Source organism: Jaculus jaculus, chromosome X, assembly GCF_020740685.1.
Source record: "Jaculus jaculus isolate mJacJac1 chromosome X, mJacJac1.mat.Y.cur, whole genome shotgun sequence".
NCBI classification, from domain to species: domain Eukaryota; kingdom Metazoa; phylum Chordata; class Mammalia; order Rodentia; family Dipodidae; genus Jaculus; species Jaculus jaculus.
The window spans coordinates 120,392,248-120,464,336 of record NC_059125.1 but is presented as its reverse complement, the minus strand read 5'-3'; the positions used below and the strand labels follow the sequence as shown (position 1 = coordinate 120,464,336).

Here is a 72,089-nt window from a genome sequence, read left to right as displayed (position 1 = left end):
ATAAAACGACTCAGACAAAAACAAAACTGACTCTGAAAAGGAGTCTCGTCTTTCAGTGGTTTAGCTACTGGTAAGTTGCCCATGCTCCACTTAATAACCTGCCCCCAATGCTCATGCAAGCAACTCTAACTAAGTGGGTCAAAAAAACATGTGAAAATAGGAAAAAGATTAGTTAGGAAGAAAAGGGGGCTTTTAGCAGGAGTAGGAGAAGTATAAGAGAAGAAAATGCATGTGTAAATATGTTCAAAATACATTTTTGTATTTTATATATAGTATATATACATATATTATATATATGCATATTAATTTGTCAAAACTAAATTAAATTAGACTAAAAACAAAACCACAGAAAGGGAAATCACAAGCAAGAAGCAACCAGCACCTTGCAACCATGTCCCAATAACAGAAGAAGAGGGAAATAATACAATGAAATTTGTAAGAAAATGGGTGGGCTTAGAAAAGATCATAGGCAGTTTACACACACAATCACAGAAAGAGAAATGTTGCATGTTCTCACTCATCAGCATTTCCTAACCTGGATCAGCTTTGAGTTGCTGTCAAACCTGATAGGCAATTGCAGGCCCAGACAATAGGGATGGAAGGGTTTGGAGGGAGGGGAAAAGGTGGGTGGGGAGAAATAAACCCAAAACTAAACTCAAAATGAACTGGTACCATAGAAACCTTTCTCCTTGAAGGTATGCTAACAGATACCACCCTCAACAGTAGTATAGGGGAAACACCATAAAAGAAGGGCCCTGGACAAAGTGGTATGAAACCTAACCTTGAAAAACTGTGGTTCTGACCTGTGACTCACAGTACCAGAAATAGGTGCTACCCACATTGACCTATAAATTGGAAAGACCTAAGAGGTCCCCAAAACAAAAGTCTTCTGTCAAAGCACTTGATTACCCACTTGAGGTGATAAGACCCTATTGCTGAAGACACCATATGCTACTGGCACAGAACAAGGAGAGACCTGGCTGGAATCTGGAAGACAGCGAGACAGCCCATCTAGTACTGGAAAGCACTACATGAGCCAATGGGGGAATGTGGCCAACAACAGTGTGAGCAAACAGGGGTGTAAGCTACTCAGAAGCAAACACCTTGACAAGATATGCACACCGAGTTGGGCATGGTGGTGCATGCCTTTAATACCAGCACTTGGGAAGCAGAGGTAGGAGGATTGCCATGAGTTCGCGGTCACCCTGAGACTCCATAATGAATTCCAGGTCAGTCTGAAACCCTACCTTGAAGAAACAAAAGAAGAAGAAGAAGAACCACACACCAGTGAAATGATGGCACACAGCCTTATGGATAACCAATGGCTTTCTGATTAGCTATAAAGATCCACTCATTGGAAAGGAACCCATATCTGGAATTAGAAACTAAATCAGAATCCTATGGAGACAAAGATTATGGTCTCCAGTGTCAAGCTCTCACTAGTCTTTGGCTAAAGGAAGGGCTCCATCCATCATACTCTCCCTGAATTAATCATGCTTGTTCTGACTTCACTCTCCATTGGAGACGGACACTGAAGATACTCAACACATACCAAAGCAGAAATCCAGAGTCTCATAAGAACTCATCACTGAAATAGAATTAAAACACACCCACCAAGGCTCAGGAAATTTTGCAGAAGAGGAGTCAGAAAAATTGTAAGAGCCACAGGTTGGGATGTCATGGCCAGAGGCACTGCCTCCCCACAATAACTGAATGCTGAACCCACAACACATAACCCACAACCCCATAGGGAATACCAACAAACCCACAAAGTAGGGACCCCTGCAGAATGAGGGCATGGATCCATACCAAATATGTTATTAATAATAAAAAAATTACAAGGCTGGAGAAATTGCTTAGTGGTTAAGGCACTTGCCTGCAAAGCCAAAAGACCCAGGTTCAATTCCCCAGGACCCACATAAGCCAGATGCACAAAGTGGTGCATGCATCTCCAGAGGCTGAAGGCCCTGGCATGTCCATTCTCTCCCTCTCTCTCTATTTCTCTCTCTCTCCCTGTTTCTGTCCCTTTCTCTGTCAAATACATAAAATTAAATTTAAAATAAATAAATAAATTTACAAAAGAGAAGAAAAAAAGCAGGCTGGAGAGATGGCTTAGCCATTAAGGTGCTTGCCTGCAAAGCCTAAGGACCCAAATTGAATTCCTCAGAACCCATATAAGCCAGATACATATGGTGGCATATGCTTCTGGAGTTCATTTGCAGTGACTAGAGGCCCTGGCATGCCCATTTTCTAATTATCTTGCTCTCTAATAAAATATTTAGAGACGGGCATGGTGGCATGCACATTTAATCCCAGCACTCGGGAGGCAAGGGTAGGAGGATCACCATGAGTTTGAGGCTACTCTGAGACTACATAGTGAATTCCAGGTCAGTCTGAGCTAGAGTGAGACCCTACCTTGAAAAAAAAAAAAACAATAAGTAAATAAATAAATAATACTTTAAAAAAATAAAGGGCTGGAGAGATGGCTTATCAGTAAGGTGATTGCCTGCGAAGCCTAAGGACCCATGTTCAACTCTCCAGATCCCACATAATACACACACACAAGGTAACACAAGTATGGGGGGTCACATGTGCGCACAACGTCACACACATCTGGAGTTTGATTACAGTGGCTGGAGGCCCTGGCATGCCAACTTTCTATCTTGCTCTCTCTCTCTCTCTCACTCTCTCTCTCTTTCTCTCTTGCTCTCTCATAAAAAATTACTAAATAAATAAATATAAAAGAAAAGAGAAAGAAAGCCATTCTTGGGCTGGAGAGATGGTTCAACAGTTGAGGCACTTGTCTGTAAAGCCTAGCAACTTGGGTTTGATTCCCCAAAACCCAGGAAAAGCCAAATGCACAATGTGGTACCTGCATCTGGAGTTCCTTTGCAGTGGCAAGAGGCTCTGACAAGCCTATCCTTCCCCCACATGCAAATGAATAAAAACATATATTAAATAAAATAAAATAACTACCATCAAATATTTAGATCTTATCAATGAATTCACCTATTTGTCTTATTTTATTTATTTATTTGAGATAGAAAGAGAGAGTATTATGGGTATGCCAGGGCCTTCTTCCACTGTCAATGAATTCCAGACACATGTGCCACTTTGTGTGCCTAGCATTATGTGTGTACTGGAGAATAGAACCCAGCCAAACAAGTGCCTTTAACCACTAAGCAATCTCTCCAGCCCCTGTTGATTTTTTTAAGGCCCAGAAAGTTTTGTTTGGCAAAGGGCTGTAATCTTTACATTTCCTTGCTCCTCTGAGGACCTTATCTGGCAGAAATTCTTTTTATATTTTTATTTATTTATTTATTTATGAGAGAGAAAGAGAGAATGGGTGTACTAGGGCCTCTAGCCACTGCAAACAAACTCCAAATGCAAGTACCACCTCATGAATCTGGCTTACATGGGTACTGAGGAAGTGAACTCAGGTCCTTAGGCTTTGTAGGCAAGCACCTTAACTGCTAAGCCATCTCTCTCTTGCCCCAGGAAAGTTTTTATTTCCTTCTTTCTCTTCCTCTCTCTTTTCCTTTCCTTTCCTTTCTTTACCTATTGTTGCTATTTGTTTTATGGTTTGGTTCCTTGGTGTGCTGACTTGAAAATTAAATGACCACCATAGGATTAGGTGTTTGAATATTTAAAAACCCAGTTGGTGATGCTGCTTAGGAAGTTGTGAAATATTTAGGAAATAAAGCCTTACTGGGAGAAGTGTGTTAGTGGGGACAAGCCTTATTTTATATATTCCAGCTCTGCTTTCTATTCACTCCTTGTATGTTCTCCCTGATGATATGATGCCACATTCTTGTTCCTACAAGGCCTTTCCTGCCATGATGGACTCTACCCTCTAGAACTATAAAGTGAAAAAATAAAAATATTTTCTTCCCTAAGATGTTTCAGGTCAAGTATTTTGTCCCAGCAATAAAAAAGTAACTGATATAGAAAATTGGTACCAAGAAGTAGGGCCATTGTAGCAACATATCTAACCATGTGTTTCTTAGCTTTTGAGAACTGGTTTGCAGGAAATAGATGGAAGTTTTTGGAACTCTGAACTAGAAAAGTCACATAATACTGTAAAAAGAACTTAATGGACCATTCTGCTGGGAGTTTGAATGACAAGTGCACCAAGAGAAATGCAAACCTTGAAGACTTAGCTAAGGACTTTTCAGAGAACATGAGTCCACCAGGAACTGGGCTAGAAGCAATTTATATGATATTTTGTCAAATAAACTGGCTGTATTCTCCCTGTGTCATGAAACTTGAGCAAAGTTGAATTTTAAAGTAATGAACATTTTTATGTCTTCTCTCTTTCTCTCCCCCTTTCATTTTTTTTCTTTTCCTTTCCTATTGTTGCCATTGGTTTTATGGTTTGTTTCCTTGGTGTCCTGGCTTGAATGCAAAATGACCCACAATAGGCTACTTCTTTCTTCTGCTTGGCATAAGAAATGTGATAGCAGAAAAATATTGAGTCTGTGGAATGGATTCTCTTAGGTCCTCTGATTCAGATCAATAGTGAAAGAGAGCAAAATTCAGAACAGTCTTGGGCACAGAAATGGCAGCCATTCTGCCTATAATTGTTAATAGGTGAGTCAGTTGCATTCAGGACCTCACAGTGATTATTGTAATATTAAAACTATCAAGAAGCTGTCATGGATGGTCAAAAAGGACAATAACTCCTTGAGGAGTTATTGGTTGCTGGGTAGTAAGAGACATTTTCTTCAGTGTTGTAACTCCTGGTAGGACCCACATATTCTGGTAAATAATCCCTCATCCTTGCTCATGCAGACAACCATAATTAAATTCAGTGGGTCACAGAAATACACAAGAATAAAATATATCAAAGTAGAAGAAGGACTAGTTAGCAAGAAGAAGGGGTTCAGTGGGAGGGGAAGAGGAAAGGGAACAAGAGAAAGTAAGTGAGGAAAGTATGTTCAAAATATATTGTATAAATGTATAGAACTTGTCAATACAAACTAAAATATGTGAAAAGGGATCACATAATATCAGGAGAAGCAGAACTTCATTCGCACCTCTATTTTGAGCTTTTGTGCTTTCAGTAAGAAAAATTTAAATAATATAAAGAAATAGGGCTGGAAAGATAGCTTAGCAGTTAAGCACTTGCCTGTGAAGCCTAAGGACCCAGGTTCAAGGCTCAATTCTCCAGGATCCACATTAGCCAGATGCACAAGGGGGCCCCCACGTCTGGAGTTCGTTTGCAGTGGCTAGAAGCCCTGGCGTGCCCACTCTCCCCCCCTTTCTCTCTCTGTCTGTTGCTCTCAAATAAATAAATAAAAATAAACAACAAAAAATTTTTTAAAGAAATAAGTGGACTAGATTTTTATGATAGATGACTATAATCCTAGCATTTGAGAGGCTATAGCAAGAGAATGGTGAGTTCAAGTCCAAACTGGGCTACAAGGTGAGTTCCAGGCAAGTCCAGACTACATAACAAGACCATATCTCAACAAAATTAGTTGGAGGAAGCTCCCAGCCATTGACTTTTGCCTAGGTATGCGCCGTTTGCAGGAAAAAGGACATAAGGTTCCATTCTTAGGCAGTCACCTCCATAGGAGCAACATATAGGATAACCCAAATTTGTTGACCCTGCTGTTCCTCTACACAATTGCATACACACTTTGCAATCAAGACAGGAGGTAAGTGCCTCATAGGAGGAGCTGTGACTGACTCCCACCTCTTCCTACAAACTATATGGACCTGCACAAAGGACATAAACCACATACTACTCCTCTGTCTACAGAACAACCACCTGAAATGTCAGACTTCACTCACTCTTATGAAACATGTAGTTAAAATATGTCCCTCCAACACTTATATGGAACACAACTGTTTCCAAACCCATTAATCATAGCCAAAGAAGCAACAGAGAGATTACATCACAAGGTCTAGTTGGATATTAGCTCAACATTATAAAGCAAACTGATACCCCAACACACATCATCTGGAGAAAGACAATTACTAAAATGCTATCAGATAAAAGCAGAAGACATAGATATCCCAACAGATGCACAGATCTCAACATACAAACAAAAGAAATATTTTAAAAAGAAATAAGGTAATACAATACCTCTTAAAGTTCAAAACTCTAATAACAGATTCCAAAAATATCAATGTGGATGGAATTCGGAGAAAGAATTCAAAAGAATTATTTCTTGAACCTCAATTAAATCTAAGAGAATAGATATAAATAGTTTAATGACATAAGGAAGACAATGCAGAATATCAACAACAAATTCAGCAGAGAGATAGAGATGCTGAAAAAGAACAAAACAGAAATCTTGTAAATATTAACCTTGATAATTCATATTCAAGTTTTGGTTGACTTAGAATAAACCTATCTAAGAAAGTAAAAAACCTCTATAATGAAAATTTAAAATGCCAAAGAAATAAATTGAAGACACTAGAAGATGGAAAAGCCTCCCATGTTCATAATTAGGAAGACTCAATACTATAAAAATGGCCATCCTCCCAAAAATAATCTATAGATTTAAGGCAATCCCCAATCAAAATTCCAATTATATTCCTCACAGAAATAGAATAATTTTAAATTTCATAACTTTAAAATTCATATGGGAGCTGGGCATGGTGGAGTATACCTTTAATCCCAGCACTCAGGAGGCAGAGGTAGAAGGATTGCTATTAGTTCAAGGCCATCCTGAGACTACATAGTGAATTCCAGATCAACTTGGGCTAGAGTGAGACCCTACCTCAGGAAAAAAAACCAAAAATTCATATGAAAGTACAAAAGGAACTGTACAGCCAAAGCAATCTTGAGCAAAAAGAATACTGCTAGAAGTATCACCACACCTGAGTTCAAGTTATACTACAGAGTCATAGTAACAAAAACAGCCTGGCACTGGCACAAAAACACACTATGAATCAACGAAATGGAAAAGAGGACCCAGATATAAACTCACACATCTACAGCCTTCTGGCCTAATTTTTTGACAAAAATGCCAAAAATATATATTGGAGCAAAGATGCCTCTTCAACAAATGATATTGGAAAATGTGGATATCTACATGTAGAACAATGAAATTTGTGGTGGTTTGATTCAGGTACCCCCATGAACTTAGGTGTTCTGAATGCTAGGTTCCCAGCTGATGGACATGTGGAAATTAATGCCTCCTGGGGGTAGTATATTGTTGGGGGTGGGCTTATGGGTATTATAGCCAGTTTCTCCTTGACTGTGTTTGACATACTTTTCTGCTGATCTTGTCCATCTGATGTTGGCCAGGAGGTGATATCCACCCTCTGTTCATGCTGTCGTTTTCCCCTACCATCAAGAAGCTTACACTTGAGTCCACAACCTAAAATAAACATTTTATCTTTTTTTTCACAAACTGCTCGTGGTCAGATGTTTTCTGTCAGCAATGCAAACTTGATTGCAACACAGTGTATTGTTGGAGGCAGGTTTTTATAGCCAGTTTCCCCTTCCAAGTGTTTGGCACTATCTCCTGTTGTTGTTGTCCACCTGATCTTGGTAAGGAGGTGATGCTCATTCTTTGCTCATGTCATCGTTTTCTCCTGCCATCATGGAGCTTCCCCTCAAGTCTGTAAACCAAAATAAGCCCATCTCCCACAAGCTGCTCTTGGCCATGTGCTTTCTACCAGCAATGCAAACCTGACTGCAACAGTAAAGTTGGTACTGAGGAGTAGTATCATTGCTGCTAGACAACGTACTGTGTGTCTTTTGGTCTTTTGGAGCTCTTTTCTGAGAGGAATGTGGAAGGATTTGAAACTTTGGCCCAAGAGATGCTTTGCAGTGCTGTAAATACAGCTTGATGAACTATTCTGGTCAGAGTTGAGAGACCTGAATGCAGTAAGAACTAAGGAATCTGAGGTGTAACTTAGGAGGATAAGAAAGAGCTTTGCTTAGACTGGGCTAGAAGCAGTTTGTATGAGAGGCTTGTTGTTAAGCGGGTGTCCTGAGAACTTGTGTAGGGTTGCTTTGTGTAGAAATTGACTGGTGTGTGCAGAAGGACATGACACAGAGAAAATGAAATCTTTGGGCCAAAATTGCTGCCTGTTCAGCTGCAATTGTATGAGAAATTGTACCATTGAGATTGGGCCCACTGACCTGCAATGGGGAAACAAAAATAATGCAGTCTTTTGAATGGGTCTGAATGCTGAAGGAGAGTCCTGTTCTTCAAAGTCTGCTTTATTCCCCCCTGGATTAAAAAATTGGCACTCCACCTGGTATTATGGATTATGAGAAATGCAGGAAAAAGAAAGTCATTGAATGCGCAGCATGGTGTTTTGTTTTGGAAATAGCCATGGGCAGTGTGAACCAGGTTTGCTGGATTGTCTGCATGGAGACCCCATAGAGCTGTGAGGATGAACCGTGGGTTGCAGTGGAGACCCAGTGGAGGTGCCAATGCCATGAGATGGCTGCTAAGGAGAGCTGCTGGCCCCACTGAATTTTCCAGGACTGTGAGTGGCCTTGCTGGAGGGGTAGAATGGGAACCCCAGAAACTTGTTGCTGGTTAGAATTATTGGACTTGGAGATTTGTCACTGACTAGAATTGTTGGACTTGGAACTACAAAGTTTGATGTTTCCTCTATTTAAATCTTGTATTGGTTGAATATTTCTTTGCTATGCCCAATGCCATATTTTGCAATGTGAGTGTATATTCTGTGCCACTATGGGTTTTTGGAGGAGGGAGATGTTTTGGTATTATGGCTCAATTAAAATATCGTAGATTATGGGCATATTCGAACATCATTAAGATTGATAAAACCTATGTGGGCTTTTATTTATTTATCACAGAAAGAGGGAGAGAGAGAGAGAGAGAGAGAGAGAGAGAGAGAAAGAGAGAGAGAGAGAGAGAGAGGGAGGGAGAGAGAGAATGAGAATGGCCATTCCAGGGCCTCCAGCCACTGCAGACAAACTCCAGACACATGCATCCCCTTGTGCATCTGGCTAATATGGATCCTGGAGAATCAAACCTGGGTCCTTTGGCCTTGCAGGCAAATGACTTAACCACAAAGCCATCCTTCAAGCCCCATGTAGGGACTTTTAAAGTTGGACTGGTGCCTGATACTACCTATACAAGACCATCATAAGAGGAGGAAAAGATCATGACATCAAGATAAAAGAGGATCTGATTGAGATGGGGAGAGGATATGATGGAGAATGGAATTTCAAAGGGGAAAATGGTAGAGGGAGGGTATTACCATGGGATATTTTTTATAATCATGGAAAATTTTAAAAGAATGAGAACAAATAAAATAAAATAAACAAAGTTTGACTGACTCTATTACATTTTATTTTATTTTATTTTTAATTTTTATTAGCATTTTCCATGATTATAAAAAAAATCCCATGGTAATTCCCTCCCATCCATTACATTTTAAATCATAGATGGTTATCAGCTGTTGGGGGCCAGAGATGGAATGTGGTGGTTTGATTCAGGTGTCTCCCATAAACTTAGGCAGTCTGAATACTAGATTACCAGCTGACGGAGATTTGAGGATTAATGCCTCTTGAAGGCAGTGTTGTTGGGGATGGGCTTTTATAGGCAATTACCCCTTGTCAGTGTTTGGCACACTCTCCTGTTCTTATTGCCTACCCCATGTTGACAAGTAGGTGATGTACACCCTCTGCTCATGTCATCATTTTCCCCTCCCATCTTGGAGCTTCCCCTCAAGTCTGTAAGCCAAAATAAACTCTTTTTTGCCCACAATCTGCTCTTGGTCAGGTGTTTTCTGCCATTAATGTGAACCTGACTGCAACAAAATTCTATATAAAAATCAACTCCAGATTGATCAGAGATTTTTTATTGTTCTATTTAACCATCCTATAAACCCTACTAGGTAGCATTTTCTAGATGGGGAAATGAATTTAAGTATATTTCTCAGAATCACAACAGTGAGGGATAGACCCAGTATCCTATCTGTATCTGATACACAAGTTCTTAACCACCATATTACAAGTGCCTAATAAATTCTCAGAACTATGATAAGTTTTGAATCTCCCAGCAGTCATTTTAACCTGAAAAGAGAAACTTTCTAACCAAAAGTGAGAGCAGCACTACTATATGGGCATATAGAAATATGCAGAAGACAATTGTAGACATAATATATCATTTTTTCATATAATAATAGTAGTCTCCCCCTAGAGCTTATGGCCTTCCCAGATAGCTATAGGCTTTTGACCAGGTTTTCAATATCAGCACTGAATTCCCTCCTGTGGAGCAGGCCTCAGATCCAATCAGAGAGCCATTGATTGCCCATAACAAACATGCCATCATGTAGCACATGTTACCTATACATAGTAGCACATCTTGCCTTGCCTTCTAGTTGTATAGTTTGCAGGGTTCACTGTTGAATAAGACTGTTAATACCTTTTCTCCCCCAGTAGGCTGCATTGAATTTTTTAGCACTTTGACAGTGCTATAGTTACCTTCATGTTGCTGGGACAAAACACCCTATCAAAAGCAACTTATGGGAGGAAAGGGTTTATTTTGGCTTATAGTTTTAAGGGGAAGCTTCATCAGGACAAGGAAAGGATGGCAGGGCAAAGACTGGGCATTACATCTGACCACAATAGCTTACAGAAAACAGCAGGAGCTAGCTAAGCTCCTATAAGGGTAGAATTGGATATATAATACCCTGAAGTCCACCCCAAGTGACACACCTCCCCCAGCAAGGCTCTACCTCCCAAATTGTCATGAGCTGGGCAAACTGTTCAAAACACATGAGGCTGTGGGGCACATTTCACATTCAAAACACCACAGACAGCTAGTCAGCAGGGAAGAGACTTCCAATTCAGTTCTAGCTTGACTTCTGAGTTTCTTGCACCTGGAACACATGGTATCTTTAGCACACAGGCTCTTACCATCTGGTTATGGAGAGCCTTGGTAATAGCCTGTATTATTTTGGGTACAGCAAGGCCCTCCCTGACCAATAACTCTCTAGGAGGTATTCTACTCCTGACTGTAGGAATAGTTCTGTAACCACCTATGGCTACTGAACACAGTATTATCCACACCCACAAGGCACTTTTGCCCAAATTCTCCCTTTTGTTATATGCTAATAAAGTAGTACATTTCCATATGGCTTATTCATAACATCTTTAGGTTTCATAAAACTTTATTGACAACCTCCATGCATATACACAATGTACCTTCATCATAATCCCCTCCCACTATCCTTCTTTTATACAAATGGCCTATAAACGTCTAAAAATATGTTCTACATCCTTAGCCATCAGAGAAATGCAAATTAAAATTATTTTGAGCTTCCATCTCACTCCTGTCAGAATAGCTATCATCAAGAAAAGAAATGACAATAAATTATGGCAAGAATGCAAAAAAAAAAAAATAAGAACCCTTCTACACTGTTGATGGGAATGTAAACTGGTACAGCCATTGTAGAAATCAGTGTGCAGGTTCCTGAGATAGCTAAAAATAGGTTCACCATATTTCCCAGCTATACCACTCCTAGGCACCTATCCTAAGGACTCTTCTCATTACCTTAGAGATACTTGCACATCCATGTTAATTGCTGCTGTATTCAGAAAGGCTAAGAAATGGAACTAGCCTAGATATCCCTCAACTGATGAGTAAATGATTAAGATGTGGTTCATTTATACAATGGAGTTCTATTCAGTGGTAAAGAAAAATGCAGTTATGAAATTTGCAGAGAAATGGGTGGATCTGGAAAAGATTATACCAAGTGAGGTAACCCAGGCCAAGAAAGCCAATGCCACATGTTTGTTCTCATAGTAGATCCTAGCTACAAATGTTTAGATTTGTATGTGAGTTGGAGTAAAAATCAGTAGCAAAGTCTAGTAAGCTAGAAAGGTGCTATAATGGAGGGAGGAGAGAGGAGGACTTAAGCAGAGAGTAGTGTGTGTGTGTGTGTGTGTGTGTGTGTGTGTCTGTATTGTGCCTGTGTTGTGTGTGTAAAATGTGTGTGTGTAGATGAACAGATTATTGAGAGTGCAGTGGCCTAAGTGAAGTCAGAGGAAAGGATTGAGTAGAGGAAGTGTGGGAGGAGGGTTAATCAAAATTTACCTACTTCTTTGGATGTAAGCTGTCAATAAAAAGTTTTTTTTTTTTTTTTAAGAGGAAGGTGAGCCAGGTGTGGTGGCGCACACCTTTAATCCCAGCACTCAGGAGGCAGAGTAGGAGGATCGCCAAGAGTTCAAGGCCACCCTGAGACTACATAGTGAATTCCAGGTCAGCCTGAGCTAGAGTGAGACCCTACCTCAAAAAAACAAAAAAAAAAAAAGAGGAAGGGGACAAGTGAGTGTATATGAGCAAAGAATAGTATATACATGTATGATGATGTGATGAATTCCATTATTTTGTAGAATTAATACACATTAATTTTAAAATGTTTAAAAATTCTGAAATGAGGCCATTTGCATGAAAGGGGATAGAACTAGAGTTTATTACATTACATGAAACAAATTAGTCTTACAACAAGCATTCACATCTTGTGGTGATGAACTATAAGAATGAAGTGTAGGAATGAACTATGGGAATGAAATATGAGGATCAACTACAGGAAAGAACTGGGGGAATATTTCTTATGGACCTTACAAATAACTTTTATAATATTATTGCCATGAGATGCTAAATGCCTTACTTGTAACTTGCTTTAAATTAATTTACAACCGTACAATCCACCCACTTAAAACAATGTGACTAAGTTTCTTGTCTTTGGCCTGAACAGCACAAATGACCAACATTGACAGGCAATATTTAGAGGTGCTGACTGATCGTAAGCTATAATCTGTGCACCATTCTTCAGTGGCTTGGTTGAACTCTTGACTCAGATCAAACATAAAACTGTATAAGAAGTAATGATTATAGAGTTGAAGACAATAAGGTCAGTAACTATGGCCCATAGATCTGTGAAAGACCATAGGTGGGCTTAATGTGATTACTCTTTTGTTGTTGTTCTTGTTGTTTGTTTTTCGAGGTAGGGTCTCACTCTAGCCCAGGCTGACCTGGAATTCACTATGGAGTCTCAGGGTGGCCTCGAACTCACAGTGATCCTCCTACCTCTGCCTCCCTAGTGCTGGGATTAAAGGCGTGCGCCACCACGCCCACCTGTCGTGGTGCTTTCTGATCAGAGTGTATGTGTGTTCTGGATTGGCTGAGTCCAGTATGTCATACCCCTAAATCCCTTCCTTTAGCAAATTTTTAAGGATTATCTAAAGTTGAAAGTCCAAACTTTTTGCTCATACAATGTACTACTTGTTCATGTATGACTAGTTTTTGTCTGGTCAAAGTGCCAATGAGTAACTGCATGCAGAAGAAGCTAGAGCCCCAGTAAGATGAGAATAGCAGTGACAGCAGAGCAGCAGGTTTATGAGGGGCTTAAACAGCTTCTCTTCAGTTTCCTTTTTTCCTCAGACTGCTGCTAGAGGCAGCTGGCCTGGGTAGGAGTTAGCTCTATTTCCCAGGCTCTACTCTGAGAAGCATTTTGCCCACTTATGGATAGGAAATTGCCAGAGGTTAGTCTTCCCTAAATTCAATGCTGTGCCCCCCAAATAGGGCAACATATTTCCCCCTATATCTGTAATCTAAGGAGAAATTTAAAAGGACATTAAACTAAATGGATTATTAGGAATGTGGAAAAGGAAATGGGGTAGGGGAAGAGGGAGAAGAGAGAGAATGGTGACTATGTCAAAGTACATTGTACACATGTCATCATTATCTTCAAATATAGTTGACTTTCCATACAGAAGGAAAGAGGGATCACATTTTCTCTGCAGGAAAGTCAAGAACTTTGGTTGTCAGTTTCAAATGCCAGTTAGCACCTGTTACTAATAAATTCAATGACACCAAAAGGTCACCTGCTTGCAACTTTACTTTCTTGCTCATAACTCAACAGGGGGTTTTCCAGGGCTGTAACACTCTCACGTAAGACATTCTAGAACCTTAATTTCCATTTCAAGTGACGGATTATCACTACTTTTGATTAAACAAGTAGCTTTAACCCACTGCCATGGAATTCTTCTAGGTGACTTTGGGCCCTGAGAATGTTTCTGAGAAGGAGTCTTGAGGAAAATCCCCTTTGTCGGTGCACAAGCCCTTCCTCCTTCATCCAGGAGCTTTTGTCACATCATAAGTACCCTCTGAGAGTTCTGTAAGACCTACAGGAGCCCATTATAACATACTAACAAGTAGCTGAGGAGTAGCTGGAACTCCCCATATTATTACTGTCTTTGCATATTTGATACTTTAGTTCAGTGATTCCATTGCTCACTTATGGTAGAGAAGGTAATAATTTCCCTTCCTGAGAAATGTCTCCTTAATCTCTGAAACCTATATGCAAGTGAACTTATGTGACAAAAGAACTTGTAGATGTGATTAGCAATATTGTGGTGGTAACATTAACCTGAAGTATTTAGACGGGCTCAATCATAATATTCCATTACACAAGGGAATAAGGAAAGTCAGAGACAAGAGAGATGTGATAGGGGCTGAGAGATGGCTCAGCAGTTAAGGCTCTTGCCTGCAAAGCCTAACAGCCCATGTTTCATTCCCTAGTACCCATGTAAAGCCAGATGCAGTGGAGCATGTGTCTGGAGTTTGTTTGCAGCAGTTAGAGGACCTGGATCACCCATTCTGTCTATCAGTCTCTCTCTCTTCTCTCTCTCCCTCTTCTCTCTCTCTCTCTCTCTCTCTCTCTCTCTCTCTCTCTCTCTCTCTCTCTCTCTCTCTCGTTTGCAAATAAATAAAAATATTTTGAAAAAAGAAAGAAAGATGTGATAGGAGGTAGAGAATTTGAGTATGCTCTGCTACTGGCTTGGAAGATGAAAATAAGGAGTGTGGCCCAAGAAGGTGGGTGATTTCTTGGACCTGGAAAGAGCAAAGGAACATCCCATTGAGCCTGCAGAAAGAATGCAGCTCTGATGATCTCTTGATTTTAGGGATTCTGAATACAAGAACCATAAAATGATACATTTGTGTTGTTTTACCCCACTAAGTTTGTGTTAATTTGTAATAGCAGCCATAAGAAACTAGTGGTTTCCCTCATAACATTTATATTTTAATTGATGAATAATAACTACATATATTTATAGCTTAAAATGTGGTATTTTTCTATATCTATACATGGTGGAATGATGTTATCAAGTTAATCAACAGTTCACCTCATAAATTATTTTTTGTAGTGAGAACATTTAAAGTCAACTTCTGTGACAATATATAATACTTTACTGTTGGTTATGTCATATAATAGAACTTGAAAATATACTTGGTCTATTTAATTGAGACTTTGAATTATTTAGTGAATATGTTTAAATCCCACTCACACACGCTTCCTAGACTCTAGGAACCATTATTCTACTCAGCTTCTATCAGTTTGACTTTTTAGATTCTACATATGAGATAATATGGTTATGTCACTTAGCATAACTTCTTTTGAAAAATACCAAGTGTTCAGGTAAAGTTGCAGACTCTTACTTTTGGAATATACATTGGCTCACTAAGAGCTCTCAGAAGCTCTTTGGGAAAAACACCGACTTAGCTTAATGATGACCCTGGAAACATTTTTAGTTGGGAAACATCAATTTTAATTCTACAGAACAGTGTTCTTTCTCAGAACCTTTTGAGGTCTTTCTAATAACCACTATGGGGGATATGAGGCTGTGTAGACAGATATACTCAGCAAAGAAGGGGTTAGTTTAGAAATCTAGAAAGCTAGTCAAAGAACAAGAAGCAGGCAGAATGTTGCTCAACTGGTCTAAGGGAGGTCATTCTCATCTACAAACATATTTAATCCCTACTCCCTGATCTATCCACTAGAGTGGGGCTGTTATAGTGAATGGCAGATACATTAAGATAATTCAGTGGCCAGGCGTGGTGGTGCACGCCTTTAATCCCAGCACTTGGGAGGCAGGGGTAGGAGGATCGCCTTGAGTTTGAGGCCACCCTGAGACTACATAGTGAATTCCAGGTCAGCCTGGGCTAGAGCGAGATCCTACCTCAAAATACAAAACAAACAAACAAAAAGAGATAATTCAGTGGCTGGAGAGATGGTTCAGTGGTTTAGACACTTGTTTGCAAAGCCTAAAGGTTCAGGTTTGATTATACAGTATCCACATAAAGCCAGATGAACAGATTGCTGCATGCATCTGGAGTTCATTTTCAGTGACGGAAGGTCCTGGCATGCAACCCCCCCCCCACACACACACACTTGCAAATAAATTAAGACTTCTTCTTTCTTCCTTCCTTCCTTCCTTCCTTCCTTCCTTCCTTCCTTCCTTCCTTCCTTCCTTCCTTTATTTATTTTTGGTTTTTCAAGGTAGGGTCTCACTCTAGCCCAGGCTGACTGGAATGCACTGTATAGTCTCAGGCTAGCCTTGAACTGACAGCTATCCTCCTACCTCTGACTCCCAAGTGCTAGGATACTCAGCTACAATATTTTTAATATTTTATATATTCATTTACTTATGAGAGAGAGTATGGGCATAACAGGGACTCTAGCTACTGAAAATAAATTCCAGACACTTGTGCCACATTGTGTATCTGACTTTACATGGATACTAGGAAATTGAACCAGGGTCTTTAGGCTCTTCAGGTAAGCACTTTAACCACTGAGCAAGCTCTCCAGCTCTAAAATATTATTTTTTATTTTTATTTTAAATTTTGTTGTTGTTGTTGTTCATTTTTATTTATTTGAGAGCAACAGACAGAGAGAGAAAGAGGCAGACAGAGAGAGAATGGGCGCACCAGGGCCTCCAGCCACTGCAAACGAACTCCAGACGCACGCGCCCCCTTGTGCACCTGGCTTACGTGGATCCTGGGGAATCGAACCAACTACCTGTGGCTTTGCAGGCAAGCACCTTAACAGCAAGGCCATCTCTCCAGCCCTTATTTTTATTTTATTTGAGAGCAACAGAGAGAGAGAGAGAGAGAGAGAGAGAGAGAGAGAGAGAGAGAGAGAGAATGGGCGCGCCAGGGCTTCCAGCCACTGCAAATGAACTCCACACACGTGCACCCCCTTGTGCATCTGGCTCACATGGGTCCTGGGGAATAGAGCCTCGAACCAGGGTCCTTAGGCTTCACAAGCAAGCGCTTAACCACTAAGCCATCTCTCCAGCCCTAAAATATTTTTTTTAAAGATATTTCACGTAGTTATGTAGATCTCATTCCTTACTCCCTATACAACCATCTGTTCTCACTTAGCTTCTATTTCAGGTCTGGACTGGTCAGCTAAGATGTGGACTCCAGTCTGACCTACTGTTTATCTCTACCCCTAAAAATGATAAAATGGCTATATATCTCTACTTCTTGTGATTCCAGTTTGGTTTGATGGGTTCATGTCCTGGAGAATACTAACCTTGAATGACTCTAAGAGCCTTCAGTTTCTCAGCCTAACAAAGATTTTGAGGACTGCCTAAATTGCCAGAAAAACTTTTTGGATGCCACCGCCATGCTGCCACACTTCTCTAAATACAACATCCCTTTTAGGGTTAATTTCTTTGCACACAATACATCTGCTACCAATCTAGATCACTTGAATGTGAACTCAGTTGACTTAGTTCATTTACAGGATGAGGTCAAGGAGAAATGGACATGACCAAAAAAGGGAAACAAGAACAGTGGGACATGGGCAACAGACAGACAAGATCTTCCTTTTGGACCAATACAGAGTAAATGAAACTATAATATCCTTATACTTGACATGGGAGGAGGTCATAGCACAGATGAAAAGTAATAATTTGTAGTCAGACATGGTGGCACACGTCTTTAATCCCAGCACTTGAGAAACAGAGGTAGGATGATCACTTTGAGTTACATGTATGGCTGAATTCAAGAGATCTGTTGTACATCATGGTGACCATAGTTAATGACAGTGCACTGAATTTTTTTAAATTATTGTTTATTTATTTATCTATTTGTTTGAGAGCAGCAGAGGGACAGAGAGAGAGAGAGAAGAGAGAATGGGTGCACCAGGGCTTTCAGCCACTGCAAATGAACTCCAGATACGCGCGCCCCCTTGTGCATCTGGCTAACGTGGGTCCTGGGGAATCGAGCCTCAAATGGGGGTCCTTAAGCTTCATAGACAAGCGCTTAACCGCTAAGCCATCTCTCCAGCCCTGAATATTTTAATAAATAATTTTAAAAGTACTCAAAAAATTATTAACGTGTGATGAAAAGCCTCATCTTCTCCTCTCTCTCTCTTTCTCTCTTGGGTTATAAGATATACCAACGCCATTCTTTTTATTTAACTCCCATTTTAATTAATCTGTAAAATTCCAATTAACAACTCTACCTTCTATGGACCATTTAAAAGAATCTGTAAATTCTATAAACTTATAAAGCCCTTAGAATCCTGCTTGCCACATAGTGTGAGACAATGATTTATTTAAAAGTTTGTTTTCGGTCAGTTACTATCAAGAACACTCAAACTAGTAACAGAAAGATCCAAAAACCACGTACAGGCTTGGTAAGAAAGGAAGATATTAACAAATAACAATGTCTGTCATGTGTACATAAAGTGGAGGCAACACCATATCATGTCATACTGGACAAATACACCCCTCTTCACCAACTAAGGATACAAATTATAACATCATGTTTAATGTTCAAATTGTTATGATTGAGTTTTTAATATACCCATATTAACAAGAAATTCAGTCTTTCTCATACAGTCCCTTAGAAGAAAGAATTCATACAGATTAGGAGCAAGGTAGCTTTTATTTTCCTGATAGGTATTTAGTTACAGACTGGCCCACAGAACCAAAGATGCCACCTTGCCTGCCCTGGCAGGACTACAACCCACATCTGATCTAGTCACATCCAAGATAAATGAAGGCAGCAACTCCTCAGCAACAACAATTTCTTGTTCCTTCCCCAATTTCCTGGACTAGCACCTATGGGCTGACCCTTCCTGAGTCAACCTCTTAGGTCCAACAACCAATTGAGTTCCCCTCTATACATGTAAGCCTGGTGATGAAGCTTTTTCTAACTGGATGCCTGATTAATACAAATAGAGCTGATCCACATTTGTGAGGCCCTTAGTCCCTTCTCTTCTTCCTTATTTGAGGGGGATTTTCTCCATCTCCATTTCCTCTTCCCAGCCAGGAGAAGAGGGAGAATTTCTTTGGCTTGGGCACCTTCCTGCTTTGTTTTTCCTGCTATCTTAACTCTCCCTAAAAGAAACCTCCTAACTTAGCCTTCTATTGAGTCTGCATTCTCAATTCTTTGCTAACATAGATAAGAACCCAGGACTTGAGAGCTGCCAGTGTGGGAGTTCTAATCTCACAGAGCTCTTTCACATATCAGTATCAGACACTTTTCTTGAAACTACTACACAGTCTTGACACCTGGCCAAAGTCACCCACAGGAACTCTGGGAATCATTATTCCAGGAAAATATTTCAAGCTAACGTAAAACTGGAGTCTCCCAAGTCTTTGATATACATATATCTTTGTTTTGGCTGAAACTATACACACATTCCCTGAGTTGCTGTGTTGAAATAAACTCTGGTCTCAGCAGCTTCAAAGACTTTGTAGAAACCTTGCCCATACTTCTCGCACCTCAGTACCCCTCTATTGCAGAATTAACCACTTGGCCCTGTCTTCTCCTTTTATCTCAGGAATTTTGTCACATTTTCCTGGTGCCAGAAACTGATCAGCACCACCTTAGTCTATCCTAATATGTTTCAATACATATGTGTGGGCCACAAATAGAAATTTAGTTGGTAATTCTGTATCTTAATTTAATTTGCAAATAGAATCCTTTATACAAATAGCTTCCCTTTCCTACTGCTGGCAACTACAGGGCATCTTATGTCAGTGAGGACACAGTACTTTATATAGTGAACTAAAGTTTTTGGAAAGCAGTCGTACCTACTTCAAACAAGGCTGATTGATTAGAACATCTGCGATTGTGCAGAGTTGGAATATTTCAGACTCAGACCCAAATTATTTGGGTTTATCTTTAGTCACTTAACCATTTATTGAACACCTCTGTGTTTGACCTAACATCCTGTCGGCACCAGGTGAAACCTTTAGAATGTACTAATAAACCACCAGTTTCCACCAACCCAAAGACTAAGAATGTCATCAGATAACATCTGAAGCCTATAAACAGAGATTCCTCATTTGCTGTAACCTACCTACCTGATGTTTCCACCAATGCACTTGAAGCATCTTGATTTATGACTTTCTTTTGTTGTTGTTACTATAAAAACTACAAGAAACTAAACATGTTGGAACATGGAATTGGGGTAATCTAAACCTATGTTCCCTGGCCATGGTCACTTATATTTAGCTCCAAAATAAACTATTTATCCTCTTTAAGAGGAAAGTTGTTTTCTTTTTCTTTTTTTTATTTATTTATTTTTTTTTTTTGGTTTTTATTTATTTATTTGAGAGTGACAGAGGAAGAGGCAGAGAGAGAGAGAGAGAGAATGGGCGCGCCAGGGCTTCCAGCCTCTGCAAACGAACTCCAGACGCGTGCGCCCCCTTGTGCATCTGGCTAACGTGGGACCTGGGGAACCGAGCCTCGAGCCGGGGTCCTTAGGCTTCACAGGCAAGCGCTTAACCGCTAAGCCAATCTCTCCAGCCCGTTTTCTTTTTCTATTAACAATATTTGTGAAATTAAGGGCCATTCCAGTGACTTATGCAGAATAGAACATGAAAGCTTCAGTGAGAGTCAATGCCTTCACTAAAACTTGATAGCAACAACAACAAATTACACACACACACAAAAGTGGTCTTGAAAGGAAGGGAGGAGGGTACTTAATAGGTTGATATTGTATATATGTAAGTACAATGATTGAGATGGGGAGGTAATATGATGGAGAATGGAATTTCAAAGGGGAAAGTGGGGGGGGGGAGGGAATTACCATGGGGTGTTTTTTTATAATCATGGAAAATGCTAATAATTTTTTTTTAAAGTGGTCTTGATAATCATGACCTCACAATGGCTGATGCTACCTACACATGACCTACATAATAGGAGGGGAAAATAATGACATCAAAATAGAAAAGAGATTAGTTGGAAAGAAGAAGGGATTCAGTGGGGTGGGGATTTGGGAGGAAGAAAAGGAAGGGTTGCGGGAGGGAGGGGATTATGAAACTGGTATGTTGACTATATGTTATAAATAAAATGCAAGCAACATCAAAACAGTTGTTTAACTTCTTGGGAAATGGAGTCTTTCTCCACTGGTACCCACAGAATGGAAATTTGTTATGCCTCGGTTAGACAATAAAAAAATAGCTGGGCGTGGTGGTATACACCTTTAATCCCAGCACTTGGTAAGGAGAGGTAGGAGGATTACCACGAGTTTGAGACCACGCTGAGACTACATGGTGAATTCCAGGTCTGCCTGGGCTAGAATGAAACCTTACCTCAAAAAAACAAACAAACAAACAGGGGCTGGAGAGATGGATTAGCAGTTAAATGCTTGCCTTTGAAGCCTAAGGACTCCAGTTCGAGGCTCGATTCCCCAGGACCCACGTTAGCCAGATGCACAAGGGGGCGAATGCATCTGGAGTTTGTTTGCAGTGGCTGGAGACCCTGGCACGTTCATTCTTCCCCCCTCCCTCTCTGTTGCTCTCAAATAAATAAATAAAAGTAAAACAAAAATTTAAAAACAAACAAACAAAAAAGACATTAAAGGCTTGGGAAATGGCTCAATGGGTAAAGTCAACACAAGCTGGAGTACCCAAGTTCAATCCCCAGACCACAAGTTAAAAAAAAAGTCAGGGCTGGAGAGATGGCTCAAGAGTTAAAGGAGCTTGCTTGCAAAGCCTGATGGCCTGGATTCAATTCCCCAGTGCCCACATTAAAGCTAGATGTGCTAAGTGGTACATGCATCTGGAGTTCGTTTCCAGTGGCAAGAAGTCCTGGCATGCTCTTACTCTCTCTTATGCTCTCAAATAAATAAATAAAATATTTTTTTAGGGAGCTTGCCAGGCATGATGGCACATGCCTTTAATTCCAGCACTCAGGAGGCAGAGGTAGGAGAATCACTGTGAGTTCAAAGCCAGACTGGGACCGCAGTGTAAGATCTAGATCACCCTGGGATAGAGGAAACCCTACCTTGAAAAATCAAATATATGCATTTTTTTTCTTACATTGTCAGAAGCCAAGGCTGGAGGAATGGCTCAGGAATGGCTTGCAAAGACTGAGGACCCAGGTTTGATTCCCTAATACCCAAGTAAAGCCAGGTGCACAGGGTGGCACATGCATCTGGAGTTCATTTGCAGTGACTAGAGGACCTGGTGCACCCAAACTCCATGCCACTTCTTTCTCTTAAATATATATATATATATATATATATATATATATATATATATATATATATATATGTTTAGTTTGAAGCCCTAGAGGGCTTCTGTAAACCCAGCATACCAACTCTGAAAGATGGCAGACAGAGACAAGAGAATTCCCCTGAAGCTCAGAAGCTTGTGCCAAACAAAACAAAGAGCAAGAAAGCAAGAATCCAGAGTGAAAACCTGCCTCAAATGAGGTGGACAGGTGAGGATGGACCTGAAAGTTGTCCTCTGACATCCACGCATGCTGTGGCATGTGTGCACCTTCTCTTTCTCTCTCTCCCTCACACACACACACACACACACACACACACACAGAGAGAGAGAGAGAGAGAAGTGAACAAAAATTAAAAATAGACACTAGCACATAGAAAAGGGGAGGCGTAGGAGATTTAAACATGGAGGTAAAGATGGCAGTGAAAAGAGAGAGCCTAGATCCATCAATAAGACAAGAAGATAGCTGACTGCCTACCATGAGACTTTTCACCTCTTACCACACCTGCTAGGGCCCAGGAGAAATTGCAGTGGAAGCAACATTATGATTACTACTTTCACTGCTAGCCTGACAAGCAGCCCCAGGTGATGGTGACAGACATGAAGATTAATCAAAACCTATCAAAGCAGAAATCCAGAGGCTACAGAGAACTCAACACTAAATCAGACTGCCAACAGGCCTGCCATGGCTCAAGGAACATCGTGGAAGAGGGGGCAGAAAGATTGTAAGAGCCACAGAGTGGGTAGGAATACTCTGAGGCATGGTCCCTTGCTATCTCTCAGGGAGCAACTGAGGCCTTCATGACCCCATCATAACAGGAGCTGCTATAATATATTTAAAATAAAATTTTAAAAAGAATAAATGACATAATCCGCAAGGGAAAAAATTAAATAAATAAAATATATCTGTCATTTAATTAAAAGCAAAAAAAGTGGGGGGTAAAAGCAAGTGTAGAAGCAACGGATATGATCAACTGTGCTTATACCTAAGTGAACACAGTCAAGAAAGAGAGCCTGTGCTGAACGAAAGCTAAGATGAGAACAAAATAACTAGGAATATTGAGGGAATGTTGTCAGCAAAGCCACACACCCTGCTGCAAGTGGACCCCAATGTTCCCTGCTTGCTCGCCATCAGCAATATGAGCTTCATTCTCACTGGACTTAAATTTATTGAGTTTGTACTGCAACCCTATTCCAAAAGTGCGGTCCCAAGACCAGCAGAAGAATCACCTCAGAACTTGTTAGAAATGCAAATTTTCCAGCATCGCCTCAGAGTAGCAGACTTAGAAACTCTGGGAGTGGGGTCCAGCAATCTGGGTCTCAATCACCTCCAGGTGATTATGATTACATTGTTCAAGTGTGAGGACCACTGGCTTAGATCTTCTCTAAGCATTCAAGCTCTCTGCCATGAGCTAGGGTGGGAATGAGTTCTCAGATAAAACACAAAGAAACTTAAATGTCAGACAAGTAAGTATAAGCATGCTCGAAACATCGCAGTGAGGACTGGAAAGGTAGCTTAGCAGTTAAGACACTTGCCTTCAAAGCCTAACAACCCGGATTTGATTCCCCAGTAACCATGTAAAGCCACATGCACCAAGTGGTGCATATATCCAGAGTTTATCTGCAGCAACTGGAGGCCTTGGCATACCCTTTCAATCTCCACTTTACTAGAGATCAAGAGTAGAATATCTCTTCTCCTTATGCTCACCAATCTGCCCAGTAAGCACTTTTCTTAATGTTCATACCTATATATTTATACTACTCTCACTTTTAGATTGCAGAAGTGTTGCTTTTCAGATGGTAGTGACCTCTGGGATAACTCAAAAGGCACTTTAGTGCTGTGAAGAAGTGACAGAGGAGTGCTCAGCACTGAAACATCTCTATCACACCTTCCAAGGCTCAGGGTCCATTGTGGAAGAGGTAGTGGGAAGGATGTAAGAGCCAAAGGAAGGGTATAACTCCTTACAGTGCACTCTTCCAGACACAAAATGGCCTGGATATCCATGACCTCGCAGTGCCTGGTACTACCTACACAAGACTAGTACAATAGAAGGAAAAGATGATGACATCAAAATAAAAGAGACAGTGATTGAGAGGGGGAAGGGGTGTTATGGAGAGTGGAGTTGTGAAGAGTAAAGTGAGGGGGGAGGGAATTATCATTGTTTATTGTCCATAATTAAGGAAATTGTCTATAATTATAGAAGTTGTCAATAATAAAAAATAAAAATTAAAAATAAATAACTTTAAATTTTTAAAAAGGATAAGCCAAAAAAAAATGACTTCCAGAAATTGAGTTGAATTCATAGTTCCCACTCCAGGGGACTCAACTACTGTTATTTCTTGTAGTGATACTTATTTTTTTCTCTGTGACCAAATTCCTGCCTTGTGCATATAAGATAGCTTGTGTGAATTAGCAAAGAGTGTTTTTCCCTTGGATTGATGCAGCCTTACACTTGGTTGCACAACCTAAAGCAGGGATCTGGGACTGGTGTTCAGAAACCTACTCAAGCACTCAGCTAAGCTCAAGAAGCAAGGCCCTTTGTGGCAGCTCTGAGCCTACTTCTCTTGTGACAGGTCTTAATACAGGCCACTTGGACCCATTCCAATTGCTTGCACTCCATCTGCTTTGTCTCAGGGTCCCTACTATCAGTGAGGGAGGGCCTGCCAGCTACCACCCAAAGCGTGGGTTTTCTAAAGCCATGTTTGTCAAAAGCATCTATGTGCAAATTCCTTTGTTCATAATGGTGGCATTCAAGTTGAATTGTGCATGAAATTGTCTAGCTAAAGAAGCTGCTTGCTTTATATAAAAGGGGGCAAGAGAAATTGAAGGATCTGATTAGTTAATAAGAATTCTGAGTAGTGAAATTCCAAATTAGCATAAGACAATTTCTTGTTCAAAGCACGTGCTGCACCAGAGCAAAAGAATCCTTTTCTACACCCCCCCCCCCACTTTTTTGTTAAAGCATTTAGTTCTAAAATAGTATAATCACAATAAGACATTCCAATGTGTGAATTATAGTATATTAAGTCATGACTAATTGCATTGATTTGCATTCAGAGTTTTTTAACATCTGTGTGGTAATTATCCTAATCCAATTTGTTATGCAGAATACAATCAATGTTATGTATGTTAGTGTTTAGGGCCCCTGCACAATTTCCTGCAATAAAAGGGAATGAAATACAAAGGTAGCTCAGGTGGAAAGACAAGTTCATCTTTTATAGATTTCAAACTCCCTTTCTTGATCTCCAAAATTAGCTGGGGGAAGGAAGAGCAGAGATCAAGCAAATTTAATTAGCATTTTAAAAGGAGGCCCAAGCAAAGACAGAAAAGCAGCAGATTCCCCAAGAACACTTGGGAGAACAAGTGAGAGCAAACTGTATGAAACCCTCAGGAAAGATTTTTTTTTTTTTTTCTAACAGACTGTGGCTTTCAGAAGCTGTGAGAAATGAAGCCCTGACCTTGCCTGATAATGAGCCAATGACACCGTGTTCTGCTAACACAGTTGCATTTTACCTGAGAGTCCAGGTTTAGCTTGAAGCCTTTCATTTTTCTGTCCTTTTTAGGAAAAGGGTAGAACATTGCCTAATTTCTCTTAGAAAGACCTATGAATCTGGGACATTGTCAAAATATCTGAGCTGACTTCAGACATAGAAAAAGAAAACAGCAATCCATGGCCCTCTCTACCTCCCACCTCTAGACAGACACCTGCACAAACACCTACATGAAAGCTTTCTGACCCCTCTTGTCTAAATTTCCTACTTTGGGACATCTAGTTTCAATCTTCCTTCGTCAATGCAAACTCTTGTGAGCAATATTTAATTAGCCTTTTTTTGTGAGTTTGTAGTACTGGGGATTGAACACCGATCCTCATGCATGCCAGGCAAGTGATCTACCACTGTAAGATATACCGCCCTTAACTAACCTCTTTTAAGAGAAGAGGTTTTTAGCTGAGCACGGTGGCACATGCCTATAATCCCAGCACTGGGGAGGAAAAGGTAGGAGGATTATAAAGAGAGCAAAATGTAATATTTCTCTACATTTCTTTATACTTAGCCTAGGAAAATATAGAAGCCACTTCCTCTGTTGATGGTAGGCAAAACAGGAGGCTCTGCTAATGGCAGGTAAACAAGAGGCTCTGCTGGGATGAATAGCATTTCCTGGGGCTGCATCATTGAGCAGTTCCTTAAGATAAGCAGGAGTCCCTTTCACAGGCCTACCTCACCCCCCCCCCAGGTGGTGCTTCCTGTAACTGACCAACAGATCTGTTTACTAGTGATTTTTGTACTTTTATGGCTGTAACTGTCACATGTAAATTGTGATTTAGGGTTTAACTCACATCCTGTTGTTGTTGTTGTTGTTGTTGTTTCTAATATCATGTGGTTATTTCCAATAAAAGCTGACACACTGAACAGTTCAGGATTTCACTCAGAATATGGAGTAAAGACCTGGTATACCAGACTTTTCTTTTTTTCTTTTCTTTTTTACCCAATAAATCATTGCCTCACATTCCATGAGTCGAATGTCTTACTTGTGCGACACCAGACCCCATAACAGGATCACCATGAGTTCAAGGCCACCCTGAGACTACATAGTGAATTCCAGGTCAGCAGGTCAGCCTGCGCTGGAGCAAGACCCAACCTCAAAAAAAAAAAAGAGGTTTTATTCAATTCTGAAGAGATTAGACACAGAGGGTCCAGATATCTAATGGGCAATAGAATCACAAAAGAGGTGAGATTAAAAAAACACCCAAAAGCTAATGTGGCAATCCTTCTTTAATTTACCATTTTGATAAATACGTAAGTCCAGGAGCCTTCTTGGGGGTTGGGGGATTCCAGAGTAGACAGGCCTGGCTAGGCCTGTAAGGGAGAAATCCTAAGATGATCTTACATCATACCCTTGCTCAACTGACCTCACCCATCTCAGCTGGCCTGTCTGCTTCAGTCATGGGATTTAGCATTTGCCCATCTCACCCAATCAGATCTCTCTTGTTGCCCACCCAGCCCAGGTTTAGGTGGATTTCTCTGAACCCAGGCCTGATGCAGGTATATCCAGGGGTGCTGGCGTGAATTCTAAAGTATATCTTCTCTGACCAAGGGGTGCACTCACAATTTCTCTCCAGAAAAGTGGCAGCAACACTTTTGAGTCTTGCACTAGTAAGACTCCCAAGGCCCACCCCAGCAGCTATTCTGTGGTGGGAAGGGATGCTGCTTTTTTTTTTTTTTTAACTTTTTTTGGCTTTTCAGGTATTCTCACCCTGGCCCAGGCTGACCTGGAATTCGCTATGTAGTCTCAGGGTGGCCTCAAACTCTCGGTGATCCTCCTACCTCTGCCTCCTGAGTGTTGGGATTAAAGGCGTGGGCCACCATGTCTAGCGCACTTCTTTTTATTACTGTCTTTACTCTTCTTGGAAGAACACGTTTTTAAAATCCCTTTTCATGTTTTGTTTTGTTTTGTTTTGTTTTTTCCTAAGATCCATATTCATTTCTGTAGGATCCTGGGCTCCATGTGATGTATCTCCCTTCTCCCCACTTCACCTTTCCTTCCTCAGCCCTCAGGTTTTTTTTTCCCTTCCCCACATCTCTGTGATGTTTGAAAAAAATGTGTTTTTTTTCATTTTTTAATGTTTATTATTATTATTAGCAAGATGTTTCATACGGATACATCATGTGTTGGTACCCTCTTTTCCCTGTCCCTGACTGCATTCTGTTGGGGACGGTCCTCAGTGGGGTTGCAGGTATTCCCCATGGGGTTGTGAGTTATGCCTTGTGGGGGCAGTAGTCAGTTACTTGGGGGAGCGGGATGCCTCTAGGCATGATTCTACACCTGTAGCTTTTAGGTCTGGAATTGCCAATTCTTTGGTTAGTTTGCAGATATGGACTCGGGGCTTGGGGTTCCAGGAAGCACCCCAGGACCCCAGATTTATCTATTAGACTTCCAACCATTAGGTTTGGAGTTCACAATAGAGGACCCAGACAGACTATTTCTTGGTTCTAAGGCTACTGTAGGAGGTGAGAACTAAAGTTCCCAAAGAGTGAAGCATCTACTTCAGACAAGGCCAAATAAACTGATCATGGAGAGATGGAATGTTGCAAACCACCAAATCACCTTCAGCACTTCAAAATCCACGTATTACCCACCTCTGTGTCTGACAAAACATCTTTGTGACTATCAGGTTGAGAAGGAGTCAGGTAGAATTGTTAGGTAGTTTAGGGTGACTGGGCCACAAAAGTAAAGAACAGGAATGTTCTTAAGTCTGCCCTTGTAATCTCCACTTTACTAGAGATCAAAGCAGGATTTCTTCTTTTCTTATGTATCAACTAAAGGAGTTTCCTAGATCAGTTTTTCCATAAACAAAGTGATCCCTTCCTGGGAAGGAGCTCCCCTTTCCTAGAATTTCAATCTGATCCCGGCATTATGGTTGGTTAAACTCAGCCCCAAAACTTGGCTCCATGGCTGGCCTCTTCTTCAGCCAGCCCCTAGCCCAGAACAATCAGTTGTCACTCTGGCTCACTTGAGCCTGAAGGTAAAGCCTACCACAATACGGTTATAAACAGAGGCCTACCAGGTGGGCAGGACCCCTCTCTTGCTGTCTGTTCATCTCTCCTGAACTTCCAGGTTCCTGGTGAGCCTCCCCTACTCCCACATGGGCTCTTGCCCCCCTCCTACCTTCTGCCTGGCAGGAGCTCTCTGCACTTTCTTCTCTTTCCTCTCTAAATCTCTTTTCATAGTTCAGGCTCATGCTCACTTCCCACATGGGCTCTCAGGCCACCGGGTGCCTCCACTTTCCCTTCCTCAGTTCTCCAACCCTCATACTCCCTCATATCCCTGATATTTCTAAATAAAATGTAATGGTTTATAAATAATCCTTCTCAGTTGGTTTTATCCAATTTTTTGGTTAAAAACAGACACAAACTCAGGGTTTGGAGTTCTAGGACTTCTTTCTTAACCCCCCAAACCCCATTACAAGGTAAAGCATTTTTAGAATGTACTAACAGACTGAAGGACAGTCAAGAGAATGCTAGCTTCTTTTAGGTAGGTTCAGTTAGGGACTGGAGCCCAGAGAGAATCAGAAGATGCCACTCTGCTTTGGCAGAAGTGGATTTCATGTCTGATTCAGATTTATCCACAACAGCTTCAGGGCCCCTGCTGCCTTTGCACACTACCTAGGTGGGCTGGCCTTTGGGGTCAGCCCTGTGAATATGCAAACCAATTAGGTCTTCCCTTACATACCTGAGTCTGATGAAAGAATGCATTTTCAATCAAGTATAAAGACTTGTCCATGCGGATCTCCCCTCTCTCTGCCCTATGATCTCTGTTTGAACATATGGAAGTCTGACTCAGCACTAATTCTAGGCCTGGATAGTTTTCTGATTGCCTTCTATGTGCTTTATGTTTTGAGACAAACCCTCACTTTAATTATATGTAGGATTTTTCTCTAACCTCTGAGTCTACCATGTGTACATTGCTTTCACACTCTACATGTACCATGTGGGTATTTCCTCTAAGCTCTTGGCCTGCTACCTGTGTGATTTCTCTAAACTAGGGATAACCATTGGTTAACTCTATTATCCATTTCTCATCTGAATTTCCTGGTCTCTGCTTTGATACTTTCCCCATACTATTCTTCTTTTACCATCACCATTTGCTCACTTAACTTTCTTCCATGGGGAGGCTCAGGGAGGATGCTGTGTCTTCCACATGAGTGAATGTTTCTTCTACATTTCCCTACATGAGATCCTATGTACTATCTTCCATGTGCTTGTGGCTCTGTTCCAGACATACCTACCTACAAATAGAACAGGTGAATTGCTGGGGGATTTGGCCACATGGCAAAAAAAAAAAAACAAAAAAAAAAACAACAACACATTCTTACTTTAGACCTGACTAGAAAAAGCAACAAGTTTTTACAAGTTTATCTGGTACACTGAAAAGAGTCCAGCAGGCAAGGGAAGAACAAAACTTCCCAGGAAAGAATGAGCTGGGGAAGTTTCCATTTTGGAGCAGTGTTCATGTGATTAGGGTGAGCCACTGTGCATGCCATTTCTTGTCATGCAATTTCCCTTCACGCACATGAGGGCCATTTTGATTGGTCAGTGTTCCATCCTGGAAGAAGACTAGGTATCTTGGAAGAAGAGCAGCTCTGCGGTACCATTCATGGTTAATTTTGATTAGCCATGCTCATTAACATCATCCATTATTTGCAGTTTGGCTGGCACAGCACCAGGATTTTTTGTTGAGGGACACTTTCTGGATCAGGTTTGGATCCAGGGACCAGAGTTCCCTTTGTGATTTCTCAGTGAGTCTCCTCACAACGAATGCCAGGCATGAGCAAAACTATGGACCAGCAGACAAAGGCTCCCTCCTTCATCAAATTTCGGCCGGATACCTCTAAGCCCCCCTTTTCAACAAAGCCTCATCCTTGGTCTTGTCCTTCACCTACCTTTTTCTCCAAGTACCTTTAACAAAAAATTCTGTTAGGTTAGTTGAGCAAATATATATCCCCACCATAGGTACCTAAACACCCTTGATATCTGATCAAATTCCTCATCCCCCATCATCAAACCTAAGATCAAGTGTTATCTTTTAACCTGGGTTCAATCACTAATAGCAAAAAAAGGCTATTTTCCTTTTAAGTCAGTTAGTATAAATTCCCCTGCGCTTGATGTTTAATCAAACTCCTCTTAGAAATTTTTCATTCTCCACCTTACTTTGTTTGCTATAAATCCCCGCTTGTCCTCAATGTATTCAAAGTTTAATTTAGCCTCTTTCCCTATTTGAACAGCCTTGAATAAAGTCTTCCTTACTAACTTCTTTACAAGTGTCAGAATACTTTTTGTTCAACCAGCCCTTGGGAGAACTTACCTCTGCCAGATACCAGGGCTCCATTTAATCAACTACTTCCTAGTTAGTTCAGGCCTGTTCCAGCTCCCTAAACAGGATGTTGCTGGCTCCACCCAGGGGCCTAATATATAAGCAGAACTTTCTTTCAAGGACTAGCAATCCTCATTGGGAATTTGTTGTCATTGTCATTGAGGTTCTAAAATTCTTATCACTCAGAAAAGTACTTGCAGCGATTCTGGGTCATTCTCTGTTCTCTGTAGTAGGAACTGGGGAATATGACTGTTGGGATCTCAAAGCTCTATCACCACTCCCCTCTGCCCCCTATCAACTGAAAAAGCTAGCCCTGGAACTTTGGGACTACCTGCTATAGGAGTTGAGACTTCAAAGGTCTCATTTCCCCAAAACTACTCAACAGGGATCCAGAGAGCATATTCTCAGGATGCCCAGCTCACACCTCTGCACACCTCCCAAGGTCCTTCCCTCACATGTCAAATTTCCCTCCTCAAAGGGTATATTAATTAGCCTTGCCCCTCTCTCCACAGCTTCTTGTTGACATAAGTTGTGTGCCCTTTTGTTCTCTGTCTTGGTCCCTCTTCTCTCTCCCTCCTTTCTATTTTCTCTCCCTCTCAGCCCTCCTTTGGTTGAGTTCCCTCTTTTACCTTCTACTTCCTATTCAGATTCCTTCCCTTCTCTCTAGGTCTACAATGGAATTTGGCTCCTTTCCTTCCCTTTACTCTTCTTCCCCAGGCTTTCAGGATTTCCATCTACCTGCCTGGGCTGCCTTATCATGCAGTAGAGCTGGGCCAGTGATACTGGCTCGGGCGGCCACCCCTCTGCAGTCCATTCTCTGAAGCCAGCGACCACCTACCTCATTGCTTCACTGCCTACCGCTTTCCTCCCTACAGTTTCATTCCAAAACACATTGTTCTCCCACTGACCCACTTCTCTTCTTTCAAACCTATGTGGTGTTCCCCTCTGCCTCCTGTTCTGAACTACTCCCTGTCTCCCACCAATACAAAATAAGCCTCACTACCCCAAGAAAGACACCAGCTCAGAGTCCCCAATTTCCTGAACCCTGGCAAAGATTAGGCCCCTTCGTCCTCAATACACACAGAAAAAACCAGACAGTTCAAAAGACAATTACAACACACTTAGGGCTGTGAACAGCTTACTTTATTTTATTTTCTGGAAAGGGAAGAACTGTCTCTCAGTCAATTGGTAAAATCAGTATTTCACTGGATCACATCTCTCATGTGATTTGTTCACCTTGCTTAGCCTTGCAGAGCTCCTTCAGCTTCCTATTGATGCAAGATTTGTGGGTGCAGGAAGGGATTAAAATCTATAAAGATGCAGGAGACCCCAGGCCTATGGACCCCAAATTTTGGGTCCTTTTCCAAATTACCAAAAGAATTGAAAAAAAATGACTCCAAGAAGAGGAAATTATGAAGTTTATTTTAGAGAGATTTAGGATGAAGGGGGGGAAGACTAGCTGAAAGGTACAAGCTGGATGGAAATCCTCCACTTTGCCTGGCTGAAAAAAGGCAGGGGAGATAAGAATCTTCACAGAGAAATCTCCCAGTAGGAGGGGAGTCTCTGAAACATACACACACACACACACACACACACACACACGCGCGCGCGCACGCGCGCAAAAGGTAAAACATAACAGTCTAAGCCCAAAGATCCCTTTTACATTCACACTCACATGGGGGTATCAGAAAAGGTTATGAGATTAGATAGTAAAGCTAGGGCTTAAAGAGAAATTACCCCTGTAGTAAAATAAGAAAACATCCAGAAGCAAAATACATGTAAAAAGCAAACAGGAAAATACCCAGGCCAAAGGAGCTTACCAAAAGGAGTCAGGAAGCAAAGCCTGGGAGAGTGAAGAACCCTAGGATAGCTTTACTTCCATGGGTAAACAAGGAAGACCCCAGAGAAAGGTACACATGGAAAGCTGGAAGAAAAATGCCCAAGCGGTAAGCCTTGCTAGGAAGGGGAAAAGCTTGCCAAAGCAAGGAACAAGAGATTCAGCAACCAGAAGAATGTGTGCACCAAGAAGATAATTACACACGTGGTTAGGCTCCTTTATATGTGCTATAGCTACTTGCCTTCTCATTGCTGGGACAAAGTACCAGCCAAAATCAGATGATGGAAGAAAGGTTATTTATTTTGGCTTGGGACTCTGACCAGCTTAATTTAAGTTATTTTATTTGCTGGAAAGGGAAGAATTGTCTTGAGTGGGAGCTCCATGATGGCAGGGAAAAGTATGGCATGAGCAGAGGCTAGACATCACCTCTGCCACAGCAGGTGGAAAACAGCAGCAGGAGAGTGAGCTAAGTTCTGACAGGGGGAAATAGGCTATGACACCCCTAAGCCTGCCCCAGCCACACACCTCCTTCACCAAGGCTTCACCTCCCAAACTGCCATTATCTGGGGTCCTAGCAATCAGAATACATGAGTTGATGGAGAACATCTGATTCAAACCACCACATATGGATTAAATATCCAATTAGGATGAGTCTTGTCATCAAGATCAGGTGTGTAATGGAGACATCTGATTGGCTGGTGGACACAAGAGCATTCAGCCCATCCAGGTGTGCTAGGCTGAGGAAGAAACAGGAAGCAGCTTTGGAGGAAATTTTGCAGCCATTTTGAATGGGACTAAGTCAGATACAGGTTCTACTCTTGCCAGGGCAGGCAAAGTGGCATCTCTTTGAGCCTCTGTCCCTGGCTGACCATCTATATAAAGCTATTTTGCTCCTGTTCTTTCTTCACTATTTACTATTGAGCAGTAGTATCTCAGAGTACACCTCGTTCCCAGGGTTTCCTTCTAAACCCTAACACACCAACCCTTCCACAGCTAGTCTCTACCGACAAGCCCTATTGCTAACTATCTCCAAAAAGCTATCTTTTGCCTTTTTCCCCTTCAGTAACAATGCACCTAGCAACCTTAGAACCTCACCTGCATTGAGCTGCATGGGTACCCTACTTTAAGCAATGGAGTGAATTGTTCCTCCTGGACAAACCTATGGCAACACCCTGCTTCCATTCAAACAGGTTCTGAAACCTCTGGAAAAATAAAACATGAGGCAAATCTGGCCTGAGTCAGTTTATATGCAAGCATAGTAAGGCAAACTCTGTCCTCTTGGTGAACGTTTAGGAAAAATTCCCTATTTTCTATCTTATGACAGTGCATGATCAGGTGTATGTATATATATATATATGATTAAAATCAGATGTATTATGGAAAGAAACAAACCCATAGTACAAGAAAAATATGGCATGTCCATCCAAACAAGATATCTGGGGCTGGAGAGATGGCTTAGTGGTTAAGCACCTGCCTGTGAAGCCTAAAGACCCTGGTTCAAGGCCCAATTCCCCAGGATCCATGTTAACCAGATGCACAAGGGAGCGCACACGTCTGGAGTTCGTTTGCAGTGGCTGGAGGCCCTGGCGCGCCCATTCCCCCCCCCCCCTTTCTGTCGCTCTCAAATAAATAAATAAATAAAAATAAATTTAAAAAAAAAAAGATATCTGTCTATAATCCCAACACTTGGGAAATTGAGGTGCCCCGGCCAGCGGGGAGTCGAACAAAGAAGCGAGGTGAAAATCAACCTGAATGAAAGTAGGCAAACAGACACAAGAAGGAGACCATGCTAGACATTTGTCACGGCCTCAAGAGTTTATTCTTACACATAGGTTTATATAGGGTTGTAGGGGGAAGGAGACGTGGTCACGGCAAGGAATTGTAGGGGGAAGGGAACGTGGCCAGGGCAAGGAGTTGTCAGGAAACCTAGAGGGGATGTAATTAGGTGCTCATCTAATCTTGCCCAACTGGCTTAACATCCTGACTGCACCAGGTTTCACATCCTGACCATAAACTGGCTTTTCGCAAAAGATAAGATTCTGTAAGCAGTCTGCTGACCAGTTCCAGAAGTACCTAGCAGAAAGCTTGGTGGACCAGCTTTCTGAGTAATGAGTCAGTTTATGAGCAGGCCCAAGCAAAATGGAGAGGCTTTTGCTCTATGGCTCCCGACATTGAGGCAGGAAGAATCAGATTTTGAGGCAAGTCTGGGCTACATGGTAAGATCCAGGGCAGCCTGGGCTACAAGTGACTGAATAAAGAAATACAAAAATAGCTAGGTGTAAAGACACATGTCTGTAAAGACCCTATCTTTAAAAAAATAAAAATTTTAAAAAGGAGGTATAAACAGAATAATGGTGAGTTGGAGGCCAGCTTGGCTACAGAGTGAGTTCTAGGCCAGACTTGGCTACACAGAAAAACCCTGTTGGGATGGGGAGATGGCTCAGTGGTTGAAGGTACTGGCTTGCAAACCTTGCTGGCCTGGGTTCAATTCCCCAGGGCCCACGTAAAGCCAGATGCATAGTGACACATGCTTGGGAGTTTGTTTGCAGTGGCCAGAGGCCCTGGCATGGCAATTCTCTCTTTCTCCTCTATTTCTTTCTGCTTGCAAATAAATACAAATATTTTGTTAAAAAAGAGTATCACTCATACTATACCCCTTATCAACCAGTTCCTCCTTCTCCTAGACCTCACAAAGGAACCCAAAACACTAACCAGAGGTTCCTTGATTACTAAGACTCCAGAATCCCACTGCTGTTTTGCAGCATGTCTGATCTGTAATTTCACTTAGTTTCTAAATAAAACATGTTGTTGCTCTACTATTCATGTGCGCTTTTTCAATTCTGTTAACAAAATGCCAGGAACCTGGAAACACTCAGAGACCACCAATAACAAACTCCTCGAACTGACTCACTCCTAGGAAAGAAATCATGGTACCAGGTATGATGTGTCCCATCTGAGAAACCAAACATCTCTACCTTCACCCAGCAGCCAAACTAAATAAAATGATTTTTTTTAATTTTTTGAGGTAGAGTCTTGCTCTAGCCCAGGCAGACCTGCAATTCACTATGTAGTCTCAGGGTAGCCCACAGTGATTCTCCTACCTCTTCCTCCTATGTTCTGGGATTAAAGGCATATGCCACCACACCTGGCTGGCTCCCTCTCCCTCTCCCTCTCCCTCTCTCTCGGTCTTCAACTTTTCAACAAATGACTTACTTCTCTGAAGGAGAGAAGGCACCATGGACTACTGGGAAAGCCCAGAGAGAGCATAAAGCTTATTGAATTTCCCCAAAAGCTTACCCTATAGATAGCCACCTGTTGGGTAATCATTGTCTGCAACATGGTTGGCTGCCTGAGGAATCTTGTGAAGATGCCTACCCATTCCGAAACTCCATTTTCACCCCTCTTTGGGCAATCTATAAGATTGAGTTGGTAGAGGGCTGGCATCTAGAGAAAGACGAATCAAGGAGCATCTTTCCTTTCCCTGCCATGGCAAGATGCTTCCAGAAGGAGCCTGCAGACCTAGCACAAAAGCCTGATAAGAAACCACAGCTCTTTAATCATTAAATCACCAGGAGAGGTCTGAGGTCAAATTGGTGGTAGTAAAGAGGTTGTAAGGGGAAATTAGTCAGGGTTGGACCCAAAAAGGGGAATGAAAGAGATGTAACACCGCCTGCCTGCTGTAGCAGAAACGGAATTCAGAGTCGGATCCGGTCTCATCCAATCAGCTCTCACCCCATCCAGGTATGTCTACTACTTCCTGAGACCAGACCAATCAGGCTCACCTGAGACTGAGAGTAAAGCCCACCACAAGAACATTATAAATAGATCCATATCAGATCGGTAAGGCCTCCTTTTTGGCATATTGCCTCCCCTGAACTTCCCCAGGCCCATGTTTAACTCCCACATGGGCTCTCAGACAATGTGGGTGCATCCATTGCCCTTTCCTTGGTTTACAGATTCTCCCTCACCCACCTGACTCCCTTGAATAAATGTCGTAGTTTATAAACTATCCTTCTGGGTCTGTTTATTCCAAATTCTTTGTTATAAACAGGTAAGACCTCAGCTTTTTTTTTTAATTTAATTTATTTATTTGAGAGCAACAGACACAGAGAGAATGACAGATACAGGGAGAGAGAGAATGGGCGCGCCAGGGCTTCCAGCCTCTGCAAACGAACTCCGGAAGCGTCCGCCCCCTTGTGCATCTGGCTAACGTGGGACCTGGGGAACCGAGCCTCGAACCGGGGTCCTTAGGCTTCACAGGCAAGCGCTTAACCGCTAAGCCATCTCTCCAGCCCAAGACCTCAGCTTTTAACGTTTAAAGACTTTTCCTGAACCACCAAATTCTGTTACAGTTAGTTCATAAAGCTCGGGTCAGACGTTAAAACTTTGTCTTTAAAGAGTCCAAAATATTTTCCTATCCATCACTCAAACTCAAAAGGGTGAGGAGCAAAAAGTTGAGAGGGGTCTGGAAGTGGCTGAGGCACTTGCCTGCGAAGCCTAAGGACCCAGGTTCAATTCCCAAGTACACATGTAAGGCAGATGCACAAGGTGGCTCATGCATCTGGAGATTGTTTGCAGTGGCTGGAGACCCTGATCTACCAACTTTCCCCTTCTTTCTCTCTCTAATAAATATAGTATATATATTTTTTAATTTGGAGACAGAAAGATAAGTGGAGGCCAACCCAAGAATATGGGAAGATCGCATTCAGATTTCCTTCTGTGTGGGCCAATATTGTAAGGACCTTTTCAAGTTTTAAACGCACAGAAGACAGCCTATTACTGTGCAATAGAACTGTCTCTGATGATGGAAACATTCTAGATAGTCACTATCCCATACACCAAACACAAGCCACATATAGCTGCTGAACACTTGAAATGAGGTTAGTATAAATTAGAAACTGAATTTAAAATTTTTATCTCAATTCATTTAAATAACCACATGTAGCTAGTGACTATTATGAGAGAACGAACACAGGTCTACTCTTATTACACTCTACATTCAATTCCACTTTCTGCTTCTTGCAAGCCAGGAGGCTTAACCTAGCTGAACTTCTCTGTGCCTCAGTTTATCTATCTATGAAATGGAAATAAGGATTCTCATGGGACTGTTGTGAGGATCCTGTCTGTGGGTGCTTGTGTGTATAGTGACTCAAGATGTGTCTGCTGTAAGACAGATGCTGTGTTTGTCATTTTTCCCAGTTAGAAATACTCAGCAGAGCAACACTCCCTAGCCACTGTGCAGCCTTTGCAGAGGAACTGAAGCTGATCATGGCTACAGAGACAGCAGGTAGTGTCAGGTTCACAATACGGGACTCTGAGACAGCTTCTTGGGTCCAGGGTCTTATTTAACACCAGTCAGAGAGTGGTATGATTCAGAGTGAGTGGGAATGGTGATAGCAGAGTACTCTGAAACAATAGGGGAAAGGGACAGGGAGAAGGAAGAAACACACTCTGCACCACTTAACAGAAAGAGTTTTTAAGCCCTTTGGGGGAAAGGGGATTGAAATGTGGGAATGTGTATTGTGCTGCATGGAGTGTGGGAAAGGAGGATGGATTTGAGCCTAGCCAGGCTGGCTGGACCCTCTACTGACCTTCCCTGGGGACATGAGAGTCAGTCAACAAAGGTGATGGCTGGGAGGAAGCTGCCCTTGCTCTTAGCTAGGGTGCATAAAGGCTTAGAGCCAAATCCCTCAGACCCAGACTGAGAGAACCAGGAATGGGGAAAGTACAACTCTTTTTGAAATCTCAATTACCATAACAAGAGGTAGTTTCAGAGCCTCAAGCCTAGTTAGAGCATGGCAGGTTGGGAGGGAGACAGAGATGACAGGAGGGAGTTCTGGGATTCTTACTGATAGAGTCACATATCTTAAGCCAGACTTCACAAGACATACTGTTTAAATCACTGTGCTTATGAAAAAGCTGAAAGGTGTGTATGTGTGTGATTGACTCAAGCTTCTGTCTGCATTGAGTTTTTCTTTTTTTAAAAAAAAAAAATATTTATTGAGCAAAAGGAGGGGGGAGAAAAAAACAGGTAGATAGAACTGGCACACCAGGGCCTTTAGCCACTGCAAAGGAACTTCAGACACATGTGCCACCTTGTGCATCTGCCTTATGCAGTTCATGGGGAATCGAACCAGCTCCTTTGGCATTGCACTGCTAAGCCATCGCTCTATCCCTGCATGGATTTTTTTCACCACAGACACACAGAACACTCCTCATCTTTCTAACTTCATGTAGTTACAAGGGAGATAATTCTTGCAGGTGGATATCATCATTCTTACAGTAAGAAAGACAGTGAAATGTTATAAGAACTTGTAGTTGAAAGTGATGGAGATCTAAATTTGAATGCCCATCTAGCCACTAGCTAAAATGGACTCATCTTCTCCAAACCTGTTTCTCTGTCTGTAAAGTAAGGATGTATGAAGTCCTGTCTTCAAAGATTGTTATGATCACTGAAGGTGATAACATAAGCAAAGCATTCAACACAATGCCTATATCTATGTATTGGAAGGAGAATGAATCCTATGTATATGGATGAGTGAAACTCTTTCATAATACATTATCAACAGCTGTTTAAGATCTGATAGGGATATGAAATCTACTTCCTAATGCCCAGATAAACAGAAACCCATTGTGAACCGAGAACTGAAACCCAGTTCCAATGCCTGCTGGACCCAAGCCAGGCAGCACCACAGACCATTTCAACTAGCCCACTGGCTGTTGGCTTTTGATGGGATTGTAAAGCATTTTTTTTTCATCAATCACTCTCAATGTAAGAAACAGAAGTGCAAGTTACTTCATTAAAAACACTCACACATAACTGGATACATTTACATATTAAGCAGGCAACTGAGGCTTTCATCTTTCTGTTTTTTGTACAGCTGTAATCATTACTCAGTAAAAAAATTCTTATTAAATACTCAAAGTCCTATAGAGAGCTCTCAAGCCTCTACCAAGAAAGTTGGGCAATTTGAAAGTGTCCCCATTCACAAGCTAAGTGCACTCCTCTCAACAAGCCTTCAATACTGGTGACAATGTGTGCAGGAACTTCTAAGCATAAAAAAGAAATGTGACCAGAGGTCTTACCATCCAAATTTTGGATTAGCTGCCTATCACATATGGAAAGAAGCCTTCTTTTGTGCATTGCGTTATTGGCTTGAAAGTAGGGCAAAGGAAGGAGGAAAATTAAATGCAGAGTTCTGCACAGAAGGGAGTCTATTTGAGGGTCAAATCCCATCTTCAGTTATAAGAAGACAGGTCAGAAATAGTTTGTAGAATAAAGGAAAGCAAACAAGTCTCAGAGAAACTTGGCTTTCTTGTTGCATTGCTACCCCAAATCAGCCTTAATTGCAGCCTAATTCTTTGAAAAGTAGCTATAACTCAAAATCCAATCAATGCCACACATCAAAGACAGTATAAGAAAGCTGTAGACTGATATGCCTCAAGAACATATTTTAAAAATCCCCAGAAAAATTAACAAATAACATCTAGCAATAAATATAAAAAGGTTAATACTTCATGGCAAAACTGTGATTTATCCTAAGAATACAAGACTGGTTAAAACCAGGGCTGGAGAGATGGCTTAGCGGTTAAGCCCTTGCCTGTGAAGCCTAAGGACCCACATTAGCCAGATGCACAAGGGGACCCACGCATCTGGAGTTCGTTTGCAGTGACTGGAAGCCTTGGCATGCCCATTCTCTCCCCTCTCTCTCTCTCTCTCTCTCTCTCTCTCTCTCTGTGTGTGTGTGTGTGTGTGTGTCTTCCTCTCTCCCTCCTTCCCTCCCTTTCTCTCTCTCTCTGTCACTCTCAAATAAATAAATAAAAATGAACAAAAAATTTAAAAAAAAACCAATCTGTAACAGGGTGCTCGGGTCCAGGAAAGTCCTTGAGCCCCAAACCCTAGGTTCATTTCTAATTTTAATCAAAGAATTGAATAAAAAGATTGAGAAGGATAATTATTAAATTATTATATTTATTGAGGGCAGTACAAGCCCAAGGAAAGGCACCCACATAATCAGAGATCCCACATGGAGGCCCTGGAAAAACCATGGAAAGAAAAGGGAAAAAAAGAAAATTCAGCCAGACATGGTGGTACACATCTTTAATCCCAGCCTCGGGAGGCAGAGGTAGGAGGATCACCATGAGTTCGAGGCCACCCTGAGACTACATAGTGAACTCCAGGTCAGCCTGAGCTAGAGTAAGACCCTACCTTGAAAAACAAAAACAAAACAAGAAAGTTCAAGGAGCTCCTGCCATGTGGGGAACTGGAGGGGTAAAGGAGCCCATGTGGAGAGTAAGGGATGGGGGACCCACCACTTGGCTCAACCCAGCTGGGGCTGGGCCTAGCCAAGGGAAAAATTCACCCACAACTGGAAGTTCCCAAATGTTCAGAGATCCTGCCTTCCTGTTGCAAAAGTATGTATAACCTTATGGTGGTGGGCTGTCTTCTAGCTCAGGTGAACCAGAAGGACAGCTGGTTTGTTAGGGCTAGGGGCTGTCTCACCGAGAGGCTAGCCCTGACGCCAAGTTCTGGGGGCTGAACTTGACTACACACAATGTTTAAATCCTATGAAAGACCTCCCTCCCAGGAGGGGGTCCTTATTGTTTATGGTAATACAGGTCTAAGGAACTAGGCAAGAGATTAAAAAGTCAGATTAATTTTGAGTTCTAGCAAGTGCAGGCTTTCTTGCCTTTTTTTTTTTTTTTGGTTTGTGTTGCAGTCCGGGTCGCGTTGCTGTTAGAAATCACCCAACCAAGAGCAGCTTCTGGGAAAAAGAGATTTATTTTGGCTTACAGGCTCGAGGGGAAGCTCCACGATGGCAGGGGAAAACGATGGCATGAGCAGAGGGTGGACATCACCCCCTGGCCAACATAAGATTGACCACAGCAACAGGAGGGTGTGCCAAACACTGGCATGGGAAAACTGGCTATAAAGCCCTTAAGCCCGCCCCCAACAATACATTCCTTCCAGGAGGCATTAATTCCCAAATATCCATCAGCTGGGAACCTAGCATTCAGAACACCTAAGTTTATGGGGGACACCTGAATCAAACCACCACAGTTTGTTTGTTTTTACTTTCTAGGGTCCAGTCATCCTAATTGTACCCTGCTCTCAAATCATTATGATTTATTATGTCAACATACTGAAAATAAAGTTCATACAACTATCTCAATATATGCAGCAAAAGCATTTGATAAAATAAATATCCATTTAGTATATTTTAAGAAAGAAACTTAAGAAACTAGAAGTTGAAAGGAATACTTTTAATCTGATGCGGGCATCTATGAAATCCACAATTAATATACTTAATGGTAAAAGGGGCCAGGGAGATGGCTCAGAGGTAAAAGGTGTTTGCTTAATGGTAAAAGACTGAAACTTTCCCCCTAAGTTCAGATATAAGACTAGAATGTTTGCTCATACCAGTGCTACCAAACATTGTACTAGAGCTTCTAGCTAGGACAATTAAGCAAGGAAAAATAAATAAAAGATAAATATTGGCAAGAACGAAATAAAACTATCTTCATTCACAGATGACATAGTAACCTACATAGAGAGTTTCAAAGACTGTGGCACATTGCTTTCCTAGCATATACAAGGACTGGGTTCAATTCCCAGCCAGCATCAAAAACTAAAAAAGAAAAAAATATATACTAAAGCTAGCATATAACTTAGCAAAGTCATAAGATATAAAGTCAATATACAAAAGTTAATTGCATATTTAAGTTTAGCAAGAAGCATCCAATGTAATAGCATAATAAAAATAAAATTCTTAGTGATAATTGTAACAAAGTTTATGTAAAATATAAATGCATAAAACTACAATACATGGATTAAATACAAAAAGAACTAAACAAATGGAGACATATACCATACTCATGGATAGTAGTTATTTCAGTTACATTCTCATTGCTTGGGCGGGGGGGGGGGGGGGGGGGGGGGGGACTGTCCAAAGGAAACTGAGGGAAGAAGAGAATTTATTTTGACTTAAAGTTCCAGAAGGTATAGTCCATTATGACAGAGAAAGCATGACAGGAGCAGGAAGTTGGTGTCACATCATTCAACCAGCAGGGAGAAAGTAAAGAGAGAACAAAAGCAGGGTATATTAAAAAAATAATAATATAAGCTGTGTCTGATGGGTCATGCCATTACTCCCAGTACTTAGAAGGATGAGGTAGAAAGATTGTAACGAGTTCAAGTCAGTTTGGTATATAGAGTGAACCCACTAGCCTTAAAACAACAATAACAGTCCGCCTCTCCGGAGGTCATGGACCCACCGCCCCCCAAAACTCCCCCTTTCCCCAAGGCGGAAGGTCCCTCCTCCACTTCGTCCTCGGCGGCGGCGGGGCCTCGGCCGCCACGGCTAGGCCGCCACCTGCTCATCGACGCCAACGGGGTACCCTACACGTACACGGTGCAGCTGGAGGAGGAGCCTCGGGGCCCGCCGCAGCGCGAGGCGACCCCGGGAGAACCCGTTCCCCGCAAGGGCTACAGCTGCCCGGAGTGCGCCCGTGTCTTTGCCAGCCCCCTGAGGCTGCAGAGCCACCGCGTGTCGCACTCGGACCTCAAGCCCTTTACGTGCGGCGCCTGTGGCAAGGCCTTCAAGCGCTCCAGCCACCTGTCGCGGCACCGAGCCACGCACCGCGCGCGCGCCGGCCCGCCGCACACCTGCCCGCTGTGTCCGCGCCGCTTCCAGGACGCCTCGGAGCTGGCGCAGCACGTGCGCCTGCACTGAGCCTCCGCCCCGCCCTGCCGGGGTGGCACCATGTCTCACCCCACACAGCGTCACCCCACACATTGTTCTCGGTTCCTCCGAGGTTACTGCCTTACCCTTGGGCCTCGGTTTTCCCCATCTACCCCCAAAGACAAGCATCTTTCTTTTTTTTTTCTTTCTTCTCCCCGCACCCCCGCTGTCCCCTCCTGTCTAGCTGTGTGATGTAGACCAAAGTTATCTGTCCCCCTTCGGGCCTGGGAGCCGGCTGGACGTGGGCTCCAGTCCAACTGTGCTATGTGGGAGCCGTTGCCGGCGATGCGGCCTCTCTGAGCAAATGTGTGTGTGGAAGGCGTGGCAAAGGGAGCATGGCCTGGTTCATTTCTTTACTTCCCTCTTATGCCTCTGATTCCCCTATTCGTTCCTCAATAAACATTCCACACTCCAAAAAAAAAAAAAAAAAATAACAAAATAACAAAACAGAACAACAGAAAAACTAAAGGCTTGCCTCTATTATGACACACTTCCTCCAGCTAGGATACACCACCTAAATGCCCCGGCCAGCGGGGAGTTGAACAAGGACTTGAGGAGAAGCTAACCTGAATGGGGGGAGGCAAACAGACACAAGAAGGAGACCAAGCTAGGTATTTGTCAAGGTCTTGAAGTTTATTTTTACACATAGGTTTTTATAGGATTGTAGGGGGAAGGAGTCATAATCAGGCCAGAGACCACAGGGTTACTGGCTAAATGCAATTTCTTTGTTTCTTCATCATTTACTGGCAGCACCAGGAGAGGCTATCACCCAGGCGTAACGGCTCCTTCATTTCTGGTAATAGATAATTAGATGAGGAAATAGAAACTTAACTTGCTATATGGCGGTTTCTGTCAACATGGCCGAGGTTTGTTTCATAGCTCCCAACACCTAAAGGTCCCATAAACTTCCTGAAAAATGTTACCCACTTGGGATTAAACACAAAAAAATTCTATGGAGGAAGTTTTACTTTCATTATCATCACATTCCATCCCTGGCTCCCTTCCATAGGTTCATGGAGAAATCAGGATTGAAAACACATTCAATTCAACCTTAAAAGTGCCCATGGTTTTTACCATTTCCATCCCTGTTCAAAAGTCCAAAATGTAAGCTGGGCGTGGTGGCACACGCCTTTAATCCCAGCACTCGGGAGGCAGAGGTAGGAGGATTGCCGAGAGTTCAAGGCCACCCTGAGACTACAGAGTTAATTCCAGGTCAGCCTGGACCAGAGTGAGACCCTACCTCGAAAAACCAAAAAAAAAAAAAAAAAAAAAGTCCAAAATGTCATCTAAGATTCAAAGCATTCTCTTAAGTATGAGACCCATAAAATCAAAACAAAAATTATATACTTGCAACATATAATGCCACAGAATGAGCATTCCCATTACAAAAGGGATGAATAGGGACAGTACAAGGGAAGAGTGGACCAATCAAGACTTAAATACTTCAGGGAAAACACTAAATGCTATAGGTGTATAGCTGATAATTTGTAATTAAATCCTCTGGGCCCCAAAAGGCATGGGTAGTTTTGCTCCTCCAGCCATGCTACCAGTAGCTTCCCCCATGGGCTGCATCTACCCTAAGATCACAACTTTTCTTAGCAGATATCCTACAGTCCTGGAATCTCTAATATTCTTAAGTTTCCATTGAAACTTAGGGTTCACCTTCACAGCTTCATGCAGTGGTCCTCCTTGAAGGGATTTCAACTCTACCTCACACTTAGCCTCACTGGCTCTGTGGAACTGTGGTGTAATACTCCATGACGTCCTCAATCATGTAACTTTTATTCTTCCAAAACCAGTACCATTATGAACAGTGATGCCATGTTCCACTGCCACATTGGGATGAATCCTGGTGCCCATGAAACACACAGTTGTAGTAGCCTATATAACCTGACCTAGTGAAGCAGAAAGCTCCTTTAGCATTGTACCCTTGGGACTTTTCCTTTAAAAATGTTTTGCGGGCTGGAGAGATGGCTTAGCGGTTAAGTGCTTGCCTGTGAAGCCTAAGGACCCGGGTTTGAGGCTCGGTTCCCCAGGTCCCACGTTAGCCAGATGCACAAGGGGGCGCACGCGTCTGGAGTTCGTTTGCAGAGGCTGGAAGCCCTGGCGCGCCCATTCTCTCACTCTCCCTCTATCTGTCTTTCTCTCTGTGTCTGTCGCTCTCAAATAAATAAATAAAAATTTAAAAAAAAATGTTTTGCGTAGAATATTGCCCTTGGGGCATATTTTGTGCTGTCTCAGTGCAAAGAAGTTAGTTTATCCTTAGTGGTGGTAATCTCTTTTACAGTTATATCCCAAATGGCTGTCAGTTCTGTGTCTAGGACTTTAAATTTGCTCAAATGCCTTTCCATGCCAAACTTTATATTTTTTTGTTTCATTTTGCTCTTATTTTGCATTCTTGCATTTGCACTCTGAATTAGAGTATCTAAAAGAATCCCTTTCAAAGACAATGCTTTTCTACCTTTAAATTCCTCCATCAAACACATTAGTTCATTACTTTTAAAATCAACATTGCTCAAGTTCTCAGGACTTAAGTAGAATGTAGACATATTCGTTGCCACAATATCACACCATCTGTCTCTAACCCAGTTCCCCATAGAGTCCATTTGGCCTTTGTAACCTCATGAGTCAAGCCTCTACAGTTCACATTTATCTTGGGCTTCTGGTCTTCAAAACTCCCATCAGATTGGCTAATTAAACACTGCTTACTGCATTGTGAGGCATCTCTAGTCCAAAATTCCAAATCCTTCCACATTATTCCCACCAACCAGTTCTCATTATTGGGAGAAAATACCTGACCAAAAAACACTTATGTAAGAAAAGAGATTATTTTGCCTTACAGTTCCAGAGCAGAGTCCATTATGGTAGGGTAAGCATGGCAGGAGCAGACAGCTAGCAGCAGTAGCAGGGAGGGAGTAGAGAGAGAGAATAAGTAAGTGGACTGGGCTACAACACCCCAAGGCCTGCCCTTATTGATACTTCCTCTAGCAAGTCTAAACCTTCTGAAGGTTCCACAAACTTTCCAGATAGCACCACCAAATAGGGATCAAGTATTCAAACATATTAGTGTATGGTGGACAATTTACATTTAAAAACTATCACACTAATTTTAATAGGGTTAAGATGTCAGTTATTCCTAAATTTGTGTTGCAGTTAATTTTGCTTTGCTGGCAGAAAACACCCAACCAAGAGCAGCTTGTGGAAAGAAAGGTTTATTTTGGCTTACAGACTCAAGGGGAAGGTCCATGAAAGCAGGAGAAAATTATGTCATGAGCAGAGGATGGTCATCACCTCCTGACCAACATCAGGTGAACAACAACAGCAGGAAAGTATGCCAAACACTGGCAAAGGGAAGCTGGCTATAACACCCATGAGCCCACCCCCAACAATACATCACCTCCAGGAGACTTCAATTCCCAAACTGCCACCAATAGGAACCTAATATTCAGAACACATAGATTAATGGGGGACACCTGAATCAAACTATCACAATTTGTCTATAGATTTAATACAATTACAATGAAAAATCTAATTGTTTAACTTGACTTCTTCTTTCCTTTTTTTTCCCCTTTCTCTCCCCCCTCTCCCTGTGTCTTTCTTTTCATTCTGTACTAGAGATCAGACACCAATGTTATAGATCTTTATATTGTCTGGACCTCTGTCTAGTGGCCAAGAAAAATAAGGGACATGGACTACCAGCAGTGAGTAAAGCAAAGGAGGTTTTTTGCTGAAAATGGTTCCTTAAAAGTTTAAATAATCTAATATGGTGAAAGTACTTGGTACATACATATGACAAGAGAGCATAGGAGAGGTAATGTGTAGGACAGTACTTAATAAGCATTATTTTTCCTAAAGCAAAAGCTGATGAAAGGTAGAGAGAGATCAGTCTGGTTGATAGCAAGAATGTGTGGATGACACTGGCACCCCTCCTATGCATCCACATTAAAATTGCTTCCCCTCTTATGACATTACCCATTTGGTGGGTGACCTACATTGTGGAATTTTCAGGACAGCCATACTTCTAGTCCTTTCCCTCAGATGACCACATGTTGAAATTGGGGAAATACAGGGACTGCAGTCAAAGGGCAGATTCCTAGCCTTCCCTACTCACATCGCCCCTTTCATTTCTATCCTCTCCTCCCAGTCAGTGGGGGATTTACTCAGAATTATTTCATATGAAATCAAAGAGAACTGGGGAAGTAAATCTCCTGGGTGGAAAAAAGAAAAGACAGCAAAACCCGTGACCTCTGTATAATACATTTGAGCACCAAATAGAAATGGATGTTCTATAGATCCGTGACTTCTGTCACCTCCCTGCCCCACACCATTCCTTCTCTTGGCCTCTTTCCTCCCACCTTTCTCTAGAGGTGGCCAGGGTTGAAGAAACATTTGTCTCTGAGTTGATCAACAGAGAATGTAGGGGAAGGCAAATAAATTATTTCAGTTCTGCAGCAAGTGTAAGCAGTGTCTGCCTCCCCCTTTTTAATTAATGAACAATCTGGTCCATTACTGCTCCCCTGGCTATGCAAAATAGCTTCTTGTTTGAACTCCCCATTGTTGAATGTACTCCATGGAGCACAATCACATTGCCACCCCCTGTTTTGCATAAGAAACCGCTGTTTCCAACATAAGAATCTCTTCATTTAGCTGTCATGAGCTCATCCTTTTTCCGATGTATTGTGGCTTATTCCTTTGAGTCAATACCCAAACAATGACTGCCTGTTTTCAGCCACTCTCCTGCTCCCAAACCCTTGCAGACTGAAGGTTGTGCCTCCTAGGCAAGCAACCCAAGTTCTTTTCTCTGTTGTCAAGAGAGCAAGAAGTAAGATCTGAGACCTCTGAAATCTTCCATAGGCTTGAAAGCAGAACTTGGGAAAGAAATCCTGAGTAATATGGTGTGTGGTAGGGGGTGGACAGGCAGTACGCTGGCATCATGAACTTAAATGATCTGGGGAAATCTAAAGACTGGGAGTTGGGACCCACCACAGTGCAAAGCTGCTGGACTGTGTTCCTGGTCATCATACTGCCTACTGTCCCTGCCCTTTGATTTGGAAAAATCACACCCACAGCAGAAACCCACAATCACACTGCAATACAAGTAGAGAAACTAAAAGGGACTATGGAATCCAAATTCTTGCTTCCTGAATGTGGATAAACTGAAGCTCAGTGAGGAGAAGTAGCTTGTATAAAATCACACAGATAGTTGACGGTGGAAGTATCAAAACTGCAGTCTCCTGCTGCTTATCCTGCCATACATGATTGCCTCTGGAGTGAATCAATAACATTTATGTACAAAGCACCAAGGAAGAAGACAAGATAGGAGATTAAACAAGATCATGGTAAGCTACAAAGCCTGTATAAACAGTAGGGTTTTATTGTTAGCCTTCTAGTTTGTAGGAGTTATTTTCAAAAGATCTAGAAGAAGAGCAAAATTTAACCTTTGCTTGTATGAAAGAATCCTACAGAAGGCAGCAAGTTTAAGACAAATGTACATAGCTGTTTTACTAGGAACAGGAAGAGATAACATGTTTGCCTGCACTTGCTCCTTATTTCCACTTTGGAGAAAGAAAATAACACAACAAAGAAACTTCCATAGATAGCTAATGTGTAGCCAGCAGGAAGTCAGATGCACTGCAGTCCACAAGCACTGGGGAAAACAAAGACCCATCTTTTGAGAGGAGACAAGCTGGCTGATCTGCTATTTGGTCTGCAGTTTGATTATAAACCTGCCTGATGATGGAAGTCAATCCTGTGTATCCTTGGTAACTTCCAGCATGGCAAAGTACTCACCGTAGGTGCCTAGTCCATCCTTACTTATTGGCTGGTTAAATAAGATCCCATGCTGCCTCTGACATGTTCTCACCACTGCTTTTTCCCATGTTTGGCATAAAGGGAGATTCATTACTGTTTCAAAGAAAAAGGTCCTCTAGCTACATCCCTGAGCAAATGCCAGTGATGCTTCGAAAGTTTGACCTTCTGTGGTTTTCAAGGTTGAAGGGAATTACTGACCTTCCAGGTACCAGAAGAAATTGTGTTTCAATGTCACTGATGAAATGAAAAAACAGTGTGATGTTAGCAGGAAAAGTCCCCCTCATCTGCCCATTTTTTAAAAGTTTTTATTTTTATTATTTATTTGAGAGCGACAGACAGAGAGAGAAAGAGGCAGGTAGAGAGAGAGAGAGAGAATGGGCGCGCCAGGGCCTCCAGCCACTGCAAACAAACTCCAGATGTGTGTGCCCACTTGTGCATCTGGCTAACGTGGGTCCTGGGGATTCTAGCCTCGAACCAGGATCCTTAGGCTTCACAGGGAAGCGCTTAACCACTAAGCCATCTCTCCAGCCCGCCCATTTGTTTTGAAGGTAAGAAACCTTACCTGCTCCATCTAAAAGCAGCGATAGGGCAGGAACCAGGGAATCTGTGTCTCCATCTTAATGTGGCCCTCACTGGCTGCAAACACTTCTCCTGTCCTCATCTATAAAACAAGGGCATTGCCATGACCATCATTTCCTAAACTGAAATTTAGAAGAATAAATCTTCTAATAAGAAGTTGGGGTAAAGCAGGGTGTGCTCACACTCTCGTTTAATCCCAGCACTAGGGAGGCAAAGGTAGCAGGATTGCTATGAGTTCGAGGCCACCCTGAGAATACATAGTAAATTCCAGGTCAGCCTGGTCTAGAGCAAGACCTTATCTTGAAAAAAAAAAAAAAAAGAAGAAGAAGTTAGAGTAGTGGGGGATGTGGATGTGGATGTATCATAAAAGAGGTTACTAATAGTGGAAAGACAAGAACCACTGAACTGAATGAACATTTCTAGGTAGAATATTTCATGCTCCCATGAAATCCAATCTCTGCTTATGGAATAGGCTTTAAAATGAAATAAATGTTTGTTATTTAAAACAATTCCATATCCAAACTCATCTGGCCAATTGAATACATGCACTTAGCTTCCTTCTAAGATACCTCAAAATCAGTAAAGGCAATGAAAGACCAAATTCATAAATCCAAGGATAATATGAGAGGCTACAATAGAGAAGCTAATGCACCTGCACACATACACATGTGCATACACAATAAAGAAACTGGAAAACAAATCAAGTGATACTTGACTTAACACATGAAAGAAAGCCAAAAGAAAGCTGTTGATGCTGCAAACCCCACATAGCTCAGGAGCAGAGAGTCTTCACGTATCTCTGAAAGTGGGAGTTTAATTGTGGAGTTGACAATGGGAAGAGAGATAGACTATTTTTAGATGTATTAGTCCCCAGTTTGCTTCCTTAGCCCCTGTGGGAGATGGGACACTTAATCCAGTCACAGTTCAGGGATCACTGAAATGCCATGCTGGAAATGGAGATCAAGTTGAAGTCAACATTCTGAACTTAAGACCACCAGTCTCTTTCCATGGCTTGGTTCCCAAAATAGCAATAGCCAGATTTGCATGTGCCTAGCAGGAAATTGGAAGATTCTACTTTGGGAAACTGATGGAATTCAAAGAAATAAACCAGAGATGATATTGGAGAAGCAGACAGGAGATCCAATAATGTAGGGGTGTTTTTAGACCATAAAGGCTAGAAAGTCATTCAAGGTTTGACAGAATAGTACAATATGATCAAGTTTACATTTTTAAAAATATTTTGGAGCTGGAGAGATGGCTTAGTGGTTAAGATACTTGCCCGCGAAGCCTAAGGACCCAGGTTTGATTCCCCAGAACTCATCATGTAAGGCAGATGCACATGGTAGCGCATGCACCTAGAGTTTGTTTGTAGTTGCTAGAGTCCCTGGTGCATCCATTCTCTCCCTCTCTCTCTCTCTCTCTCTCTCTCTCTCTCTCTCTCTCTCTCTCTCTCCCCCCGTGTGTGTGTGTGTGTGTGTGTGTGTGTGTGTGTGTGTGTGTGTGTGTGTGTATGGTAGTTTGAATAAATGCCCCCCCCAATAGATTCAGGAATTTATTAAAACTTCTTGGATTTTCAGCCACCTGACTAGATGAGGAGTCACCGGGAGGTCCAACCCTAAGATGTGGTGGTCTATTTGACATTCCAATCTAAAGATATGCAAAGTGCCTGGAATTTCTGAAATGTGCTTGTTTTGTAGTGTGGTTTTAGGGGTTTAGGCTTATGTCTTTTTCTCTGTCTGCCTGGTTCTTTAAGAGGGGGCCAACTGCTACCAGTATGGAACTTCCCGTGGATCTGTAGGCTTCAATAAATATCCCTTCCTTCATAATTGTGCCTCGTTTAGAAGTTCATGTAAGTGCACCTGAAGCTATCTACCATATACTCTCTCTCAAATAAATAAACAAAAATTTGAAAAAATTAAAAAATATATTTAATTTAATTTATTTATTTGACAGAGAGTGAACTGGAAAGGGAGAACGCACACCAGGGTCTTTAGCAACTGAAAAGGAACTCCTGATACACATGCCACCTTATACATCTGGCTTTACATGGGAACTGAGGAATAAAACCTGGGTTCTTGAGCATTGTGTGTAAGTGCCTTAACCATGGAGCCGTCTCTCCAGCTCAAGTTTACATTTCTAAAAGTTGATTAATATGAGCTAGTATGGAGCCTGGGGAGGGGATGAAAATTGGTTAAAGGTGCTTGCTTACAAGCCTGTTGACCTAAATTTACCCTCTCTGGCACCCACAAAAAGCAGACACAAAGTGGTACAGGGTCTGTAATCTTAATGCTCCTGTAGCAATAGTATGTAGAGCCAGGAGAATCCAAATGCTCTCAAGCAGCAGCAGCAGCAGCAGCAAGAGATACTGTAGTAAACAGCTCCACGGTTTTGAGACAAACATCCAATTAAACACAGTTTTATGAAAGGAAAGGATATCAGGCTTCAGGGAAAGTTCCATCCATAGCAGAAGAAGCTGGCTTCCATTTATAAACACACACACACAAACACAAACTACCATCAGCCAGCAAACACCAAAAAAGTAGCAAGTATGACTCCCAGATCTCAAACCTTTCTGCCTTTGGGCTGGAATTTAGATACACCCCAAAACGCATCTTTGGGCTGAGCCTGAGGATCCTCCCCCAGTGACACCTCCTCCAGCCAGCTGGCTGGAGACCCAAGTTACAGACTTTAATAAAACACCAGTCTATGGAGGACATACATTCCAAAACAGATACTGAAGCAGGATTTTTGGGTTTGGGGTCCCCCAAATTTATGAATCCCAATTTTGAGTCCTAATCCTATTTTAACAAAGAATTGATAAAAGAAAATACCCAAAAAGGATAAATTATAAATTATTGAGTTTATTTCAGAAGAGATCACAAATTGTGGGTTTTACTCAAGGGAAATTGGGATCTAGGAAGAAGGCTACAAGCAGTCACAAGCATAAGGAAAGTAAGAAATACGTACTCATGTGGAAGGCACAGTATAATTTATGAAGCTAATTTAAGAGAAATTGAGGTTTTTAGGGAAAGACTGGAGTAGAGCCAGAAGCACGTGGAAGATAGAACCTAGGAGCTCGTGTAGGGAGATTTAGAAGAAACACATCTGCTCTGAGCCTCCCCATGGAAGAGAGCAAATGCTGGTGGCTTAAGGAAGAATAGCAGAGGGAAACTATCAAAGCAGAGACCAAGAAATTCAGGTGAGAAATGACTAGTAAAGTGAGTTACACGCATGGTGACCCCGTTTAGAGAAATTTCACAGATAGCAGGCCCAGAGTTTAGAAGAGATAACCACATGGTAGATCTAGAGTATAAGGAAAATACACATGTGGTAGATTCAAAGATCAGAGGAAAATCATACACATAATTAAAGTGAGAAGTTACCAAAAACAAAACAGAGACAAACAGAAAATACCCAGACCTAAAAACAGTGCACAGCACTCTCCTCCGCCCAGCCTGGCTGGGTTTAGGGGAAAGACTCATGGGCATCACAGGGCAGGGTGAGGAATTAGAATTTTTTTATGAACTCGCATTTTATCAGCAGAAATATAGAAATTATATATATATATATATATATATATATATATATATATATATTATACATATATATGTATGTATGTATTCTCAGTTCACATAGGTTAGGTCTTGAAATTTTCACCATAAATAGAAAATATAAAACTAAAATGCACTCAATACATCCAAACATCCTAGCTTAGTAACAGCCTAAACTACAGAAGGCAGGTTGCTTACCCTTGTGCCTGGGAGCTGTGGTTCACTGTCATTGCCTAACATCTCAAGAATATCATCCAGCATTCTACTAGCCTGGGATAAGATCAAAATTCAAAATAGAAGCATGGTTTCTGGTAAAAGAATGTCACTTTTCCACCATCATAAAGCTGAAAAACTGTCAGCTGAGCAAATGGATGTAGAGAATTACTGAGGCCTGCTGGGCAGCCAGTGTGACCAAAAATGACAGCTCCGGGTTAAGTAAGAAACTGTGTCAAGAAGAAAAAGTGTAAGCCAGGCATGGTGATGCACACGTTTAATCCCAGCACTCAGAAGGCATAAGTAGGAGGATCACCATGAGTTCAAGGCCACCCTGAGACGAATTCCAGGTCAGCCTGAGCTAGAATGATTCCTTAGCTCAAAAAAAAAAGAGAAGAAAAGAAAGAAAGAAAGAAGGAAGGAAGGAAGGAAGGAAGGAAGGAAGGAAGGAAGGAAGGAAAGAAGGAAGGAAAGAAAGAAAGAATAAAAGAAAGAAAGAAAGAGAGAGAGAGAAGAAAGAAAACAAAGTGGATCAGCAATAGAGGAGGAACCCAACATTGTCCTCTGGCCTCCACAGGCATGAGCATCGGACACACATCTGCACACACGTGCACACATTATACATGTCCATACCTTCACACATGCACACACAATGTGGTAGTTTAAATGTGAATGTATGTCCCCCATAGACTTAGGTGTTTTCTTAAGCTTATAACGTAGGTCTCCAGCTCCCTGGCTGGAGGTGTCACTGGAGGAGTATCTTGGGATCCAGCCCAAAGCTGTATTTGGGGATGGATCTAATTTCAGCCCAAGGCTGTGGAGAGAGCAATGTGCATTCTGGTCATGCTTGCTTGTGGTGCTCATTGCTGCATTTTGGTTTTGCTGACTGCTGGTGGTTTCTCTCTGCTTGGATCTGGCAAAAGGGGGCCAGTTTCTTCGCCATTGATGGAACTTCCTCTGGATCTACAAGCTGAAATAAGTCTCTTCCTCCCATGAAGTGTGCCTGTTTGAAAGTTTGTTCCAGCATTGTGGAGATGACTGTGACACACACAATAAGCATTGTGGTAGTTTGAATATATGGCCACAGAGACTCAAGTGTTTTATTAAAATTGAGTTTGCAGCTTCATCCCCTGGAAAGCAGACTCCTGCTACAGGGGGCAGCGGGTCCCTGGGGGCAGAGGTCAATGGGAACAGATGTGAATTCTGGCCCAAAGGTATGCAGAGAGGGTTGAGCTCTGGCAGGATCTCTGCTTGCTGCTTTTTTGAGGTGTTTGTTTGTTTGTTTGTTTGTTTTTCTCCCTGCTTGGATCTGTGAATGGGAACCCACTTCTTTCACCATTGATGAAACCTCCCTAAACTGAAACAAAACCCTGCTTCTTCCATAAACTGTGTCTGGTTGGATATTTGACCCAGCATTGTGGAGCTGACTACTACAAAAAAGTAATAGAAAACATCAAAAGAACATAGATAGCACATTAAAAGGATTCCCAATGCTTAAATCTGGGTCAATGTAAGCATCAAAATGAATGATAGTAAGGGATTATAATCTGTTACATAACATATAGTAAGGTAGAAAATGAATAAGTAAATGGGAGATAGGGCAGACTGTATTCTATAAAGATGCTCAGCACAGCATATGGTATAGGCTGTTTTTACAATATGAAATAAAGCAGTTTAGGGATAACAGAATGCTCCCAAAAGTAAAGGCAAGAAATGTCCTTGAGCCTGGAAGGGAGAATCTGGTTTTCTTCCTTATTTCTTTCTGCCTAACAAAGTCCTTACAGTTTCTGTTTTGCTAGAAGCCAGAAATGTCAGAAGTGTCTGGTCTCTTTATCCACCCCCCCCCTCTTTCTTTTGAGGTAGGGTCTCTGTCTAGCCCAGGCTGATCTGGAATTCACTCTATAGTCTCAGACTGGCCTCTTCCTCATAGCAATCCTAATTCCTCAGCCTCCGGAGTACTGGGATTAAAGGCATTTACCACCATACCTGGCTCTTATCTCTTAGTTTCTAAAGGAGTTTCCTATTTCCTAGAAAAGAGAAATATCACCCCCTCTGAGACAGGTAGTTCCCTTTCCTGCAGTGTTGTGATTCCTGGGAAGGTTGCCCTTTTTCCAAGAAAACCTGACCCCCTGCCTAGAAACCTGGTATCAGGGATAGACTAACCAGTGTAGCCCCCATCTAGTAAACTCTCATGAGGGACCCTGATCTGGTCTTTATGTGGGCCTTTCTGTTTCTGGAAACCCTCTCCTGCTTCTTAAGAAGGAGCTCTGTTTTCTTTCCTTTTCTCAAGCTCTATAAGCTTTATGATAAATTTTTTCTAAAATTAACCCTCTATGATCTGTGAATATCATTTGTTGAAATTCATAAGTCAAGAACCTGGAGGCCACTGACTCCCTGGAGCTCTGTGTCATCATGAGTGTCCAGCACCTCAGCTCCCAAATTACGATCCAACCAAGAGTCAAAAAAAGGCTCCTTTGTTCTCAAGGACCACCCGGAAATCTCATATGAATTTTAAGAATCTTTCCATAACATGGTAAGGGCCATATTCCTTCCCCTTGAACCCACAAACATATCTATGAATACTTCAGCCAAGACATTTACCATGGAAATAAAAACTTTACTTTTGAGATTACGTCAAAGAAAGGCTACTGAATTTTCACCTTGCTCTCTTGAAAGACTTGCTATTGAATCTCAGCCACAACCCTGGCATGAAAACAAGTAGCCACATGAAAAGGCCTCATATAAAGTCTCTGGGAATAGTCCCAGATAAGATCCTAGCCGTTAACAAGAACCTAGCATTAATCAGCCACCTTGGATGTGGCTTTCCTTGTCTAGTTGTTCCCACTGACATATTGCCTTGCCTCGATTGCGGATTTACAAGCTGGCTAAACAATTATTGTTTTAAGCCATTAAATTTGGGATGAGTTGGAAATACAGTAATAAATATCTTAAACCAACGCGAATTCCTTCTCTTCTTTACAGGAAGATACCAAAAAATGAATATGAAAATAGAGAATAATTATTTGGCTACCATGAAAGTAGTGTCTGAATCCAGAAACTAAAGGTGGTAGGTACTAGATTGCTATGGAACAGGATGTTAGCATGATTTGAATCTTTTCCCGCAAAATATTAATCAATTATAAAGAGAAATATTGGCAGTCTAACTGAAAAATGGGGAGCTCCCTGTCTCAGGAAAACAAGGTACAGGAGCAATCAAGGAGGGCACCTTATAATATCTTCCTCTGGCCTCTGCACACATGCCAAAGGAATGTGTGTATCTGTGTGCACACATACACCATACATACTACATAAACACGCACTAAAAATAAAAATGAACAAACACAAACTTATTTTACCAACTCAGTTCTGATCATAAGCTCATGGCTTAATTTCAACCACTCATTCAATTCTGTTCTTCAGAGCAAAAGGTAAAGATAGGCAGGCATAACCTCAAAACCACAGATATGCAAAATTCATCCCAAACTAGGCCCTGATTCACACTAATTCATCAAAATTACCATGCCTGCTGCTACATCAGCACTCTCAACTCCAACCCAGTCGCCCCAAGTGTGCTGATCTCGCTCTCAAGGCCACAGGTGCTCCTTTCACAAAACAGCCCTGTGACTGATGCGATGTAACCAAGAGGTACTCATTTGTGGCAATAGTCTTTATCTGTCATCTACCTTTTTGGCAAAACTATAACATCTGTCTCCAGTGCTCTACCATTGTACTTTCGTCTTCATTCTTCCTTCTGTTACCTGATTCCTCACCCCTCGTGTCCTGAGGGCTCAGGCAATTGATCAGGGGCTTGCTGTCCTCTGTTATCATCTTGCATCTTTTCCCTCCGAATTGTTGAATTGTCTTGATCCACAAACAAGTACATTTGAAAACAGGGAAATCCAAATAGTAAGTTACTAAATGAAAGAATAGCAATAAGCAAGTAACTAAATGAAAGAAATTTAAAAAAATAAAGACTATAAATGAAACCACAAGATAGTAGTCATTAATTTTAAGTTAGTACCTGTCTTTAGGCGGTGCAATGTAATATACAGTCAGAAAAACATTTACACCACGGATCATGCATGTTGATATAATCATTCTACTTTAGAAATTTTACTAAAGAGGCTGGAGCAATGGCTCAGCGGTTAATGGCATCTGCTTGCAAAGTCTGATGGCCTGGTTTCAGTACTCTTGTACCCACATAAAGCCAGATGCACTACGTGACACATGTAAGTCCGGAGTTCATTTGCAGTGGCAAGAAGTCCTGTTATGTCCATTCTGTCCAATCTCTCTCTCTCTCTCCCCTCCATTCTGTCTCTCTCTCAAGTAAATAAAAATATTTTTAAGAGAAATTTTATTAGAAACATTATTCACAAGATAAAGAGTGTTGTTATAATGTTAAAAATGCAAATAAATGTGTAATATCCATGCAGCCTTTCAATTGGTACTTACCAAGAACCTCCTAAGAAGCAGGTGTGTGGTAGAATAAAGTGATGTTTAAGTATGATGATAAACTGACAGGATGAAATGTTGCACAACCATTAAAATACTGAGTAGAGGCACTCATAGGAAACTGCTTATGAAATGGTGTCAAGTAAAATGTGAAACTTTATAGGCACAATGTAAGACTGTGCAGACTTTAAATTATAACAAATAATATAATAAATAAATAAAAGTATACATGGACTGTAAAACGTAATAAAATTAAAATTTCATAGGCACTCTGTAAAAGAAATGTGCAGGCTGTAAATTAAAATATAATAAAATCTATTTGGTGCTTAAATATCCAATTTAAATGCTCACAGAAACTCTAATGTTATTGTTCACATAGTACAGATAAGGAAACTGAGGCTCGAGGGAATTATAAAACAGTACAAGACTGTTAGTTTCACAAGATAACGTTTCTATCTGCCTTGTTGATTGCTATTGCCTCAGAATCTAGAACATAGCCTCGCATATAGCAGACAATAAATAGTTCTTAACTGAAATAGCTGAGTCATGATTCACATTCAGTGTCCTTATTTGAGCTGAGTTATAATAGCATGGTTCTGTGGGACCTCAGGGGAAAGGGTTCGGAGCTGGGTAGAAGTAGCTTGTGGGAGCTTTGAGTTCCTTGTTGGGGTGCAAGAGGCCCGCTTCCTTTCTTCTCCTTTCCTTTCTCTTTTGCAGCCTGCCCTCTGGTGGAAATACTAATGAGTAGCAAGGGCCAAGGAAAAAAAGGCCAGGCTCATCATCAACTGTACCTGTATCTTAGCACAATGTAATTACCACCCAATCTTGTTTGTTTATCTAAGGGGTGGAAACAGCTATACAGATTCTCACCAAATTTGGAGGCTATGTTTGAGTTTATGGTCTGATGTAAAGCATATCAGCAGAATTTCTTTGGGGGGCACTTTGGAGTACCTGGGGGAGTTTTGAGGGCCACCATCTTATGGATCTGGGTGAATGAAATTGAAAAAGTTTTACAGGCAGTCAGTTTAGGGCCCAAAGGAACATAGATGCCACCTTGCTCTGTTGAGACTGGAAACAAACTTTAATCTGATTCATCAAGATGCTGATAAGAGCCAAGCATGGTTGCACACACATTTATTCCCAGCACTCTGGAGGCAGAGGTAGGAGGATCGCTGTGAGTTCAAGACCTGAGAGTACTTAGGAAGTTGCAGGTCAGCCTGGGCTAGAGTGAAACCCTATCTTTAAAAACTGGGGGTTGGGGGGCCACTGGTGAGATGGTTTTGTGGTTAAGGCACTTGCCTGCAAGGCCTAAGAACCCAGGTTCGATTCCCCAGTACCCACATAAGCCAGATGTACAAAGTGGCACATGTGCCAGGATTATACTTGCAATGGCTAGAGGCCCTGGCACGCCCATTCTCTCTCTCTCTTTCTCTCTCTCTCTCTCTCTCTCCCTTTCTCTCTCTGCCTCTTTGTCTTTGTTTCACTCTCAAAATAAATAAATAGGTAAATGAATAAATAAAATAGAACATTAAGAAAGGTAACGTGCCGGGCGTGGTAGCACACGCTTTAATCCCAGCACTGGGGAGGCAGAGGTAAGAAGATCGCTGTGAGTTCAATGTCACTCTGAGACTCCATAGTGAATTCCAGGTCAGCCTGGGACAAAGTGAGACCCTACCTAGAAAAAAAAAAAAAGTTAACATTAAGGATTCTTTCTCCTTAACTTTTCCCAGGCATATCACCCCAGGAAGGGTGGGTCTTTTCTGAGTTGGTGCTTTCTTTCTGGGCCAAGCAACCAGTCAATTTCCTTCACATACGTTTGAAATTGGCAATGAAGCTCACCCCTATTGGATGCCTAATTTATAAAAAGACCTGATCCAAGTTCCTGCATAGATTTCCCTGGATTTTCCCTCCCAAAACATCTCCCAGCAGGGAGGAGGAAACCCCTCTTAGCTAGGGAGCCTGTCTGCTTTTCTTATTTTTACTCTCTCTTAAAATAAACACTTCATGGGCTGGAGAGATGGCTTAGCGGTTAAGCGCTTGCCTGTGAAGCCTAAGGACCCCGGTTCGAGGCTCGGTTCCCCAGGTCCCACGTTAGCCAGATGCACAAGGGGGCGCACGCGTCTGGAGTTCGTTTGCAGAGGCTGGAAGCCCTGGTGCGCCCATTCTCTCTCTGTCCCTCTATCTGTCTTCATCTCTGTGTCTGTCGCTCTCAAATAAAAAAAAATTAAAAAAAAATAAACACTTCATAACTTATCCTTCTTTATGTCTATAATTTTCAATTCTTTGCTAATCATAGACAAGAGCACTAGAGTTGACTAACACAAACTTGGGGAGTTCTTGGGGAGCTCATACTGGGCCCATAGGGGAATTGTTGGCTCTCAACCCTGCAACACTGGTAATCAAACTCAGAGTTTCATGGGTGCTGCAAAAGCATAGTACTGCTGAGCTATATCCCTAGCCCAAGAAATTTATACTTTCTGAATTTTTCTAAAAGGTCATAGACTGAAGAAGGCAATTCTAATTTTTCCAAAATGATTTTTCCACGCAATAAAGAAATGAAATGCCACAAAATTCATCCTATACATGAATAATCTTAGATTTAAACCACTAATAAAATTTTCAATGAGGATTTTTATAGAGAAGGAAGATCAATTTGAATGGAGCATCCATACATGAGGTTCTGGGAAAGAGTCCCTTTCAAGGGCAGGTGAAATTACAATGAGAAGAATTCTGGGCAAAAGATCAGGAGAATAATATTCTTTTATAGACAGTTGAAACCAAAGTCCAGTTCAAAGAGATATTTGGCTGTCAATTAGGAGATATGTGAGAGATAAATTCAGAAACTTCTGTTAGAGAAAATAGTGGCTTTAAATTTGAGCTCTATATCAATTGTGCCAAAGAATCTCCACCAGTTCTATGTCAGGAATCTGAAAGAGGAACCTAAATGTTCCAATGAAAAGAACATGTTAAATCCAATTACTAAGCTTCCAAAAAATGTTAAAAATTATTATTAATGGTATAATGCCCTCAATCCCAACATGTTAGAGCTAATGTCAGAGCTTAAACTGTACATTGCAATGGAATAAAGTAGAAAAGAATCTGTATTTTATTTCCCCAAAGCAATGGTTCTCCGAAACTACTCCTTCACCTTTTGATTGCCAAAATACCAAGCGAGTATCTATTTGAACCTACCACAGCTATTTATAAATCTCAAATGCAGATGCCACAAATAATTGGCATTGGTTTGTGATAGAGTTGCTTCTCACATTAGCAGCACCATGTAATGTGCTCCTGAGGGGTGATCAACAGGGATTTGCTCAATGTGCTCCAAAGCACAGTAATAAATCTAATATGTGAAGACATTTTTAACAAAGTTGAGCACTACCGCAACTCAACTCAGAATTAACATTTCAGGGCTGGAGAGATGGTTTCGTGGTTATGGTTCTTGCCTGCGAAGCCTAAGGACTTGTGTTCAACTCTTCAGATCCCACATAAGCTGGATGCACAAAGTGATGCAAGTGTGCAAGCTCGCACATTCACAACAGGTGGCACACACATCTGGAGTTAGATTACAGTGGCTGAAGGCCCTGGTATGCTAATTCTCTCTCTCTCTCTCTCTCTCTCTCTCTCTCTCTCTCTCTCTCTCTCTTTATCTTTCTCTGTCTCTCTCAAATAAGTAAACAAATAAAAATATTTTAAGTCCATTATTTGGTTGGTTTCACAGATTACCATCTACAAGGGAGTTATTATGTCTCAAGAGTAGTGGTAACTCAAGTCTCACTAATAACTGATGAAATGATATTTAGATAATACTTTGAACTTTAAACTTTGGACTTGATGCTGGAATGAGTTAAGTCTATGAGAGCCATTGAAAAGGAATGAATGTCACTTTGCATGTGAGGATATCAGTTTTAAAGGTCAGGGGCTGAATATAATAGATTGCTCATTCATCAAATTCATGTAGTGAAACCTCAAGCCCCATTGTAACTAAATTTGACAGGGAGCCTCTAAAGAAGTAATTATGATTGCATGAGGTCATAAGAGTGGGGAGTTTAACCCTTATGAGAAAAGACATAGATAACACGGGTGCATTTAGATATCCTTTCTTCTTTTCCTCCTTCCCTTTCTTTTTTTCATACAAACACACCACAAAATGGCCACGTGAGCACACACAGGGAAGACAGCTGTCTGCAGCCTAGGGGAAGAGCCTTCAGCAGATTCCAAGCCTGCAGGCACCCTGACCTCAAATTTCACTCTCCATAACTGTGAGAAATTAAATTTCTATAGTTTAAGTCAACCAGGTTATAGCATTTTGTTATGAATGACATAACAAGCAGATGAATGTAGCCACCATACAAAAATTTTGAGACAATTAAATAATTTAAAAGGCATGAAAATATTTCATGTGGAATAATAACTGCTTAGGTATAAGTAGCATTATTTTATCATGCTTATGATTAAAATAGATCAGGGTACACTGACCATAAATCATTACATAAGGATCTCTAAAAGACTTAAATGTGACAGAGTACTACATTTTCAATGGTATTATCAAAATATAATACTGGCAATATTTCAAATCAGTGGAGAAATCATGAATTATTCAATGATTTGCATGATGCCAGTTGAGAAAAAAGGTTAAACTCTCACCTCATGCTACTGATAAAAATTCCAAATGGTTTTCATACCTACATTTAAAAATAAAAGCTCAACAGCTGTAGACTAAAATGCTAAAAAACATTTTTTTAACAATCTAGGATGAGAAATAATTTCATGTATGTGTGTTTGTGTGTGTGATGTATGCACAAGTGTGTACAGGTGTGTGTGCTCAATGTATACCCATGCACAGGCCAAAGGAAAGCATAAGGTGTTATCCTCAGTTGCTCTTCTGTCTTATTTTCCTGAGAGGAGAGTCTACCTGGGACTCCTCATTTTTCATGTTGACTGACTGATTAGAGATCTCCAGCAATCCTCTTGTCTCTGCTCCCCTCAGCACTGGGGTTACAAACATGCACAGCTGTAGCAGATACCTTGTCATTGCTTGGACAAAACATGCGGTCACAAGAGCTTACTTGGAAGGAAAAGGTTTATTTATGAATTATAGTTTGAAGGTAAGTTTCATTATACTGGAGAAATCATGGCAGGAGCAGATAACTGGGTATCAAATATTCACCTCAGCAGAGAGGAAACAACAGGAGTGAGCTAGTAGGAGGGGAAGGGGAAAAAGAGAGGGTAATTGAGAGGAGTGGGATCCAAAAGCATTGTATGAAACAAATAGTAAAAAGGGAAACCTATATATTGGTGATTTCCAATCCTACATGCCCTAATGGCAATTGTTATTCTAAATTCCACATAAATCTATCATTTACATGATGATGAATTTACTCACTCTAGACATTTTATAAAATAGAATTATGCAATATTTGACCTTTTCTAAATAGCTACATTAACTTATAATCAAGGTTTTTTTGTTTTATTTTTAATTTTTTTAGCATATAACCAAGTTTTTTAAGGTTTATGTACATTGTAACATGGATTTATGTATCATTAAACATGCCCATTCTCTCTCTCTCTCTCCCCCTCTCAAATAAATAAAGAAAAATAAAATATTATTTTTTTGCTGGGTGTGGTGTTGCACACCTTTAATCCCAGCACTCAGGAATCAAAGGTAGGAGGGTTTCCAAGAGTTTGAGGCCAGCCTGAGACTACATAGTGAATTCCAGGTCAGCCTGAGCTAGCATGAGACCCTGCCTCAGAAAACCAAAAAATAAATAATTAATTAAAAAGCCTGTAGGATGGTTGCTTTTCTCTTAAACTTGTGGACAGGCTTGCATCCTGACCTTCGGGGAATCCCCCTTTGTGCTATCCATCCTTTGGGAATATTGCCCTCTGGTCTCAGTATCTCCACTCTTTTTCTCTCATGGGTAATATCACCTCCCACCAAAAGGAGTCACAAATTTGAGGTTTACAAGCACTTCTCAAGGCTAGAAGCATTAAGCTTTCCCAGAAGGAAGTCCTCCAGATTGCCCCCTGGATGATTTCTGTGGATCCATATGACCCAGACATGTAGACCTGTATAGCTTATCTAGCGAGGAGACAGGAAGTTCAGGAAGGAACCCCCCTTCTCTTTCCTCCCAATTATAAAGGCTATTATCAATGTTTTGGTCCTTCTGAGGCCACCACCATGCCAAAATCAGATGATGACTTTGATGAGGAGGGCCCCGATGACCAGCCAGTGGTGGACTTTGAAAAGGCTATAGAAGAAAGTAGAAAGCAAATTACCCAAGGCTCCCCTATGCCCACCCCTCTTTATCTGCCCCTACCACTTTACCCACCTCCTGATCTGGGTTGTCCCCATCAGGACTCATGTTACATGGGCCAAAAGAATCCCAACATGATAAATTCCCCTGTCCAGGACCCTTCTCCATCTACCCCCCTCCCACTGACAATCACACAACAACTATGTGAGCTCTGAGATAACAATACAAATGCATATAATCAAGGAGTCACAGATCTTCCTGTTAATGTCCAACCAACCAAGTTGGGCTCAGCCCCTACAATGGGATGCATATCAGGCCAATGACTTTAAAGAACTCAGACAGGCAGTCAGGAAGATGGGATCCATGTGCCATGGACTAAGTCCCTCCTCCAGAGCCTCCAGGGCTCCCTTAACACCCCCAGAGCTAGCATGATATCTACCCTTCTTTGCTGCCTAGCTCCCTATTCCTTCAATGGGAAGCCATCTATAGAGATGAATGCCTCCAACAAATAAGGAATCAAAACCAACAAAGCATCCCCTGGGGCTTTGATGAGCTGTTCAGACAGGGTAATTTTTCCACAGGAGTCCAGCAGGCCCAACAGCCCTCGGGGTACTATGACAAAGTCTGCCTCTGTGCTTGCCAAAACTTATTTTCCTTTATTTTAAAATTATAACTATCCCATAGAAAGCAATCAATATGGACAGATCTCTAAATATTGTCTCCTAAGCTATGACTTGTCCTTCTTCTTTTTCCTGCCCTTTTTGTTTTGTTTTGTTTTGTTTTTGTTTTTTGTTTTTCTAGGTAGGGTCCTGCTCTAGCCCAGGCTGACCTGGAATTCATTATCACTATGTAGTCTTAGGCTAGTCTCAAACTCAGAGCAATCCTCCTACCTCTGCCTCCTGAATGCTGGGATTAAAGGTGTGTGCCTCACTCTCTATCTAAGTCTAAGGAAACATGACAGCCATTGTACATTTTTTTTTCAAGATAGGGTCTCACTCTGGCCCAGGCTGACCTGGAATTCATTATGTAGTCTCAGGGTGGCCTCAAACTAATGGTGCTCCACCTGCCTCTCACTCCCAAGTTCTGGGATTAAAGGTGTGTGTCACCATGCCTGGCTCCTCGCTGTCTTTTAAAAAATATTTTTGAGCTGAAGAGATGGCTCAGCAGTAAAAGCTCTTGCTTGCAAAGCTTAATGACCCAGATTCAATTCTTAGCACCCACCTAAAGCCTGATATACAACGTGGCCCATGCTTCTGGAGTTCATTTGCAGTGGCTATAGAACCTGGCGTGACCATTCATTTTCTCTCTTTTTTCCTTCCTTCTTTCTTTCTTTCTTTCTCTTTCTTTTTTTTTCTTTCTTTCTCTCTCTCTCTCCCCTTGCAAATAAATAAAAATATTTTCAAGGAGAGAGAATTAATGGGCCAGGGTTTCTTACCTTCTTAACTTCTTACCAGTACAAACAAATCCCAGATGCATGCACCATTTTGTGAATCTGACTTTAGCTTTATGTGTGTACTAGGGAATTGAACCCAGGTCAGCAAGTTCTGAAAGCAAGCACCTTTAAATTCTGAGTGATCTCCCTAGCCTTCTCTATGTCTTATGTAGGATTTAGTCCTCAGTTCATCTATTTCTGGCTTTTTTGAGTTTAATTTATTTTATAGTGTATTATTTTGATGCCCTCCTCATTTATTTTAATATGTAGTTTGAAGGGATTTCTTGAGTAATAGCCTGAGAATTATAATTGCCATTTAAATTAATAATAGTCTAATTTGAATTACTACCAAATTAATTTCAATATTATAGAAAAACTTGTTCTATATTTTTTTGGTGTGTCTTAATGTTGCTATGGTTGTTTGTTTTGTTTTTGTCATTCTGACATTGAATGCAGGGCCATGTGCATGCTAAGTAATTATTCTACCATTGAGCTACTCTCCCCCAAAATAAACCTTGTTCTTATATTGCTCCATTCCATCTGGAATTGTTATTGTCACAAATGAAATGTCAGTTGATGAATGGAATGAATGCTTTTTAGCATAGATTATTATGTTTAGGCATTCATCTTTAAATCATATAAGAAAAGAGAGGAGCTACATGTAAGAATAAAACTAATAATTTCATTTTGGCCTATGCAGTTATAATGTCCATGTGTTTTATTCATGTAGGTCTGAGTTATGATCTGTGGTAATTATTTTTCAGACTGAAAGAACTCTCTTTAACATCTCTTGTAGGGAAAGTCTGATAGTAGTAAACTCCCTCAGTTTTGATTACCTAAGAATGTCTTAATTTCTCCCCTTTTCTTTCTTGAAAAATTATTTTACTGGGTAACATTTTTTATACAAAAATAAAAAGCATCATTAACAAATTCAGAGCCGGTGGGGGGGGGGCTGGAGAGATGGCTTAGCAGTTAAGGTGTTTATCTGCAAAGCCAAAGGACCCTGGTTCAATTCTCCAGGTCCCAAATAAGCCAGATGCACAAAGGGGCACATGTGTCTGGAGTTCATTTTCAGTGGCTGGAGGTTCTGGCACGTCCATTCTCTCTCCCACACACACTCTTTCTCTCCCTCAAATAAACAAATATATATATTTAAAGACATTTAAGAAGAAATTCAGATCCAGGGACTACAAAGTGAGTTCCAGGCCAACATGGGCTAAAATGACACCCTACCTCAAAAAAAAAATTATCTATTTGCATGCATGTACACCAGAGTCTCTTACTGCTATTAAAAACAAGCACCAGATACATGCACCACCTTTTGCATCTGACTTTGTGTGGGTGTTGAGGAACTGAACCCAGGCTAGCAGTCTTTGCAAATGGGCTGAGCCATCTCCTCAGCCTTCAAAGATCTATTTTTTAATTTTTTGTTTGCTTTTTTGAGGTAGGGTCTCACTCTAGCCCAGGCTGACCTGGAATTCACTCTGTATTCTCAGGATGGCCTTGAATTCATGGTGATCCTCCTACCTCTGCCTCCCAAGTGCTGGGATTAAAGGTGTGCACCACCATGCCCAGCTCCAAAACTCTATTTTTATTTAATATGAATCAATCCTGGGGGCTGGATAGATAGCTTAGTGGTTAAGGTGCTTGTTTTCTAAAGCCAAAGGACCCAAGTTCTAGTCTCTAGGACTCATGTAAGCCAGATGCACAAGGTGGCACATGCATCTGGAGTTCCAGCTGGAGGCCCTGGCATGCCCTTTCTCTTCTCCCCTCAAAATAAAAATAAATTTAAAAAATAATTAAAAGAAACAATTCTGGGGCTGGGGAGATGGTACAGTGGTTGTGGGTACTTGCTTGCAAGACCTGTAGGTCCTGTATTTGATTCCCCAGTACCCATCTAGGGCCAACTGCACAGGGTGGCCCATGTGTCTGGAGTTTGTTTTCAGTGGCAGGAGCTCCTAGTCTCTCTCTCTCTCTCTCTTTCTCTCAAAAATAAATGAAAATATATTTAAATAAATAACTAAAACAAATCAATCCTGTATAATATGGCCACCAAACTGCCCTCTAAAAACTTATGTTCACACCCGTACATGAATGCTACTCTCACTTTTGGTTAGAGAAGCTTCTCTTTTCAGATGGCTGTGACTCAAAACTCACCAAAGTGCTGGGAAGAAGTAAGAGTGGAGTGTTAATCACTGACTCTCCAAGGGATGTTTTCAGAAAAGGTGGCTGTCAGAGACCATGATCTGACCGCCCTAGGACAAAAGAAGAACTAACAGCCTTCATATGGCCCCTCACTGCCCTGAGGACAAAAGAGAACTAGCAGCCCTCATGCAGCCCCTCCCCCGAGAACAAACAGCTGCTCTGGGAGAGGTCACAAGAGAGATTCCCAGAAGATGCTCCAGAAGATTACAGCCAGGTGGCCCTACTTCCTCCTTCCTTGTACCCCCTCCCCCTTTTTCCCCCCTTATTGCCCTACCTGCTGGTTGATTATAAAAGAGCTAAAAAATTCCAACATTAAACAAGACCTTGACAAAACCTCTGCTTGGTCTCCTTCTTCTTTCCTGCCCGTTCTTTCAGGTTGCAGCCCTCCTCGACCACCCCGCGTAACATTGGCACCACAGGTCGGGGGCAAGTGGCACCCAATGTGGGACTCGAGGCATGGGTCTCGAACAGACAACTAACTGCGCTGGAGATCTCCTCGGGACACCAAGAGACATTTTGAAGAGTGCCCCGCCATTTCGTTGTTCACGATTTCAGCTACGGGACACGGTAAGTCAAGCCCCTTATTTTTCATTCTCGTCCGATTTTCAGAATGGGCCAAAAGCTTAGTAAAGAAGCTCTTTTTCTTAAGGATTTAAAGAGCTCACTCAGGGAAAGAGGAATTAGAGTTAAGAAAAAGGACCTCGTTAATTTTTTTGTTTTCATTGACAAAGTGTGTCCCTAGTTCATTATTTCTGGTCCTGATATTCATCCTGAAAAATGGCAAAAGGTCGGTAAAGACCTAAATCGCCGTATTCTAGACGAGGGACCTGATTCCATTCCCTCCACGATTTTCTCCTACTAGGGACTCATAAGAGACATAGTAGAGGAAGCACATTCAGATCCAGATAAACAACAACTCCTTTCTGTCGCTGAATACTGCCTCTGCCCTCTCTTGCACGGCATTTCTTTATTTCACTTTCCTCTCCTCCTGAAAAATCCCTTTGCCTGTTGGTCATTATCGATATGTGTTGTAGCTCCAATAACTCTGGTGCTCCCCAAGCAGTAGAAAGGTTGTACCTGCCCTTGCCCGAGCCCGCTCCCGCCGAGACTGCTTCTCAATGTACACCCCTCATTAACCCAGTTTTTTCAAAAAATTGTCATCCTGAGCCACTCGATCCGGGTGATGCTGCTTCTCTTGAAGATGAGGCTGCTAAATACCACAATCCCGACTGGCCTCCGACTGCATCAGCACTCCCTTTTAGACCCCCTCCTTTTCCCTCTCCAATTTGCACTCCCACTGTTTGTGGTTGATGGCTTGCCTATAAATTTGTGGGGGCGTGATATACTACACCAAATGAAGGTCATTATTTGCAGCCCAAATAAGACAATCACTCATCAAATGCTATCTCAGGGCTTTATACCAGGGACAGGACTAGGAAAAAACAGTCAAGGCATTACGCAGCCTATTATTCAGCAACAAAGACCTACTTGCTCAGGCTTGGGGTATCACCATTTTTCTTAAGGGCCATTGCACCTCCTGCACAACAGGCAGATAAAATCACTTGGAAGAATGACTCTCCTGTTTGGGTAGATCAATGGCCCCTCTCCTCAGTCAAGTTGGCTGCGGCTACACAGTTAGTGCAGGAACAGTTAGCCGCTGGTCATATCGAGCCATCTACTTCCCCATGGAATACTCCCATTTTTGTTATACAAAAAAAGACAGGAAAATGGAGACTACTCCAAGATCTCAGGGAAATTAATAAAACTATGGTCCCCATGGGGGCTCTACAGCCAGGCTTGCCCTCCCCTGTGGCTATTCCTAAAGGGTACCAAAAAATAGTCATTGATCTCAGGGATTGCTTTTTCTCCATTCCCCTACACCCAGAAGACTGTAAATGCTTTGCCTTCAGCCTTCCTGTTACTAACTTTGTTGGACCTATGCCTTGATTTCAATGGAGGGTCCTACCTCATGGTATGGCTAATCGCCCTACGCTCTGTCAAAAATATGTCACCCAAACCATTGATCCATTTTGCCTCTGTTGGACTTCTCTCTATATTATTCATTATATGGATGATATTTTACTAGCAGGACCTGATGCCTCCCAACTTCATGCTGTTTCACAACAGCTTATAAAAGCTTTACAACAGAGAGGCCTCCAAATTTCTCCCGATAAGGTTCAGATAAATTTCCCCCATTTGTTTTTAGGCTTTGAATTATTTCCACATAAGATTGTCTCTCAAAAGATACAACTAAGAAGAGACTCCTTTCATACCTTAAATGACTTCCAGCGACTCCTAGGGGAAATCAACTGGCTACATCCCTATTTACATCTAACCACTGGCGAATTAAGACCTCTGTTTGATCTCCTTAAAGGAAAAACTGATCCCTCCTCCCCTCGACATTTTACCCCAGAAGCCATTAATGCCTTGGGTTTGGTGGAGCAAGCTATCTCTGCCCAGTTCATTACCTATTTTTCCCCTGACAAGCCTTTACATTTCATGATCCTCCCTACCCCCTTTTCTCCTTCTGCACTCTTCTGGCAAGGCAACTCCCTTTTATGGGTTCATTTACCCGCCACCCCTCCCAAGGTCCTCCCTACCTATACGTCCTTAGTAGCACAACTGATTTGCTTGGGAAGGGAACAATCTCGAAAACTATTTGGGAAGGATCCAGAAGTTATAATAACCCCATACAATACATCCCAAGTATGCTGGTTACTTCAGAATGATGGTCAATGGGCAATAAGTTGTGTGTCCTTCCAGGGAAGGATGGATAATCATTACCCACCAGATAAATTAATCCAATTTCTACATAAAACACCTATTATTTTTCCAAATATTACCAAACATCTTCCAATCCCGAGTGTTGATCTGGTCTTTACTGATGGCTCTTCCAATGGCAGGGCCGCTTATTCTGCCAAGAATGTAAGAGCCAAAGGAAGAGAGGAATGCTTACAATACTGACTTCCAGGCATGAAGTGACCTTGCTTTTCATGACCTCATTGTGGCTGATGCTACTTTAAATACCAAAATTCAGCAGGGCACAGTGGCATGCACTTTTAATCCTAGCACTTGGGAGGCTGAGGTAGGTGAATCGCTGTGAGTTCAAAGCCAGCCTGAGATTAATTACAGGTTATCCTGGGCTAGAACAAGACCCTACCTCAGAAAAAAATGATAAATTTATATAATCCCTTCTCATCACCCAATTTTGTCCCTCCCCACCCACTGATTCCTCTCTTCTTTCCTGCTAATCCCTCTTCTATATTGGTGTCATATTTTTTGCTCTCCTCCATCATCCACAACCTGTTGATAGACCTAATATTATGTAGGTCTGACAGCAGCTGTGAGGTCCTACATACTATGATCATTTTGTGTCAGGAAGACAGCATTCCATAGCACTCCTTCCCGTTCTTTGGCTCTTATATCTTTTCTACCAACTCTTCTACTATACTTCCTGAGACATTGGAGGGTGTAATATAGAAAAGAGAAATTTCTCTAACTAAAAGTGAGAGCAACACTAATATATAAGCATAAAAATAATTTTTTATATAATCATGTAGCCAAACAGTAGTAGTAGCTCCTCCACACATCCTTTCATAGACTTTTGACTAGATTTTCAGTATCAGGCATGACTTCCTTCCTGTAGAATTGGTTAAACAGCAGTTGTTACTCCCCATAACACAAATGCCACTATTGTACTAGTGGGCACATCTTGCCTAAGAGGCCACTTGTATAGCTTACAAGGTAAACTGTTGGTTAAGATTTGTATATGAGCTGGAATAAGAATCAATAGAGGACAGAAAGATAGAAATGAGCCATGAGGGAGGGATGAGAAGGGAGCTTGTTCCTAGCTTTCTGGCTT

General features: G+C 41.6%; 1 protein-coding gene across 1 annotated transcript; it reads left to right on the top strand.

Moving 5' to 3' along the window:
* The first annotated feature begins 43,235 nt into the window (after positions 1-43,235).
* Positions 43,236-44,141, top strand: LOC101610020 (zinc finger protein 580). Its single transcript, XM_004653938.3, has one exon. It carries the CDS (start codon positions 43,248-43,250, stop codon positions 43,713-43,715), a length of 468 nt encoding a protein of 155 aa, XP_004653995.1. The 5' UTR covers positions 43,236-43,247; the 3' UTR covers positions 43,716-44,141.
* The last annotated feature ends 27,948 nt before the right edge of the window (positions 44,142-72,089 follow it).

Coding starts and splice junctions, on each gene's coding strand:
- LOC101610020 (XM_004653938.3), top strand. CDS start 43,248: ATGGACCCACCGCCCCCCAAAACTCCCCCTTTCCCCAAGGCGGAAGGT.